At 49.9% G+C, this 61,883-nt stretch overlaps 2 protein-coding genes across 8 annotated transcripts; one reads left to right on the plus strand and one right to left on the minus strand.

Moving 5' to 3' along the window:
• The first annotated feature begins 246 nt into the window (after window positions 1-246).
• Tcof1 (treacle ribosome biogenesis factor 1) lies at window positions 247-31,024 on the plus strand. 6 transcript variants are annotated; one of them, XM_041641379.1, is made up of 26 exons: window positions 247-417; window positions 2,818-2,873; window positions 4,998-5,140; window positions 8,256-8,329; window positions 8,956-9,130; window positions 9,644-9,717; window positions 12,017-12,184; window positions 13,971-14,183; window positions 14,291-14,515; window positions 14,612-14,809; window positions 14,928-15,089; window positions 15,249-15,401; window positions 15,495-15,668; window positions 17,511-17,642; window positions 17,785-17,979; window positions 18,095-18,301; window positions 19,276-19,401; window positions 23,306-23,492; window positions 24,353-24,474; window positions 25,411-25,630; window positions 26,015-26,097; window positions 26,748-26,928; window positions 28,474-28,986; window positions 29,963-30,054; window positions 30,304-30,349; window positions 30,556-31,024. In XM_041641379.1, the coding sequence occupies exons 1-25, from the start codon at window positions 310-312 to the stop codon at window positions 30,328-30,330; spliced, it is 4,008 nt and encodes a 1,335-aa protein (XP_041497313.1). In that variant the 5' UTR covers window positions 247-309; the 3' UTR covers window positions 30,331-30,349; window positions 30,556-31,024. The 6 variants fall into 6 exon arrangements, with proteins under 6 accessions (XP_041497313.1, XP_041497316.1, XP_041497315.1 ...); XM_041641382.1 differs by having other exon boundaries at window positions 19,294-19,401; XM_041641381.1 differs by having other exon boundaries at window positions 15,249-15,395.
• Window positions 31,025-32,094: 1,070 nt separating this feature from the next.
• Window positions 32,095-42,368, minus strand: Cd74 (CD74 molecule). Of its 2 annotated transcripts, XM_041641428.1 has the most exons (9): window positions 42,222-42,368; window positions 36,750-36,919; window positions 36,528-36,607; window positions 35,575-35,637; window positions 34,719-34,811; window positions 34,369-34,456; window positions 33,234-33,431; window positions 32,794-32,856; window positions 32,095-32,601 (listed from the first exon to the last, which is right to left on the minus strand). In XM_041641428.1, exons 1-9 carry the CDS (start codon window positions 42,296-42,298, stop codon window positions 32,594-32,596), a joined length of 840 nt encoding a protein of 279 aa, XP_041497362.1. In that variant the 5' UTR covers window positions 42,299-42,368; the 3' UTR covers window positions 32,095-32,593. The 2 variants fall into 2 exon arrangements, with proteins under 2 accessions (XP_041497362.1, XP_041497363.1); XM_041641429.1 differs by lacking the exon at window positions 33,234-33,431.
• Window positions 42,369-61,883: the final 19,515 nt, after the last annotated feature.

The raw sequence follows: 61,883 nt of genomic DNA on the forward strand, positions 1-61,883 counted from the left end.
GTCGCAGGTAACAAAAGAAGGAGTAAACCAGACTCAAGATGAAGGAGACCTGTTTATCATGGCCGTCCTGAGGGCAGGATCAGATCAGGCCACGCCTTCGAGCCAATGGCAGAGCTGATTTGCTTTCGTGGCTCCGCCCTCTAGAACGGGAATGGCCCACTCCAGCTGCATGACTACACTTCCCAGCGCGCCTCCCGGCTGGGTGACGCAAAAACCGGAAGTGAGGAACATGAGGTCTTAGGGCGCGAGGGAAGAGGCTGGCGGGGGGTGAGGGGGCGTGCACGTGAATAGGCTGGCCGGATCTCTGGCATGGCCGAGGCCAGGAAGCGGCGGGAGCTGCTTCCCCTCATCTACAATCATCTGCTGCAGGCTGGTTACGTCCGCGCGGCGCGGGAAGTGAAGGAGCAGAGCGGCCAGGTAAGCGTCGGAGGACCGAGTGCAAGACCTAGAGAACTGTAGCCCGCGCCCCTCCCTGGAGGCTCGGCCAGCGCGGGTCTGAAATGGGGGCCAGGGGTACAGGAGGAGCTTTAAGCTCTGCCTTACCCCCCTGCGATTTCCAGCCTCTTCCCGGGGCTCAGTTTTCTCATCGGTGCAGTGGGCGGGCCGGAACCTCTGATCCGAGTCTTGCAGCTTTGTAATTCCCGCCCTGGTTCCTGGTAGCCGCAAGTTTGTTTCCCTAGTCTCAGGCCACGTGGCTCTATGCCGTTCTCCAAGGGCACCCAACTAGCAGCTGGTCTCGGGGTGGATTGTCACCACTCTTGTTGGGAACACCGAGAGGAAGGCCCCCTTAGTTGACGATCTGGATTCTGCATGTCGATTCTGCCCCTTGTCGATTATGACAAGACTCGAACTCGTGGTGCGGTGCAGTGATTACGAAGTTCTTAAACTTGGCAACTTTTAATTTGGCTCTGAGGTGCAGATAATGAGATGGGTAACGCCAGTCTCAGGCCCCTCTGCCTATTTCACAGCCTAATAGTGGACACAAAAGAATACAGTAACATTGTCTTAAGCTGTAGAATGGGAGATTTGAGATCCTAAAACATCTGGCATCTCAAATCTCCGGAATCTGGGTGAGGACTACCCAGGACTGCTTCCCTGAGGATGTAGTAGTTGGTTTGAGAGCTCCAGGGAGTTGGATAGTTAGAGGTGCTGATGTCTGGAGGTTGGAGTGGAACATCTGAGTGTTATAGCCTTGCTGTGTTTAAAGTTTGAAATACACAACTGTGGAGTCTCCCAGAAAGATGGAGGCAAAGTAGACAGGCTGGAATGATCCATGGCTAATCTTCCAGAAGAACAGTAGTGAGATGGATATTGACCGAGTTAGTCAATACCACTTTGGCTACAGTGAAAATTTAAGGGCCACTGGGTGTGGTGGTGCATGCCTTTAATCTCAGCACTAGAGGCAGAGGCAAGTGGATCTGTTGTGAGTTCAAGGCTAGCCTGGTCTGCCTAGTGAGTTCAAGGCCAACCAAGGGCTACAATGTTAGACCCTGCCTCAGAAACAACTCAAAACTGAAGGTTGTTGGGCCCTAAGATGTTATCTGTGGCTTTCCTAACCTCCCCGTACCTCGGTTCCCTTCCCATCTGTACTCCCACCATATAACTTAATAGGTGGGGGGAGCGGGACATAGTTCCCATCCTCGTGGTTTGTGGGCTAGCCTGCCTAGATTGTGGCAGGTGCTGGCCACAGTGAGGCGAGCAAGGGGGATATGGAATGTCAGACTCCAGTTACAACTAAGGTGGTCAGAGAAGTCTTATGGAGAAGATGACCTTGAAGTAGAGTCTAGAAGGAAATGAAAAGTTGAGCTGTGTGGTTGACAAGAGAGAGAACGTTTTAGTAACAAGAATGGCAAAGCCCTGTTAGGAACTGGTGGCCCGACTTACTTTATTATGATACTTTATGTGACTGGGGTGGGGCAGAATGAAGCTGGCTGACTAGATGGTCCCCTTCAGACTGACAACAGCCCTTTCCATCGTACATTGACTAAGCTGCGGAGAAGGATCTTGGAGTTAGCAAGGATGAGTTCAGCCAGTGAGTAGGAGCTCTTCCTGAACCTGGGCCAATCTGTTTGATGCTGGCTTGTTTTTTTCCCCCTGCGTGTGGCTCTTTTAACTCCCATTGGAGCACTTTGGCTGTCCGGTCTTGATGTTCACACAGTGTGTTTTCTGCCTGGGCCTGGTAATTGTTTTCCTCTGTTTTAACTAAGGCCTTTGCATCCACCAGACGGTGCACACCTTTAATCTCAGGAGGCAGAGGCAGGCAGATCTCTGTAAATTCAAGACCAGCGTAGTCTATAGAGCGAGTTCCAGGACAGCCAGGGCAGTTACACAGAGAAAACATGTCTTAAAAAAAAGAAAAAGAAAAATGGCCCTTGCACTTTTTGGGCTCAGTGTCTTTCCAGACATCTAGTAGGCTCCAGTATGTCCCCTGGACGCCTTCAGGATTTGGGCTATCTTGTGTTTGGGGGAGACTGACTAGCCAGGCCTTTGAAAACCATCTAAGAGGTTAGTAAGGAAAGCTCTGCCATATGGTTTCCATCCCTGGCTGTGCTAGGGCTATTGGGTCATGCTGGCTTGAACTGTTCCCGTGCCCACCTCTCAAAGGTACCTCTTACCATTGTATTATATTGAAAGGTTTGTAACTGGAACTGGTTGTCCTTCTTGACTTTGCAAGGTTTAGGATGGTGCTGGTAATGCCAAGTGGATACCCAAGAGCAAACAGAGCATATTCTGAAACATCTGTTGCAGGCCCAGGAAGGAGACATTCCTATTGGGCTGGGTACTTACTGCAACTCTCTACTTATTATTTCTCTACAGAAGAGTTTCCTGACTCAGCCCGTCACCCTTCTGGACATCTATACACACTGGCAGCAGTAAGTCTGATAGAATGGAAGGGATGGAACAGGGTTACCCGAACCAATCATCTTTGCCACCAGCAAATATTCTAACGTGGCCTAAGATATGGCCTGATAGCCCACTGTGTGGACATACTTGTCACTTTCAGAAGGCAGGTTACATGTCTGGGTATTTCTCTGTGTGTAGCTTATCACAGGGGGAAACAATCAGCTGGAGCTCACCTTTCTTTTTCTTTTCTCCTTTTCTTTCTTTTTTTTTTTCATTGTTTTGTTTTGTTTTTGAGACAGTAGCTCACTCTGTAGACCAGGCTGACCTCCAGTTCTAGGACTAAAGGAACGTCCCATCACACTCAATGAAAGCTGAATCTCTTAAAAATAAAAGTTCATGGTGGCACACACCTTTAATCTCAGCACTTGGGAGGCAGAGGCAAGAGGATCTCTGGGTTCAAGGCCAGCCTGGTCTACAGACCCTTCACAAAAAAGAATTAATACAGCTGGTTTCTTTCTTTGTTTTGTTTTATTTTTGTTTGTTTGTTGTTTTGGCTTTTAGGGTTTTGTTTGTTTGTTTGTTTTTTGTCACAGGGCTTCTCTGTAACCCTGACTGTCCTGAAATTCGATCTGTAGACCAGGCTGGCCTCCAGCTCAGAGATCCACCTGCCTCTGCCTCCCGAGGGCTGGGATTAAAGGCCTGGGCCACCGCCCCCTGGCTGGTTTCTTTCTTCTCACTCATACTGTGATCAAGGAGGCAGGTGGGCACAGGTCAAAGGTGGCACTCGTGTTAATAAGGGCGGGTGAAGGCAGGAGCCTGGCACTGGACACGAGCACTTTTCCAAGCTACTGAAAGGTGAGGTTGGTAGTGACTGTTCCGTTATGAAACTCAGAAGGTAGGGGATACCAGGCCCTGGGGGAGAGCTAAGGTCACCCTCCCCTCCATGCTTAATACTCCTCTGCTGCTTGGTGAAGGCGGGGCATGCGCCCTTGCCCTCTCTGTCTTGCCCAGGTGTGTGGGTGTTGCTTACTTTACTTCCTTCCCCAGCAAACTATGTCTGAGCTGTGCCACACTCTTATTTCCTGCCTCTGGCTCCCGCTGTGGGTGAGGGGTACAGAGTGGACCAGAGAGCTCACCCACCAAGCCAGCCTTGACCAGTGGTTAGGCTATAAAATCAGGCCTAGAAATTAGCTCAAATGAATGGCCTTGAGCAACTTTGGGACCTCCTAGAATATCTTCATCTGTGAAGTGAACGTTACTATCTCATCGCATTGTGAAGCTCCAACGTAGTGGTCTGTTAGTTAATAAAATCCTGAAACTGGCCAATAAAAACCCTGCCCTAGTATTCTTCTCAGATACTATTCTTGATACAGCGGGAAAAACAACCAAGAAGAAGAAGCTCTATCCTTGTGAAACTCGAATTCTGTTGGAAGGAGAAGGGTGAAACAAACTGATACATGTAACAAAAGCAGCTTCCTGAGGAGTGTCCTTCCTAGGAAGAAGGGACCTTGGCAGCATATCTCAAACTGACAGAGCAGCATCAAACCCAGCTGGGAAGAAAAGGGGTTAGACAGTGGCTTCCTGCAGGTGGGAGAGTGAGGTCAAAATGGGGGATTAAGCTGCCTCAGTAAAGATTTACATCTTACATACACACTCCCCACCTCACCCCACTTCCTCCTTGCCCCAGGCCAGTTCCATCATGAATCCTTTCTCCGGGTATATGTCAGGCACTGGGGGACTATAGTGAGTTGCTGTCCTTCCCTCTGGGACCTGTTTGTGCAGTGTAGGGGACTCATCCAGAAAGCAGTTGGCAGAATGCTGAGAAGGAAATGAAACTGAATGGCAGGGCAGAGTACTGTGAGGGAGGGGTGTCAGCAAAGATGCTTTACACCAAACTCAAGTTCAGGAAGGGGAGAACAAGAACCCCTGTACAAGAGGAGGTCACAGTTCTAGGGTGAAGAGAACCTGGATGGTTCTGTCCAGTGCCCCACGGACACTACGAATGGCTGTGGATGCAGAGCACAGATAAGTCCACACTGTGTTGGGGTCACTATTTAAACTCTCCTGTGTGCACATGTCCTGTGAAGGCTGAGAAGATGAGCAGTCTGACCTCCCAGAGCTCATGGATATGTCCCGTCTCCCATGTCCTGCAGGACCTCAGAGCTTGGCCAGAAGCAGAAGGCAAAGGACGATGCTGCGCTGCAAGCCAAGAAGTCCCGGGTGTCAGACCCCATTAGCAGCTCGGAGAGCTCGGAGGAGGAAGGAGTGGAGGCAGAAACTGAAACTGCCAATGCCAGTAAGAACTCCCCTTGCCGGGTGGTGTGTGGAGTTGGGGCCCGCGCCAGGGACAGCTGTGGGATGTCAGTCTGCTCCACAGCAGTCTCCCCTTCTGAATCATCCTTTAGCGTAAGCCAGAAGAGGTGGGGCTTTTCAGAGGGAGGTTAGGAAGTACCAGAGAGCCCTTCCTGTGTAGCAGACATTGTGACCCCAATCTCTAAGGGTTTAAGGAGAATCGTAAGATCCCAGAAGGCTGGGTGTGGTGGTACACACATTTATCTCCAGCACAGAGGTAAATGAATCTCTGTGGCCTGGTCTACATAGTAAATTCCAATCTAATAAGAACTATGACCTTGTCTCAAAAAAAAAAAAAAATTGAGGGCCCACACAGCTGTTCAGGTCACTCACCAAGGGCTGTTTTCGATGCTACTGCTAAAGACAGGAAGGAGACCACATTTGTGCAAGTGTTGGGACCACTTCAGAAGGTGTTGGTGGTCCCACTTGTGAGTGGCCTTGGGGCTGCTTCAAGAGTTGTTGGTTGTTTTAGTTACTGTTGCTGTGAAGAGACACCATGAGCAAGGCAGTTTATATAAAAGGAAGCATTTCATTAGGGGACTTTTGCTTACAATTTCAGAGGGTTAGTCCATGATCATCGTGGTGGCAAGTACATCCTGCTATGTAGGCAGCTGGCAGAGAGCCAGAGACGGGTTGGTGTGGGGCTTTTGAAACCTTGCCCACACGACACACCTCCAATACAGCCATACCTCCTTATCTTTGCCAAACAATCCACCAGTGGGGAACCAAACATTCAGTTATGTTTCCATTCAGACCTCACTGGTCTTCCCCATTTGGCAGTATGTGATTGATAGGCCCCATAGCAGAGTGGCCCATGTGACAGGCCCCATAGCAGAGTGGCCCTAATGCAGTCTTCTCTCCTGGCGGCAGCTATTGCTGTGTCTCCATGTCTCGAAGGCATCGTATTGCTTACATAGAAGACAGTTTCTTGATTTTTATGTAGGTTTTCTGATTATAAAAGAAATACAGGGTTCATTATAGAACATTTGAAAATTTGCTTCAAGAGAAGGCAGGGGAGAAATCGCCCACATTCTTACCACCTACTATTCTTGCAGTCTTGTCTTTTGTTTATTTTTCCTGTGTATACTGTGCCAGATGTTTGAGAGGATGTTGAATATATATTTTATATCTTAATCTTAAATTATAAATACAAAGCAGGTCCAATTTGTATATAAAAAGCATACAGAAGAAAAACACGGGAATTCCTGTTCTCCTCCCCATCACGTCCTACCCATGTCTCTTGATGGGCAGGCAGCCTGTAAGCTTCTTCCAGTCAGACTTGTGGACAGACCTACATGCTGCTTCAAATGTTTGTACTGACAAGGTATTTGATAGTAGTCAACTTTTAAAAATATCTTTTATTTATTTGACAATTTCATAAATGTGTTGGGGGAGGCTACTTGTTAGTTCCCTGCTGCTCAGCCCCAAAATAATCCCACAAAACTATAGTATTTAAATCACTGCTTGGTCCATTAGCTCTAGCTTCTTATTGGCTAACTCTTACATCTTAATTTAACCCATTTCTCTTAATCTATGTATTGCCACGTGGCTGTGGTTTACCAGCTAAAGTTCCAGTGTCTGTCTCTGGCGGAGCTTCATAGCTTCTCTGATTCTGCCTTCTTCCTCCCAGCATTCAGTTTAGTTTTTCCCCACCTACCTCTATTCCCTGTGCAGCCCTGGTGTGTTCTCCCACCTTAATATCCCCTTTTCACGTTTGTTTTTTGTTGTAATCAATCCACTGAGTCCAATTAGTACTGCCTGCTAGAATGCTGACCAGTTTCGTGTAGTTCGTATGGCTACGGTGAGTTCATGAGAATGACCTTGTCATGTTCTTAAGACAGCATTTCACCAGCTCTTGCATTCTTTCTACCTGCTCTTCTGTAATGTTCCCTGAGCCTCATTGGCTTGATTTGTGTCCCATTTAGGATGGAGGGCTCAGTGGGTACTTTCTCGACCACGACAAGTTATGGGTCTCTGCATTGCTACCCGCTGCAGAGTGATGAATACGTACACACACAGGAGCAATTTGACATCAACAGTAGTAGGTCCTGTCCCATGTGTGCCACCCCCACCCCCACGCTACAATCTCTTGAGCCAGTAATCAATTTTTAGAACTCTTAATTTTAAGCCAGATCTGGTGGCACATGGCTGTAATGCTAGTACTCAGAAAGCTGAGGCAGGATGTTCCTCAGTTTGAGGTCAGTCCGGACTACATAGCAAGACCTTGTCTCAAGAACTAAGCAAAAATAACCTAAACAAAAACCCAAAATGTAAAAAGTCAATTACAAGTCCATCACCAGAGTCCTCTTTGAAGTATTTGTGGGTAGCATGACAGGATGTCAAGCATTTTCTTCAAAATAACGTGTGATGTGAAGGGGAGAATGAGGCAGTATGATTGGCCACGAGTTGATGTGAAGTTACAGTTAACGCGGGAGCTAGGTGTTTTCCGTGTACCTCTTCTGTGCTGCTGGGTTTTTGAAAACTTAGCACAAGTGCAGAAAGGGAGCATTGAAGTCCCAGGAAAGAATTCAGTCCTGCTGTTTGTTTCAACAGTTGTCCGTTTAATGATAACTTCCCCTGAATACCAAGATCTACAGTTATCATTTCCTAAAACAATCCATAATAGTCTGAATCTCAACCTCTCCAACAAGGCCCAGCACCATTTCCACCAAGAAACCACTTGACTTCCACATAGCTTTCTCTGTCACCTGAGGCCGGCTCCTGATCACCATCCCGCCTGCTGGTAACTGTCAGTACTGAGGGTTCGCGCCCTACACAAAGAGCACTGGCCAGAGTTGGACATGTTTTGTGGTAATAGGTGGTAGGAATGTAAGCCTGTCCTTTCACTCTGGGGGCCTCCGAGTCCCTCGGGGATGCAGACATGGTCAGCAAACTGATGCGACACAAAGCTCTTCCCCGAGGCCCTGGGCTAGCTAGCCTCAGATCCTCACGCTAGCGCCAAGCGGCCAGTACCAGTAGGACTGTGAGACCAGGTGAACTCTGACCGCCATTCTCAGATGAGAGGAGCCTGCCTTCCGCACGGTGTTTATATCTTCCAGCCCCAAGACCGACATCTGTCAATTCTTCAGCCACAGCTGCAGAGTTAGCATCAAGCATGAAGGAAAAGGCCCAGGTGAGTATTTCCGAGTTACTTATTACCGTGGGAGTTATAGCCAGTGAACGTAGTCTCCTGTGTTGGAATACGGTTGTAAGGCTCCGTCTGTGTCTTCATCTACCTGGGCCTATGGTGCTTTTCTGTGAAATAGAAATGGCACTCATTACCTCAAGCTCCACGGCACATGGGTAGTTCCCTTCCTCTCCCCCACACTCACCTGCTCACTAAGTACCCCTGTGTTTATGCACTCTGCAGAGTCTCTGAATCAGAAAGTACTTAGAAAATGTCATTTGTCGGTAATCTGTAAACCCCACCGCAGACTCATAAATGGTTGTGTCACCCAAACCAGAACATAGCAGTAATATCTAAAAGTAACGATGAAATAATGCTACCACAATGAACTATTGCTTAATGCAGAGCAGGAGCCACTGTGACCCAGGAACGGCAATGCACTCAGTGCCTGAGAAACGTGTCTTCGTCCTCTGTAAAGATGAGGTGACATGCCAGTTAGCCATTACAGGCCAGAGATGACTGCCCTGAGGCTAGGGAAGGAGGGAGGAAGTGGCCGTGTTGGGATCTCAGTTGGGGGGCTCTTGTTTCTTTCCCGTCCTCTGATAACAGAGTTTATCTCTTGAACTCTGTAGGCAAAGACCAAGATGGTGAACTCCGTGCTGCACCCCGCATCAGGAAAGGCAGTGGTCCACCTGCTCTCTGGGAAGTTACCCAAGAAGTCAGCAGAGCCCTCGGTAAACACTGTCTTGGCCTCGGAAACCGAGGAGGAGGGCAGCGTCAAAGCCCACGGAGCCACTACCAAGCCTGGTGAGAGGCCTCAGAGCCGGAGACAGGGAGGCAGGCCTAAGCACTGCCAAGCTATTTGAGACATGCTGAAGACAGATTTGTCTCTGACAGTCAGGGTCCTACACAGACAGCCATTTCCCCCTTCCCTGACCTCCTGGATCAGCTGTCCAGACAAGACTTGGGCTTTTCAGAGGGCAGCATTTCCTGGCTTCTCTCTATGGGACCACTGTGTCCCCTTGGACAGTTCATTTCTTTGGCAGAATAGACACCCAGTCTGTCCCCCATGTGTGATGGCAAAGAGTGACTTGCTTAATCTTCAGATGCTGTGAGCCTTACCAAGGCCTCAGAGATACACAGAAATGGGTAGCGAGGGTACCCACCCCAGTTGGGGGGCTTTGGTTCAGGGCAGACACCTAATCCTGTACAGGTTTGAGAAGGAGTTCTCGGCACCTCGATTTGACTAGCAACTGGCATGGGGGCTCTGGGAAGGGAGGTGATGTGGAAAGGTACTCAGACCCTTGTGTCTACCCTCAGGGATGTTGTCAGCCAGCCAAGTCAGCAGCTCCAGTGAAGACACCTCCAGCTCCAGTGATGAGACAGATGTAGAGGTAACTGCCACCCTCCCAGAAGCCTTGCTAGTGTTTGGATCCTCAGCAGCTGGAAAGGTGATGGCCAAGGCTTGGTAGCTGTGGAATGAAGAGCACAGTGCTGCTCAGGACGTGCAGAACATCGGGGTCCAGCGTTAGGAGGGGGAGACACCTTCCTGGGTGGGAGAGGAAGACACAGGAGCAGAGACCCTGAGTAGGAGTATAACTGTGGTGTGGTCAGTGGTGAGTGCTTAATGGCAAATGTAGGTACTGGACTAGGATTGGACAGGACCCTTGGTCTGCAGCCTTGTCTCTGAATTTTGAGCACTTAATACCAGACCTTGAGAATACAAAGTGAGCCAGGTAGGCAGAGCTCCTTGCTTCATGGGGACCATTGAATATTTAACTGCAGCAGGGAAGGAAAACCTGGTGAGCAGAGCCCACTAGAGGGCTGTGATAATAGTAACACGGTGCCAATGGCAGGAACCAAGGTGTTCCATTTAGAAGTTTGGTTAGCGGGTACGGCCAAGCCACAGCTCAACAAAGCCATAAGCTTATGTAAAACATGAGGGTGTTTTATTTATTTCAGTTGTTGGATCCTGGGCATGAACTTTGTAAACTACAGTGTTGTCACCTAATGTCAAAAGGTTGGACATTTGAGAGGGAGTCCCAGCAGGAGCCAGGTGCCTAGGGTGCCGCCCCACCAACCCTGTCTAGCCAGGACGTGACCACAGGCTGCCCTTACCTTCTCCCTTGCTGTTGGACCCCGAGTATAATAATATATAAGGACACCTGGATCCCTTCACTCCGTGCCTTGCTCCTGGACATCTGCCACCTAAATATAGTGCATTGGTGGGCCAGAAGAAGCCACCGTGGAGCTCTGGCGGCAGTGAGGTGTTTAGGAAGAACCTGGTACTGAAGGGTCGTGTTGGGCATGAGATGCAGAAGTAGAGCAGAGGCTGACTGACCTACCAGCTACTTTAGTTGTGTCGGGATTTTGGAACACTAAGGAATTTTCAGGAAGACGCTCGGGCCAGTGCAGATACCGGGCACCTCTCCCTGGATAGCTACCGCAGGCAAATGCTTTTTAGTTTTTAGTTCAGGATGGGCCTTTTTGTGTGTCAGTGGATAGATAGGCATGGTGGCTGAGTTCTGCCCCAAAGGTAGCTAAGGGCCTTTGTGCTGCCCTTGAACATCTGTGCCTTTTGGGGAAAAGGGTCTAAGATTCTGCCTGCCTTTGGGTGAGCATGTGTGTTTTGCAAGAGGCTTGTATTGATTACTTTTCTTTTGCTGAGAATGGTCCCATAGGCTCATCCATTTGAATGCTTGATCACCAGGGAGTGGAACTGTTGGAAAGGATTATAAGGATTAGGTGTGCCCTTGTTGGAGGAATTGTGTCACTGCTAAGAGTGGGCTTTGAGATTTCAGAAATTTCAGAAATCCATGCCGGACCCCATTTCTCTACCTGTGGATCAGGATGTAGCTCTGAACTACTCCAGTATCATGCCTGCCTGCGTGCCTCCATGCTCCCTGCCTTGATGATAAGGGACTAAACCTCCTTGTCTTAGGGTTTCTATTGCTGTGAAGAGACATCATGACCACAGCAACTCTTATAAAAGAAAACATTTAACTGGGGTGGCTTACAGCTTCAGAGGGTTGGTTTATAATCATCATGGTGCGACATGGTGGTGTGCAGGCAGATGTGGTGCTAGAGAAGTTGAGTGTCCACATCTTGACTTGCAGGCAACAGGAAGTGGTCTGAGACATTGGGTGTGGCTTGAGCATATATGGCACCTCAAAGCCTGCCACCAGAGTGACCCACCCCACTTCTTCCAACAAAGCCACACCTCTTAATAGTGCCACTCCCTATGAATTTATGGGGACCAATTACACCCAAACTACCACACTCTGAAACTGTAAGTAAGCTCCTAATTAAATGCTTTCTCTTACAAGTGGTACCTTGGTCGTGCTGTCTTTACAGCAATAGAACACTGACTGAGACACCAAGGCAAGTTTTTAAGAGTCTAATTGGACTTAAAGTTTCGTAAGGCTAGAGTCCATGAAGGTGAAGCAAAGGCATATGGCAGCAGGCACTGGTGGCTCACAAGCAGGAGGGAGAGAGAACACTGGGAACAGCTGAGTCTTCAGAAACCTAAACCTACCTCGACCCTTCTCAAACAGCTCTACCTTGTGGGAACCAAGTGTTCAAACGCGAGCCTAAGGGTGCCTTTCTCATTCACATTGCCTGATGAGCTTGACACCCCTTTGACAATAAAGGGGAAATGGTTCTTCATTTGCTGTTTCTGTTTCCTGCTTCTAGGTGAAGCCTTCGGTAAAACCAGCCCAGACCAAAGCTTCCTCAGCCCCTGCCAAGGAGTCTCCAGCAAAAACGGCCCCAGGCCCTACCAAGTTAGGGAGTGTGACATCTGAGAGCAGTGAGGAGGACTCTGAGAGTGGGGACGAGCCCCCTGCTGGGATTCCCAGCCAGGTTAGCCCACTGCCTGGGGCTCTGGATGCTGTCTGTGTAAGAGGACCCATTCTAGAGTTCATGGTGAGGGAGAAGAAGGGGCAAAGTGAAAAACGACGACATCTGGCCAGGGGGCTTTAGTACTTGGAAATGGCCCTCTGGACCCACACTGTCCCAGAATGGCAGGCAGGTTCCTGGGGGGGGGGGGGGGGGCGTTCCTACACCTGCTCTGGTGATTGCATGTTTTTGCCTTGGTTTCCATATTGAGTATACTACTGTCCTCAACATAGGTGGCCATGCTAGGAAGAGACCTGCAGTTTCTTCATCTTGAGTCTCCCCTTGTAGTCCAGCCCAGCCTCTCACTCGTGTTAGCCTCCCAAATTCTGGGGTTACAGGCATGTACTATCATACTGTCTTCAGTTACTTTTCCATTGCTGTGAAGAGACACCATCACCACGGCAACTTATAAAGGAAAATTTAATTGGGTGCTTACAGTTCCAGGTGTTTAGAGTCCATGACCATCAAGGGAGAGAGCATTGTGGCAGGCAGGCATGGGGCTGGAGTAGCGACTGAGAACTTTTATATGATCCAGAGAAAGCTAACTGGGAATGGCATGGCTTTTGAAACCTCAGAGCTGGTGGTACACCTCACACAAGGCCTTCTAATCCTTCTAAACAGTTCCATCAGTAGGGGGTCCAGGTATTCAGACTTAAGAGTCTGGGGGCTCATTGAAACCGCCACACGGGTCCTGGTGAGTCCTGAGAAGTTTTAAGTTCTTGTTCTCACCTTAGCTTTTCCAGCCGTACCAGACCCTGAGCAATCAAACGCTATAGAGAACATTCTGTTCCTCTTTGGGGGCCTTTCCCTTGGAGTGTAGTTCAGCTAGCAATATCATAGCCCTGAGCACAGTCTGGGACATGCAGAAGGAGCTAGGGAGCTCTTAAGAGTTAGAGCGAGGAGGAACAGTCCATATCCAGGGCTCGTAGTGGGGTGAAGTGTGCGTGGCCATTATTAAGATGTTAAAGAAGAGGTGGTTAACAACCTGAAGTGGCCAGGGAAGGACCCCAAAGGAGATATGACCAAAGACCTGAAGTTGAAGGGGGCAGGGAGCAGAGTTGGGTGTTGAGGCTCTGAGGTAAATTACAGTGTACAGACCCTGCCTTCTCAGGGCTGCGTCGTCAGCATTGGTTCTGTGGAGATGTGCTGCATGCAGCTCATGGGCAGTCACTGCCCCTCACAGAAGGTCTTGGAAGGTCTATGGCCCCCCTGCCAAACCTGAGAGGCAATGGTGAGCCTTTGAGAGCAGTAGGGAGAATGGACAAAGGAAGCTAGTGTGGGAACTGGATCTAGGAGATAGAGGAGAGGCTCTCTGGGCTCCTGTTGCTGTCTACACTAGGAAGCCTAGGGAAGCTTTACTTCTTTCCTGTGTTCAGACTGTGCCTTAACAACTACCTTTGCATATCCCTTTACTGCCCTGAGCCCTGCCAGACAAAGGCCGGTGCCTGTACCCATAGAGCGGACTTTTCCAGCTAAGGACTTGACCTCTTACACACTGAGACTGTCCATGGCCAGAATGAAAGCCACATACTGGTATCACTGGGGTGGGGGTGTGTGGTGAGGTGAAATGGGAAGGTCTCTGTGCTAAGAGGATATGGAGCTGGTCATTGCTAAGGAACCAGGGGGCTGGGACAGCTAGGGCACCACTGAAGGGGAGACAGGAAACTGGTTTCTCAGGAGCCTCTGGGCTTTCTCCTAGTGTCACCACCAGAGGAACTAGAAGAATGAATTTTTCTTTCTCTTTCACCAGGTAAAGACCTCTGGAAAAGTTCTTCATGCCGGAGCTGCCTCAGTCGCTGCCAAGGGGATCCCTGGGAAAGGGCCCATCTCAGCAGAGAAAGAGAAGCTTGGGCGCATAGCCACCCAAGCCAAGGCAGGAAGGCCAGAGAAAGATATAGAGAGCAGCAGTGAGGACGATTCTGACAGTGAGGATGAGGAGCCAGTTGCTGTGACCACTCCTCAGGTGAAGCCTAGACATAGACCTGCCGGGCCTGTCTGCTCCATCAGAGCTTTGCACTCATCCGGCCCCCATCCTTTCTTCCTTCTGATTCACTCCTCACTGTCTCACAGCAGGCGAGGCCTTCCGGGAAGAACCTTCAGGTCAGGGGTACCTCAGTTCCTGCCAAGGGGTCCTCCCAGAAAGGGGCTCCTCCAGTCACCCCGGGGAAGGCAGGGCCTGCAGCAGCCCAGGCCCGGGCAGCAAAGCCTGAGGATTCGGACAGCAGCAGCGAGGAGTCGGAGAGCGACAGTGTAAAGACACCATTGGCTGTGGCCCCAAGCACAAGTCCTGCCCAGGTGAGGCCAGGAGCTTATGCTCTGCCTAGACAGGGTTGTGATCCTCTGTTCAAAACCAGTGTGTCTTCCCCTGATCTTGCCCTTTGTCACTCACAGATGAAACCTTTGGGGAAAAGCCCCCAGGTCAGACCTGCTTCCGCTGTCAGCCTGGGGTCCTCAGGAAAAGGCGCCCATCCACCCTGCCCTGGGAAGGCAGGCTCGGCAGCAGTCAGGGTCCAGGTGGGAAAGGCCGAAGAGGACTCAGACAGCAGCAGTGAGGAGGAGTCTGACGATGGGGCTGTGGCCGCAGCAAAGGTAAGACCTTGCACGGCCTCGGCACGGGGGTCTCCAGGCCCTGCCAGCCCCAGCCCCTTCACTCTAGGTTCTGCTGTCTCCCTGAGGCTCCCCACTGATCTCACGTGTCTCGTTCCAGGCAAAGGCTTTGGGGACAAGGGCCACTCCTGCACTCCCTCAGAAGGTGGGGTCTGTGACCACCCAGGTCAAGACTGAAAGGCGCACAGAAGACTCGGAGAGCAGCGAGGATTCGAGTGACAGTGAGGAGGAAACAGCACCAGCGGCTCCAACCCCGGCTCAGGTGGGGACCAGAGAGGGGAAGCAACCTCGCTGCCGATCCCGCCCTCATCGACACCCTCCTTTCTGTTGGTAGGGAGGCCAGGATGAGCTGCATCTCACAACACATGTGGCCTGTGAATCAAGGGGTCTCCTCCAGCCTCCGTCTGCACTTTCTCCACAGGCCAAACCAGCTCTGGAAAAACAGACAAAGGCTTCTCCTAGGAAGGGCACCCCCGCCACCCCTGCATCTACCATGATTGCCCCTGTGCAAGTGAGCACCTCATCCTCTAGTGAGGAAGAGTCAGGAGCTGCTCCTGGTACCATGAAGGTACAGGTGAAGCCTGCGTTTGCCCAGGTGGCTCCCTGCTGTCCCTCACGGGGGCAGTTCAGGCCCCTGTGAAACCCTTTTATCCCCTTGTCGTTCTAGGGGAAGTCTGTCGCAAAGGACCTCCAGGGGAAAGCTGCCTTGGGACAGGGGGTGGCCCCAGTGCACCCTGGGAGGACAGGGTCTGCAGTTGCCCAGGTCAGGGCTACAACTCAGGAAGACTCAGAGGACAGCGAGGAAGAATCCAGCAGTGAAGAAGATGAGACCCCAGCACAGGTGAGGTAGTGAGGAGCCAGCCTGGACTGAGACTGAGGATAGCTCAGCTGATAGTTCTGGGGCTCAGACTCGACTGGGCCTCAAGTTCCCCTGCGCTCTGTTTCCTGAGCCCCCGTCTCTAGGTTCTCACAGATCTGGATGTGTCCTGTGCACTCTGCCCACTGCTGTTTTGGGCAGGAGTTTTGTGGTAGCGTGCACACTGTCCCAGGAGGGTACGGTGGGGCTGTTCTGGGGTGTTTAGCAGTAGGGCTGGCCAGGCATGGCGCCTCAGATGTTTAAGAGGAATGCCGGATCAGTGAGGAACTGAAAGTCACCTGGTGAGGTAGAAGATAGGCTTCAGACAGAGAGGCAGTGGCACAAAACAGCAAAGCAAGCTGGCTTTTGTAGCACCACAAGCAGGGTAAGTGGCAGTGGCCAGAGGCAGGTCCATCCTCATGGATGGTGGTGCTATTCCTGGGGCCTTGGCTACCCTCCTGTCAGAAATCCACCCTTGTGGTGGGTGTGGGTAGGACCTCACCTGCCCACCTACTGCCCGGGAACCTGTCTTACTGGTGGGCTGGGCTGCTGGTGGCAGAATTGAGAGCCGTACCCCCTGGTCCAGGAAGACAGGAAATGAAGATGGCCTTGTCACAGTCTGCACTGTGGGGACCTTCCTTAAGTCATGACCAGATGACCTCTGGATAAGTCAGGGCCTGAAGTGCTGCTGCATGCCTTACTGTTGCGCAGTGAAGGGGTTGCTCTGAAAGTCTTTGTCAGTTGTCTCACGCCTGCTGGGGCCTTCCATAGCTTATTGGTAGAGTGCTTAGCTGCTGTCCACAGAGCCCGGGGTTCCATTCCCAGCACAGCACGTGCTCTAGAATGATTTCTCATTTTTTCTCTGGCCCCTGTGAATTTGTACAAGCTAGATGCCCTAACAAACATTTTAGGACTTCTCTAGATAGTAGTTAGATGAGGTTAATTAGCATCTGAAGAGATGGCTTTTGCAGAAGACCTGGGTTTGGTTCCCACATGGTGGTTACAACAGTCCGAAACTCCTATTCCAGGGAATCTGACTCCTGACCTGCACAGGCACCAGGCGTGAGGTGACATGTAGATATGCACAGGCAAACTTTCATCCACATTAAAAAAAAAAAAAAAATCTTTGAAAGGAAAAAGGATGAAGTTAAACAGAAAACAAAACAAAAAACCGAAATGAAATTTCTGTCTTGTTCTGTTACCTCCTACTCAGTTCTACTGCACTCAAGGTGGCTTGAGCTCCACCTCCCTCGGCATTCCAGGGAGCAGAGTTTATATGGTGCTCAGCTTCTGTTCTGCTAAGTAGAGTTTAATGACATGGCACATTAGCTGAAAGGGAGCCTAAAAACAGTTTTGTCTAGGTAGGATGATACCTACTGGTTTTACAGTATAGAATTTGAGTATTTGTTAGTAACAGGCGCTGTATTAAACATTCAATCTCCTATTTGATTTTTGCAAAAATTTCATAGATGCATTTTATTATACTCCTTTTGTACAGGGGAAGTGAGACCTACTAAACTTAAGTGGCTTCAGTGGTTTGTAGTTTTGTTTTGTTTTTGTAGACACGTCTTACTATGTAGCCCTGGCTGTCCTAGAACTTGCTCTGTAGACCAGGCTGGCCTTAGACTCACAGAGATCTGCTGCCTCTGCCTCCTAAGTGTTGGGGTTAAAGGTGTATGCCGCCACCGCCTGGCTCAAGTGACTTCTTAAGTTCACATTGCTGATAGTTGGGAAGAGTATCAGTGCAGTGTCTGCAGTGCCAGAGTTCATGGATTATTGCTGTTTCAGGTCACCTTCCACCTTACTAATTCCCCTACTTCCTTCCAGGCCAAGCCCTTGGAGAAATCTCCTCAGGCCAAAGCCAACCCACCTAAGACATCTCTAGCCAAAGGACCAGTGTCTGCCTCTGGGAAAGTGAGCACTGCAGGTGCTGCAGCAAAGCAGGAGGTCCCTTCCAAGGCAAGTGCGACCACAAACCACAAAACAAGATGGGATAAGTCTAACAGGGGTCCAGCAGTGATCCAACATTGATGACACTCTGCAGAAGCAGGGTATCCTTTATTATAGCCTCTTCTAATGCCATTGCCGCCTCTCAATCCAGGGGAAACCACCTGCTAGTACTGTTCAGAACAGTGCTGTCTCTGCAAAGGGCCAGCGATCGGCTCCAGCTGCAGGAAAAGCCAGGGCTCCAGCAACCCAAGCACAGAAAGGGCCAGTGGCTGGAGCAGGAGTGGGGAAGAGCTCAGAGAGCAGCAGTGAAGAGGAGTCAGACAGTGAGGAAGAGGCGCCGACCCAGGTAAGACGGAGCTGGAGTTATGGCGGTGTGTTTTGGCCCAGGCCCCTCAGCACAGCTCGGTGTGCCTCAGAATCTACCTGGGTCCTCGAGCTCTCTCCCCTTGCTGTTTCTTCAGATAAAACCTGTGGGGAAGACCTCTCAGGTCAGAGCTGCCTCAGCCCCTGCCAAGGAGTCTCCTAGAAAAGGGGGCCAACTAGGAACTGCCAAGAAGACAGGACCTACAGCTACCCAGGCCCAGAAGAAGAAGATGGAGGACTCGGAGAGCAGTAGTGAGGAATCCGACAGTGACGGGCAGATGCCATCAGCTATCACCCCAGCTAAGGTGAGTGGCCTGAGAGCCGCTGTCACCAACTCCTTGGTCATAAACTGATCTTGGTCTGGTGAAAAGGAAGAGCAGATAGAAGTTCTAACTCCAGGATCCCTTTTCCCCGGGCCGCCATGTCCCCTGGTGAAATGTGCTGTAAGTCTCTAACCAAGACCATCCTAGATTCTCCTGTAGCTCACAGGGCCTCCACAGCACTCCTGTGCAAACCGAGACAGGTTCTCCCAAGGTGTATGAATCCAGCCTACAAAGATACCCCTATCAGAGAGCCACAGGGAGCTTGGGCTATGTTGCCAGTCTTGTCTAAGGAGGGCCTGTCTAGTTCAGTGAAGCGTGGGCCCAGGAAATGGGAAAGAGTTCTTGGACAGCCAGGGCTACACAGAGAGACCTGGTGACAGGTCTGGTTTGAGCTCAGACATTGTTGATGCAACCTGGTAGAATTGATAGGTGATGGCATCTGAGGTGGCACCTTAGGAAGATGGCAGCTGAGATCATCAGAAAAAATGGTCCCTGTCAGTTTTGGCCAGTCATGACTTTATAGAAAGTAGGAAGTGTCACATATAAGTTGAGATATTCTAGCTTCTCTTGAGAAACTGGCAACCTAGGTCCTACTTGCTGAGTGAGGACAGTCCCACCCATGCTGAGAGGCACAGAGCCCTCCCTGGGCCCCTCTGAGTTGGCGTCACCACCAGCTCTTCCTCATTGATTGACAAGTTCTATGGTTTTTGACCACATGGTCCATGAAGCCTCCTAAAAGGCTCATGCAGACATGTCACACTGCCACCAAAGACAGAGGCCAGCAGATCTCTGTGGGTTCAAGGCCAGCCTGGTGTACAGAGCTAGTTCTTGGGCAGCCTGAGCTACACAGAGAAACCTGTCTCAAAAAAAAAAAGATAGGCCACACTGTCCTCAGCACAAGAGGTACCATGTTTCCTCCTCCACTGGGCTCCCTTCCCTGTCACATGTTCATTCAGGTCCTGTCCCCTCCAAAGGATGGTACCTCCCAACCTGCCCGGAGCAGGACCCCAGCACCAGCACCCCCAGAGAAGAGCACAGAAGAGTCCTCAGAGAGCAGTGATGAGGAGCTGCCGTCCGCCCAGGTAGGTCGTGTCTTTTCTAACGCCTCCACTGGCTGAGCCAGGGTGTCACTCTTCGGAAAGAGTGTAGGGGATATCTCACCACATAGAGACAGCATTTCACAGCCTCTGAGCTCTTGTCTGTCTTCTGATACACTCTTCTGACATGGACAGTCCACAGAACATGGTAGGGTGCAGGCTTCACACCCCCAGCCCTCCCATGCTGGCCCGGGTCCTCTTATGATTCAGGTATTCCGTGTAAAATGGAGTTGGTAATGGTGACTATGTAACGATACAAGTGGCCCAGGTCCTTGGCTGAGTCCCCTTCCTGAGTAGGAATGCCTGATCACTGTTGGGAGGGCAGGTTGTCCCGGCTCCCTGTTTGCCAGGCCAGGGATTAAGACCCCCTTCCTTACCTTCTCATAAAGGGGCTTGAACGCTGCACTGCTCCATAGCCCCTTTGGTCCATGTACTGTTGGAAATCTAGAGCCTCCCCTGCAAGCCTAGCTGGAATCTATGGGCCTCACCCCAGATCAAGCCTGGGCAACGTATTGCACCTCATTTTCTGCTGTTCCCTGCTTCTACCTGGCCTTGTCCCCGAGCATGAGGCCCAGGGCACCTTCTCTGGCTTCAGAGGCCCACTCTATCCAGCAAGATGGTACATGTTCCCACGAAGCCAGGCTTTTTAGAGACAGCACTGCCCTCTTGTTGAGGAGGGGGGACTGTGGCTCAAAAAGAGCTCTGGGAATGGTGTTTAAATCCTGGTGGTCTGCACGGTCTCCTGCTCAGCTGCCCTACACTCCACTTTCACACCCCCACCTCAGTGGTCCCGATTCTGAGCAGGTTGGCTCAGTCCTAACGCCTGCTGCTGGTCTCGGGCCCATCGTCTCATCCGTCAGGATGTCGGTGTGCTACGCAGCCTTTCTGGGTCAGCTCCCTCCTAGTGGGCTCACAGCTCGGAGGGAAGGCTGCCTTGATTGTCTGTGTGAGTGGAGTGGACTCACACTCACAGTTAAAGCAAGTGCCGCTGGAACTACTGTTAAATTGGTACATTACGCTTAAAGATCTGGAGTCTCTATTTGGAAAAAGCAGAGCCTGTAGTGTCTAGATTCTCAGAAGGGTTCAGGGGAGTGGGCACAGCAGTTACAGATAGTTGTGAACCACTGTTTGAAGATGAGGAATCAAACCCAAGTCCTCTAACCTGAGTCATCTCCCCAGCCCTCTTAATTATTTTTAAGGCTACTTCCTCTGTCTTCTTGCCAAAACAAAGGCATGGGCCCTGTCCTGAGTCAGAGAACAAGGAACTTGTAAAAATCTAAATTGTGGTATTAGGGCTTGCATGATTATGTCTAGAGGGAACTCCTGCCTGGTCCCTGGAGAGTTGTCTTCCAATCCTACATCTGAAAACAGTTTTCTGGTCTTCCTGAGTGAGATGCTTGCTTTTTCTGAGCATCAGCCTCAGCTCTTGGGGTAGGGTGTGGGGGAGAATAAACCTCGAATCTCCTAGCTATACCCCCAAAAGTATTATTTCCAAGTCCTTGGGTAGGATTGGCCCCGAGGGTCTGTTAGCTGTCCCCCAGGTGATGACGATAATCCTCCTCTTTTTTTCCCTCTATTTTTGGTGGTTCTGGGGTGGAACCCAGGACCTCATGAGTGCTGAGGACATACCCTGCTGCTGAACTGTTCCTCTAGCCCCACAAAGCAGCTTTGAGAAAAGCTCCTAGTGCTGTCCCTTCAGCCAGCCCCACCTCCCCACTTTGCCGGAGATTTACAGAATAAGGGCACAGTAGGTATGAGCCTAGCTGAGACAACAGGCCATAGGCACTGCCCAAAGCACCCCAAGTTTGCTTATGTAAGCATCATTCCTGCAAAGGGGAAGGGCATCCCCATACCTACTCTGCTCTCAGTACCCACAGGGTGAGGGGCTTTGGTGAAGGTGTTGTCCTCTTGCGCTGTTCTGCCTCTGTCGACTTCTTTGATCAAAGCGCATTCCACATGTGCTGGGCTTTGTGCATTCCTCAAGGTGGGCACACCTTTCAGCAGATGGGCAGCTGGGCTTGACCACACAGGGCATGATAACAGGGTGGGAAACAAATGCTTCAGGCCTAAGTACTGCTCCCTGTACTTAGCCTGCCCTCAGCAACCAGGCCACTACCACCTCCCTCTCCTGCCCTCCCTGCACTGGGTTGGGGTGGTGTGGGCAGGTGGAACTGGAGGAGGCTGTGCTGCGGAGCTGCTTTTAACATCCCAAGACGCTATTGTTTGCCTCAGTGGGTTTGCTGCCTCTCTTGGTCCCCAACAATCTGTTCTTCTGTCTTCTCACATATATATAGATCCCCCTCCCTCCACCACAAGCCTTCTCCCACTTTCCATCCCTCTCCTTTTCATCACGTGGGAAGGAAGGCTCTGGAAGTGGCAGATCAGAGCGGCCGCGGGGGAGGCTGTTTGGCAGGGTAGGAAGGGCCTGAGTGCAACAGTGCTGCCACACTCGTGGGTACCATAGTGCTGAGCTTGTTGCTCTCCTTCTGTCCCACAGCCCCTGGGGTGGTGGGAGCCTGATGAAGCGCAGCAGGTGGGCAGGGTGTTGCAGTGGACCTGACTATCTGTCCCTCTGTGGGCCTCATGCAGCCCTCTGCTGGCCAGAGCACGCGAGCAGCCTTCCAATCCCCTGTCTCCTGACTCTGTGCCTTCGTCAGCTGGGGCTTTGGAAGGAAATAGACCTAGAGTCCCTTGATGCAGTGACACATTTGGGAACCTGTGGTTCACTGCTCAGCTAGCCTTCCCTGTCTTGAGTCTGACGCTGCTTTACCATCTCAGTGACCTGCAAAACAGACCCAAAGGTAAAATGATGAGTCAGGACATGCATGCAAGAACATGTCTGTAATCTCGGCATTTAGGAGACAAAGCAGGAGGGTCAAGAGTCGGAGGCCAGCCTGGTGGGCTACACAGTAGGACCCTGTCTCAGGATTTTAAAATATGTAAAGTAAAATGATGCACCCTACACATGGTCCCAACCCTCACTAGTTCGGTCCTGAGCAGATTGGCTTTGTGCACACTCTGCTTGCTTTCCAACACCTGCTGGCCTCAAGCATGTCATCTCATCCGCCAGGATTTCAGTATGCAGCTCAAAATGATAGGGCTTTTCCTTTTCCTCTTAAGCATAACCACAAAACAGTGTGACAGCTAGCAAGCTGACCCGCAGTCAGTGTGCTTGTTTTCCGAAGTATCTGATGAGTAACATTTTTTATGCTTGTCCTCCTGTTTTAGAGTCCAGATAAGGTTAGTGAGTGGTGGTGCAGAGGCAGGTAGAGCTCTTCATTCAAGGCCAGACTGTATCACACACACACACACACACACACACATTAAAGTCTTGAACCCTTTCTTAATCTGTTGGTTTTTCTGGTGGTTTTACCCTGGGCAGTTTAGGTACTAAGGAAACTGGATTGGTATCACTGGGAGCTGCATGCTGGGCCACACCTCAGGGAGTCTGTATCAGGGTCTCTGGGGGAGGGGACAATGGGACTCCAGGAAAATCATATCTTATAGCCAGACTGCTTTAGGAAGTGCTTTTTAGAACTCCCCACTTAGCAGGTGGCCATCTGATGTCATCAGAAGAAAGAGGCTAAATTAGACATTCCAACTCTTGCCTTGCTGCCTGTGTGTCTTCCTCTGTGGACTTAAGATTTTCTCATTTGTCCAGTGGTGTGGGTACTGCTTACACTCTGGGGGTCACTGTGAAGGTCGGCTGGGCCCCTATGAATTGCTGTGCTGGGTGTTAGCTGGTATAGGTGGGAGTGGGCTACAAGTGCCCAAGCGCCTTGAACTTCTTGCCTTATTATAAAACCCTCCCTCACCTATTTCCCTTTCCCTCCCCCTGGCCAAGCCTTTAATCACTGAGTGTGTATGTGTTTTGTTTTTGTTTTTCAAGGCAATTAAATCCCCTCTGATTTCTGTCAACCCCAATCGTAGTCCAGCTGGTCCAACTGCTACCCCCACACAAATCCAGGCTGTGAACACCTCGAGGAAAGCCCAGGCCTCAGGCTCCACAGCCCAGAGCTCCTCCTCTGAAAGTGAGGATGAGGACATGATTCCTGCCACACAACCCTCCATTCCTGGTGAGTTCTGCTTGAGCTGCTCGGCTAGGAGGGCTGCTGCCATGCGTGCTCTTCCCCATTGAGACCAGAAGGGACCAGACGCTAGCCAAGTGGCTTAGCAGAGTCGTTGGCCAGGAAGACTAGGAGCTCAGCCTTGGACCCTGCGTTACTACCTTGTTTTGAAGGAATTACATTCAAAGCTTCTGTATGTCGTCTCCAAGCCTGAGAGCCCAAGGTTTCGGGGACCGGGCTAGTCTTAAGACAGCTCTGCTGTAAACAGCTGGCTGTGCAGTAGGCTATCAGGCCGGCAATGAGCTTCCATCCCTTGTAGCATAGAAAAAGAAGATATACTTGGTCTCATCCCCAAACCTAAGGTAGATTAGTGTATTTGTATGTGGCTTGCCCTCTGGAAGCTCAGACATCTGCAGTTGTGTATCAGGACACGGTGACATTTCTCTCATTAAGTAGAGACAGCAAGATTCCTACTGGCAGCAAAACAGTATTGTGATTTGACTAGTACATGATGGGGACATGTGACCTTGTTGGGCATATCTTCCTTAGCATCCAGTGGCTGTCCCACTGATTCCTGACTGAGGAGTCTTTGGCACCATGGTCTAGCTTGTTGCTTAGGAGTAGCAGCCTGCTCAAGAAGACAAGGCTCGGAGTCACTGCCACAGGAGCCATTTGAAGGCCCTGAGCCTTGTCAAATGACATGAGAGCTGCTGCCTGGCAGGCTTGGCAGAAAGCAAGCCAGCATCTGCTTGATGATCTCTAAGCCGAGCACCAGGTCCATGGGAAGAACTGGTAATTGGGTAATACCTTGCTGGGGAGTTACAGGGCTTCTGTACCCTGATGTGCCTGTCCTCTCTTCTCCATTTCAGCCATTAGAGCCAATGTGGTGACTGTGCCCACGTCCCTCCCACGGACAGCCCCCCAGCCCAACAAAAGTGAGCAGTCTAGTCGGGCGCCAAAAGGCAAGAAACCAAAGGCAGCGTCCACTCAGGTACTGTCGGGTAAGAGAGGGCTGTGGTAGGGTCACTCTGCTACCTTGGTGTTGCTTGGCAGTCCGTGGCTTGCTCCCAGCACCCTAGTACTGTCATTTGGTCCTGGAGCCTAGCTCCCAAATCCCCACGGCATTGTCAGGAAGAGCAGGTTGAGATCCAAAGGCAAGTGGAATCCCTTCTCTTCCCAGCTTGATGGACTCTGAATTCGTTTTCTAGCTCTGGTTTTAAATGCTGTGAATACGAGTTGCTTGCCTTCCTTAGCATTTTCTCCTAGCCATCGCCCATTTCAGTGTATTGCTAATTAGTAGGGCAAGGTTAGTGGACCCTGTTTAAATAAAACTGAGGGTGCATCCCACCAGGGTCAGTCCAGTACAAGAAAGAGCCAGGCATGGTGGCAGGGGTTTGTAATCCCAATACTGAGTGACTAAAATGTGTCAGTCCCTAGGGGCACACTAGCCAGGCAGCCTAGTGTTAATTGGTGAGCCCAGGTCACATGGTGAATAGCTTCCTGAGAACAACTCCTGAATTTTAGTTACAGCTTCAACATGAGCGTGTGTGCACTTAAAGCATGTGTGTGTATGTGTGTACACGCTCTATGCACACACAGCCAGTGAGACACAACCAGTACCTAGCCTTCAAGTGCTTTGTGTTTGGGGAACTGTGTGGACCATTTTGACCCTGCTCTCCTTCCACCCATAACTGGGTTCTCTCTGCTGTATGTCAGTGAGAGCCCAGCATGACTGTGTGTCCTACCACCAGCCCTTACTCTATGTCTCCAGGCCTTAATGTCCTGGCACATGCTAAGAAACTACAGTGCCCACCAGAGAGCTGTGGGGAAAGTCATGGGAGCCACGTGTGGTGCTTCCCACATAGGGCCTGGCCGTGGTGTGTCCCTCTTGCTGTGACTTCCATTGTGCTCTTTCTGTACCGAACAGATCAGCAGTGCCTTGGAAACACTCCCTGTGACTCCCCAGAGCAAACCTGTCCAGTCCAAAGCAGCCAATAAGCTCAGAAAATCCAAACTTCCTGAGAAGCAGCAGCCTCCCTCGGGCTATCCCAGACCCTCCACAAGTTCAAGTGACAGCAGTGACATCTCTTCAGGGAGCGAGGAGGATGCCAAGAGACCCCAGATGGCCAAGTCAGCCCCCAGACTGGGTGAGGATTCTAGAAGAGAGGGCAGGGGATGAGACATAGCCCAGCCTGGGCCTGTTTGTCCACAACTAAAGACCTCACTGCTGTTTGACCTTCGGCATCTTCTTGGTATCAGACTCCCTTTATTGAAAGCCTCGGGACTCTGCTTTCCTTAACAGTGGAAAGCAGAGAAATGGGAGCCTCAGGAACCAGAAAGGAAGACCGTGGCATTCAGATGCGTCAGACAGAGCGCTTTGGATAGCATCAATGGGTGGGAAATGGGAGGCTGTGCGGGAGGGTGAAGAACATAGGAAGACCCAGGCTTTGCAGCCTTCCTGAGGAGCTCTGCCTAACCTGATGAACAGGGCCACTAGGGACCCACACCAACAGACCTTTGCTCTGCGCTAGATCCGGGCCTTTCCCAGAAGGAGACTGTGGTGGAAGAGACCCCAGCTGAATCCAGTGAAGATGAGTTGGTGGCCCCCTCACAGGTAACTGCCAGGGTAGAGCTAGAACTTGTAGCTGCAGCTTTAGACTTCAGCTACTCCTTGGGTCGAGTGTCTAAAATCCTATTCTCAGGGCCCTGGGCAAGATCCTGCCTCCGGGATGCCCTTAGCAGAATGGAGCCTCAGCTCCTGCCCTGGGGTCTAGGGAAGAGATGCAGATGAAGTCTAAGACACGCCCAGATAAAACTACCCCTTAGATCTGTCTTAAGGCTCATCTGTGTAAGGACAGACAGTGATGATTTTCTCCTTTGTGGGGGTCAGAACAACTTTGTGGAGTCCATTGTTGTCTTCTTCCACTTTTATGTGGGCTACTGGGTGGAACCCAGGCTGTTGGGCTCACGGCAAGCGCCTTTACCCTCGGAGCCATCTTCCCGGTCCAAAATGCTAATGCTTTTCCATTACGGTAATGGTCCATTGGCAATAAAATATTCCCCTTTTGAATATGATTCCACTTTGATTCCAACTACATGGATTTAGAAGGTATGCCCCAAGGGTCTTTGGGCTCTGTGGCTCGGTGCCACAGAGATGCCTGACTGTCTTGGCCTGATCTTGGGTCACTGAACTGATTTCCTCAGAGCAGGCCTTGCCTCTGGGGATAAGGGGCTCACTGCGTCTTTCACACTGGGCTTCGTCAGTCTCTCCTCTCAGGTTATGTGACTCCTGGGGTGACTGTGGCCGATTCCCAGACTTCAAAAGCCACTCTTAGGTCAGACTCCAACCCCTTGGTTTCCTCTGCTCCCGTCACCAAAGATAATCCAGATGGCAAGCAGAAAGCAAAATCCCAGAATGCAGCAGACTCCACGTTCCCCAAAACCGGTGAGTCGGGGGACAGCAGGACGTGGAGGGGCAAGGCTGCTGGTCCCTGCTTGCCATCAGCAGCAACAGTTTCGCCAGTGTTTGCCTATGTCTCTCAAATGCAAGGCTACCTCTGTGGGGACTGGAGTACCCCAAAACACAGCTGGAGGCCAGGCCTAGGTTTCGGGCTCTCGTCACCCTGGGAGAGGGTATATCCACCCCTTTGGAGCTAGTGAAGCTTCTTTGGCTTGTGGAGGAGGCCTCGGCCCCCTAGCTGTCCCTACTGACTTTTCTTAGTTAGTGGGCCAGGGTATTGGGTATAGGGACTCAGAATGACTCGGACTTGGCCAGCAGTCCTGTTTGGAGGATTCAGTATATAGAGGACACCCTAGGTGATGGATTGGTCTCTGGGGCTGCTCTGACTTACTCTGTAGCAAAAGCTCCTGGGAGCCTATGTCTTAACCATGCAAGGCAAGAGTAATGCCACTGTGTACTGGCAAAAGTATATCATATAGAAAATTGTCACCAGGGGGTGGTGGCACATGGATTAAAGAATCCCAACTCTCAGGAGGCCGAGGCAGGCATATCTCTGTGAGTTTGAGGCCAGCCTGGTCTACAGAGCGAGTTCCTTGAGGCAAACATTACTAGGGTCCAGCCCCTAAACCCACAGTGTCAGAATTCTGTACTCAGAATGTACACAGAATGGTGGAGACCTGCCCAAGTGACCTGGGAGGCTAGAAGTGGTGATGGGACTGAGAACTCTGGGCTGTGACTTGAGCTTTCCTGCGCTGGGTCAGAGGCGGAGTTGTTGCTCACTTTCTTCCCCAGTGTTCTTGTCTATGTGAGAGGCGGGTGCGACAGGGAGACATTTTCGAGGGGGCTGTGGAAGGTTTTTTTTACACATGTAGTCAGCACACAATTATCAAAGGCAAGCAGAGGCGTGGAAAATTCTAAACAAAGGCTGCACCAGAAGTCACTCTGGCAGGCAGTAAACCTGCTTAGTCAGCCACCACATGCATACACAGCATACCCAAAGTTCCCCGATCTGCCTCTTGCCCCAGCCTTGATGGGCCAGGGACCCATTGTATGTCCACAGACAGGGGCTGAACAGCAGCCCGTAGGACCTTCTCCCGTGTTATAAATCCACAGGTCATGGCAGAAGATACCATTGCTTTTCTAGCTTGTTCCACAGTGGGACACAGGCCTTGCAGGACTGTGACCTGGCCAAAGCCTTACAGTAAACTGGTAAAGGCAGACCTAGAACCTGAGTGACTCACTTCCACCTGTTGTCACCTCCATCTCACTAATATTCTGGGGACACTGCCCGTCCCCAACTATAACTGAGTGGAGTTTTTGGTGTGAAGACATAGAGCAGGGCTGGAAGTTAGAGGTGAGATCCCTGTTTAAAGCGTAAGCATTGGAGGTAGATGGGGCAGTATGACCCCTGGGCCTCAGTTTCCCATCTTTCTAGTTGTAAGGAGGTGCACCCCCTCAGTTCTCATATATTGTATAAGATCTGTCCCTCAGCTTTCCAGACCTGTGACCTCCGAGACCTGTGATCCACAGGTAGGAAAGAGCCCTCCTCAGGCTCCACACCTCAGAAGTCCAAAAAGGCCAAGAAAAGCTCCTGGACCCCAGCAACACCCACACAGGCTCTACAGGACAGCATCACCCAGCGCCTCCGGGAGCAGCCCTGGCCCCTGAGCGAGGCGCAGGTGCAGGCCTCTGTGGTGAAGGTCCTGACAGAACTGCTGGAGCAGGAAAGGCAGAAGGCCACAGAGATCGTCAAGGAGAATAAGAAGAAGGACCGGAAGCGGAAGCTTTCGGAGGACCAGTTAGCAGCTGGGGCCCCAAAGAGCAAGAAGAAGCATCTGGAGGATGGAGCCGGTGCCATCACCTCAGAAAAGACTTCCAAGGCAAAATCCAAGCTAGACAAAGTGAATGCTGATGGCAAGGGGAAGGGGTCACCTGGCTCCCGAGGGGCTAAGGAGAAGCCCAAAAGTGAGCTGGGGTTAAAGGTTGAGAGCCGAGAGCAGAGTGACTCAAAGAGCAAGAAGGACAAGAAGAAATCCAGTAAGAGTAAGTGACTGCCTTCCTGGGCATACACTGCGGGAGCAGGGCGGGGTAGCAGGCCTCTCTATCTCACTCTCCACAAAGAGTAAGAACCTGGGAAGTGGATTTTCCAGAGCGACAGGCGTCTGGTTGCAGAGCCAAAAGTAGTTTGCAGAGCACTTGGGCCGGTGCTACAGCCCTCCCCACTCAGGAGGCCCCTTATAGGGCCCGGCATTTACACCCACGTTTGCCTCAGGCTTTTAGAAAGCACAGGCTCAACTGCACTTCGCAAGGATGGAGAACAGGGAGCACTCCTCTCCAACCTAAGTTACACAAGACATCCACTGCCAGTTCCCGAGGTACGGAACGTGTCTCTGTCCTCATCTGGAGCTGTCTTCCCACTAGAATGCAGTTCCTCAGGGAAGACTGCCATTATTGCCCTCCATGCTGGAGCCTGCACCCAGTGGGCCTTTCCAGTCGTCTTGCCAACCCTGGGCAGTGAGAGTATTTTGTTTTCATTTTCTAAGTGGAAAACAGGCCCTGAGAAGGAAAGGCCACTTTTGCAGGCTGACCTCAAACTCACAGAGATCCACCTGCCTCTGCCTCCTGGGTACCACCACACCCAGCATGGAAATCCTCCTGAGCACTGCCTGCCCATCCATGACAGGAGGGGGAGAAGAGATACCCAGCCCTGTGTGAGGGTCTGCTACCCCTTGATGTCCAGAACCTATAGGGCTCCTGTCTTTTTATTTTAAAATAAATGAGCAGGGAGGGGCTCTTAAAGTGAATTAATTCAAGACTGGCTCTATAACTCAGTGATAAAGAACTTGCATAACTAGTATTGAGGCCCTAGATTATGTGGTCACAGGCAGGAAGAATGGAGCCCTGGCCCCACCAGGGCCTGTTTCCCCATGGTGTAAGAGCTGGGAGTTGTCTGGCCTCCTGACATCAACCCATTCGGTGTCAATATCTATTGCTCAGGAAGTTGTCTTTCTTCCCTCAGAAAAAAAAGACAAGGAAAAAAAGGAAAAGAAGAAAGGCAAAAAGACCTCAGCCAAAGACCCTGAGTCAATACAGAAGAAAAAGAAAAAAAAGGTGAGAGTGAGTTCCTGGGAGCTCCTGGGCCAGAAATTCCAATGTTTCCCATTCCAACACCCAACACCTGGCCAGGAGGGGTGCTCACTGAAGAAACAGCCATCCGCTTCATGAGGCAAAGGCTGTTTGGCCCAGGGCTGGTAGCACAGGACAGCCTAGCAGTGGGAGCTCCAGGAGTGTGGCTCTTAAGACAGTCCATGAGGTGAGGACCCACAGCACTGAGACCTTCTTGTCCTTCTTTCCTCACAGAAGAAGACAGCTGAGCCTGCCGTGTGAGGGCCAGCACATAGAACAGGTACCTGACTCTTTCTTGCCTTTCTGGATAGCTGGGTGGGCCCAAATGGAGGGAGCTAGAGAGACAGCAACTCCGTTCCCCGGGGTCAGTGGGACTGAGGGACACTGGTAGCGGGTACAGCAGCAGCATGCAAAGAACGCCCTGAGCAAAGCTGCTGCCTCTCCCTTGACTTTTTCCTCCTGGCCTGGCTTGTTTTCTTCTCCTAGAGTTTTGTCAGTGTGACTGTTCCCTGACCTCTGAGCTCTGGCCAGTGTAATCTGGGACTGGACTTGTTAATTTGCCTCCCTCAACAGAAGATGATGGCCAGCTCCAGCATGTACTGCCGGCCAAGCCGGTGGACCTGCAAGGGAGAACTTAGAAGGCGGAACCTGCAAGGGGGCGGCAGTCCCAGGAGGAAGTGGGATGAAACACGCCCACCCCCTCCGAGTGCTGCATAAGATGTGTACAGTATATATATTTTTTTAAGTGACTGCCTCCCTCCCTTCAAATCCAACATGCCCGAAGGCCTCAGGACCTCCATCTCTGCACTGCAGACCCACACGGTCCTGCTTGTAGTTCATCCTGTTCCCTGGATTCCAGACCTATCCCAAGGACTTGTCCTATCAATTTTCCAGCTGTTTGGGGTTTGTTTGGTTTTTTTTTTTTTTTTAAGAACTCAAAATAAAAGATTTTAAATGTAAAGATTTGAGTTTCCCCGTGCGTTTGTCCCCGAACTGTTACTGACTAGGAAAGACTGGTGACCCTGGAGGAGCACAGGTCACTCAGAGCTCCTTCCTGCCTGTGTGCCAAGGCCTATGTTACTGTGAGTCTGACAGTTTGCTTGGTGAAGCTCCCCAGGTGCTGATGTAGGGAGAGCTCCCTGGAGGAGATGGCCACTGAGCCTGGGGAGAGCTGAAGGTGGGTCAGATGCCAGAGTTGATGGCTCAGGGGCCTTTGGAAGTTTGGGGGTTAGGATGGTGTGGAAGGAAGGGAAACGTTGGTGGCTGGCATGGGAAGGGTAGAAGAACCAGTAAGCCAGGCCGTGAGTTGTCCTCTGTCCAGGGAACAGTTCCGTGCTGGTGAAGGCAAGAAGGGAACAAAGCTGACGGCGACATGTTGGGACAGTAACTGGGGTAGACTGAGGGAGGAGAGTGGCAATCAGTCTGGCTGCCTCTGCATAATCAGAGTCTGTGGAGCGCCAGAAGTCGGAGCATTCACCTCAAAGGCCGGAGGCCCTTGGCACCCTGTGTGCAGAGCCTTGGGACGCACCACCCGACATGGACAGCTGTTCCCTTCGTTCCCACTGTTGGCCCAGATCAGACTGCAGAGAAGGCTCTCAACGGCTGTGCTGAGCGCTCACAGAAGTATTTAAACTTAAAAAACGGAACGCTGTCACTACTGTTCATGCTGGACTCCTGGGTGGTAAGGGGTCTGCTCCCTTTTCCGGTGACAGTGGACTGGAGCTGAATAGCCATGGGTCCTGCGCAGACACCCAGGCCCCTGTGTCCATCTGTCATCACACTTACGCTGTTCTTAGTACAGAAATGGAATTGGGGACATGAGGAATGGAAGCTGGGACACGATGAGCTGTGCTTTTTAAACTGGGCAAGAATCTGTTCTGAATGTTAAACAGGTACTGAGTGTCTGTGGCCCATCACCCTGGACTCCTCAGGCCCTGGGGACCTAGGTGATTAGGGTTAAGGTTGTCATTGACTTTCTTAGGGTAAACTAATTGGATCCCAACAGAAGAACCAGGAGCAAGAATGTTCTACTTACTACCTTTTATTGTCACATGAGCCATGATCCTACAGGCTGCTGATAAGCTTGGCTGAGCAAGGGACCCGGGGGGGTTGGCAGGAAGTGAGGAAGGGTTGCTGGGAGGAGGGCCTAGGTTCTTCCTTGAGAAGACAGCAGAGGTGTTCAGTGTGGGTTAAGGGTTGAGTACCCCTTATCCCTGTCTGTGGGCCTACATCTCAAAGCCCCACACCGGAGACTGCTAATGGGTCAGAAATGGGGTCCACCTAGCATTGCCCACTCTGAGCTTTGTGTCCCTTTAGATAGGGCTGGGCAGCAGGGCCCTCCCTCCAGCATCCTCATTCTGTTCTGATTTTATTTATCGTGTCCAGGGATGATGACGCAGAACCAGCCTTAAGCCCCAAGGTGCAGGGAGACAAGAAGTGGAATGTGACCGTCAGGGAACGCAGGAAGGCTGGGGCACCACAGGAGAGCAGGAAAGCTGTCGCTGTGCAGAGCCAGCCTCTGTCTTCACATGGCTGGGAAGGGAAGCAGATGTTAATATGGTTGGCTCTCCTGCTGGACCTGCCTCTTCCCAGCATCTTGGAACTGCAGAGCAGTCAAGGGACCCCATTCCCATTCCCCCCTTGCTGGTCTGATACTCTGTTTCCAACCACCAGCCCATTCTGTAAAAGCCGGCCCAGTATTATACCCTCCACAGGCCCCCTTACCTAGGCCCATATCCTGCTTGGTCACACCCAGGCCAGAAGATGGGTCTTCCAGGTCCAGTGGCTCTGCAAAAGAATCATCATGCTATCCTTAGCCCACCACACACTTGGTTGCCATTGTGCCCAAAGGCATATTTCCCAATCAGGTATGGCCCTGAGCCCAGGAAAGGAGGCACCACAGTATGTAGTGTGGTTAGGGGGTACGGAGAGATGGGGGGGGGGGGGCTGTAGGACAGCGTGTGTGTGGAGAACGTGAGAGGAGAGCAAGGGACACACAGGAGTGCCCAGGTGGATGAAGGGCCAGATGCATGATTAACAGTGGCTGTCCTTGGCACAGCCAACCCATGTCCTGACCCCATGTTTACTAAGAGGGACCTCGGGACCCTCAGCCTTCCTAATGCTTCCTAGTGCTTTAGATTACTGACATAGCGGCCCCTGCTTACCACTGCAGTTATGGCGCCCGCGGCTCTTGGTGTGAGGGACCTCAGTGCCGTTGGGGAACACACACCAGCAGTAGCCAGTGCTCCCGTAGCACTGGAGCGGCATATAGTTGCCGTTCTCATCGCACTTGGGACGGAACGCACCCGGATGGACATCAGGGATGTGGCTGACCTCTTCCTGGCACTTGGTCAGCCCTGAAGCTACAGGCATGATGAAGACAGTGAGTGAGTGGGCTCTGGGCCAGGATCTCAGCAGAGCAGAGGCCCACACACCATTAGGCCATGGGCCTAATGCCTGTCCAAGTTGCTTTCTCATTCCTCCCATGGCACAGATGGGGAAACTGAGGCTGGAGGCTGAAACCAGGAAGGTTTCCAAAAAGGAAAAGCATGGCTGGATCATTTGCCTCAAAATGATTACTTCCAGCACTCAGACTGTATTACAGTTGGTGATTATTCCTGCGATTCTGGTTTCTGCAGATGGGCACCTTTGGGAACCTGACCTTCCTGTTACCTGGATGACCCAAGTAGAAATGGAGGTTGTCATTTGTTGGGGATGCTGGAGAGGTGATTTAAAAAATTAGCTAGAAGTTGGTTGAGATCACAGGCGAGCTCTCTTCTGTATCAGAGAAGCAGGTCTAGAGAAGAATGGGCCATTGGCCTTCCATCTGTGGGACAGAGAAGCCCAGCAGGACAGACTTGTCTGGCTCTCCGGCTCTGCACAGCAAGTTAAGAGACAGCGCCAGGGTAAAAAAATCATTCCCCATGTTTTAGGTCTCCAGCCTCCTGTGTGCCGGCATGGCTGGTGAGGTGAGCTGTGCCTAGGGTCCTGGGCATTCGCTGACTCTATGACCCTCTGCTCCTCAAGTGCTGAGGTGTGCTGCTGGGGAGGTGTCCTTCCGAGGACCCATGCCTGGTATGTTTCGAGTTGGTTTTGCTCCAAGACAAGAGGAGAGACAAGAGGCCTCTATACTCGGCATGTGTGTGTGATAGAACAGGCCAACGGACATGTCAGGAACGAACAAGAAGACACAGTGAGCTGAGAGGATGGGATGCTGCAGCAGTTTCCTTTAAGAGTGCTGGAGACCCTAACTTCAGCAGCTCCAGGGGGCCCTGGCACCCTGAGGCTCCCATCTGGTACCTTTAGGCGGAGCCTCGGTGGGCTTCTCCTCCAGGGAGTTCTTGCTCATTTCAAACAAGAGCCACTGTTTCATCCAGCTCTCAAAGACCTAATGGGAACAGAGGCAGGCCATCAGGGTCAGGAGTCAACACTGCCCCCTACCGGACTTTACCCTGATGACAAACTTGGAGGATCAGACAGGCCCAACATCTGGAGTCCAGCTGCAGCCTGGGTGCCTCTTGAAGACCCACAGGGGTTTTGTGGATTTCGAAGGCCCCCTGTAGCCCAGAGAACAGCTCCCCTAGCCTGCCCACCCCTTGCCACTCTAGTCCTGAGGCTGCCGTAGAAAGAGGTGGACAGAAGCTGCTCACCTTCCAGTCCAGACCATCCATGGAGTTCTTAAGATGCTTCAGGTTTTCCGGAAAGGTCCCCTTCAGCTGTGGGTACAGCAGGGGTCCAGACCTCTGCAGATTGGCAGAGCAAGAGGAACGTTACAAAGAACTCCATGATCGGCAAGGGGAAATGGGCACACTGTGCTGAGGAAGGATGTTCGCCACAGCAAGCCTGGACCTTGGCTTTGGTGACGGAGAGCAGGGGTATGGGCCACCCAGCTGTGTAGCTCCTGTCAGGGTCCAGGCCAACCTTACCAGCACCACTGATTTTCTCCCTGCTGATGCCTGCCTGTTTTGCAGGTCTCATCTCCGGAAGACCTGACCACCCCTAGCTAGACTGGGTCCTCTGACTGTCCTCATAGCCAGCGCTTGTCCCTCATCACCTGATCACTGGTCTGTTAAAGTTGCTCCCCTGCTGCAGACCGAGAACTGTGTAGTACCCAGACCAGAGCAGGCGTGTGAGATATTAATTTCGGAAGGAGAACGGAATATCATGACAAGTCACATGCAAGATTTGGGCCTTAATTTTTCCACCCCAAAAGTGACAAAGCTAGAGCCTGGTGTAATGACACACGCCTTTAAACCCAAAACTCAGTGGGCAGAAGCAGGCGTGTCTCTTCGAGTGCAAGGCCAACGTGGTCTACGTAGCACAGCCAGTCCCAGGGCTACACAGACACTTATCTGAAGATGGGAATGGGGTTGGACTGGATGAAGTATTTAATGACCACCTTCTATTCCTTGGGGTGAGCAGTGCTGAGTTTGTAGTGAGCCTAGCATGTGAGCGGGGGTCGGGGTCCCACGTGGAACGGGACCGTCCACCGGCTCTGACACTCACCAGGAGCAGGTGCATCACATGGTCCTGGGTCATGTTGCCGTACTTAGTAACATTCTGCACAGGCTGTAGGAAGAGGAACAGGGTTAGCAGCACTGTTAGCTGAGAAGTGGGAAGGGCAGCGAGGGGAGAACACAAGAGCTGGAGTCTAGAAAGAATCAAGTCCATGGGCTCACCAGCTCAGCTCTGTCACCTCCTAACATGGGAGCTCCAGCTATTCACCCCCTTTCTGCCTCCATGTCCCCACTGGTCAGGCTGGCATAAACTTTAAGATTATAATTTATTTATTTATTTATTTTTAAATATTTATTTTATTTATTATGTATACAATATTCTGTCTGTGTGTATGCCTGCAGGCCAGAAGAGGGCACCAGACCTCTTTACAGATGGTTGTGAGCCACCATGTGGTTGCTGGGAATTGAACTCAGGACCTTTGGAAGAGCAGGCAATGCTCTTAACCACTGAGCCATCTCTCCAGCCCAAGATTATAATTTAATTACCATGTTTCTCCCTTTCCTTTTCTCCCTCCAATCTCTCCATATGCCCCTCCCTGCTCTCCTTCAAATTCATGGCCTCTTTTTTATTTACTGTTATTGCTTGAGTATATGTTTATGTATATACTATATTTCCTAATTTTATAGTCTAGTTCATATAATGCTACCAATTGGCATGCTCTTCCCTGGGGAAGGTACCAATAGTTTCATGAGCAACACTGCTGTCAGAGGCTTGGAGGAGGCGAGGGACTGTACGATGCTGTGGCCGGTAAGAGTTGTGGGCCTGTCCTCTCCCCATCAGGGTAACCTCCATCTCCCTGGCAAGCCCCTCTGAGGTGGCCCCTGCTCCTTTCCAGCAGTTAGGACCTTGCTTCCTGGCCAGCCGTTACTCTTTGCCCCTCCACTTTGGCACCTGCTCTCTGCCTAGACCAGCTACCATTTCCTTCCTGCCACCTTCCTTACCCCGTGGAGCATGTTTTCCATGGGCAGTGGCCGCATCAGCAAGGGGGTAGCCATCCGCATCTGGCTGACAGGTTTGGCAGCTGTGAGGAGGCAGGGAGGACAGACAGCATGAGACCAGGTCCAAGGGAGTAGGGGGCCAGGGGTTGAGATCTGGAACCCGGGAATGGCGGGGGAGGGGCTAGATGGAGAAATGGTGGGGCTTGTGAGGCGAGGGACACGCACATTTAGGAAGCTTCATGCGAAGGCTCTCCAGTTGCAAGTTCTGGGAGGTGACGGTCAGCTTGTCTAGACGGCCCTGCTGCTGGTACAGGAAGTAAGCCGTGGTGGCCTGCCCAGCCAAGAGCAGAGCCACCAGGACAGAAAAGCCGGTGTACAGGGCCCCGCGGCTGCACCTGTTGTGAAGAGGGAGTAAAGGTAGGAGCCAGAGTTGGAGGCTGACTGGGAGTGGGGACGTATGGCCTCACCCATGCCCTTTCGGACTTCTGTCAAGCCTTCCCCACTCCCCTGGCCAGAGAGGTGTGTGTGAGGACATCCCCTGCCCCCCGCCCCAGCTGACCACCAATGTGCTTCCTGGGAAGAAATTAGATCCACCTGGGGCCCAACTTCTATGGGGAAAAAAATGAGCCAAGTTCCTTGCCTACTCTGGGTTTTGTGTCCCCTTTGTACAGTGACGGGGTAAAATGGCCTATCCTCTCTCTTTTACCCAGGTTCCCTCTGCCCAGGATATCCGAGGATCAGAGCTACCCTCAGGGGAAAACAATTTGGTTTTGTTTGTTTGTTTGTTTATGTATTTTAGTTAGCAGAAAAAGATAGGTGCTTTTACTGTGCAAGAGGAAGAAGAGTTTCCTTTTCCCCCCCTCGTGTTATCCCCAGTCCCTGCAGTGACGTCAGACTTAAAGAGAAAGGGGAAGGCAATGTGGCGTGGACCGCAAAGAGAAGTAGAACCTAGACTACAAGGGAGGAGGAGATTATCCGGCTGGAACAGGGCCAGGTGCCACTGCTCCAGAGACACAGCCTATGTGCCAGTCTCCAGGAATCTCTGGACAAATCTCCATCAGTCTCTTAGCTTTTGTCAAGTGTCACACGAGTTGGTCTCACCCCAGCAATTCTAAAATGTGGTTCTTCCCCAACCCGTGGGTGTGGGTGTGGTATGTGTAGTATGTGTGTGTGGTGTTTGTGGTGAGGGGTATGTGTGTGTGGTGGGTGTATGTGGCGTGTATGTATCGTGTGTGGAGTGTGTGTGTGTGTTATATATTGTGGAGGGTATGTGTGTGTGTGGTGTGTGTGATGTGTGTTTGTTTTTTTTTGTTTGTTTGTTTGTTTGTTTTTTTTGTCTTTTCGAGACAGGGTTTCTCTGTGGCTTTGAAGCCTGTCCTGGAACTAGCTCTGAGAGATCCGCCTGCCTCTGCCTCCCGAGTGCTGGGATTAAAGGCGTGCGCCACCACCGCCCGGCTTGTGATGTGTGTTTGTATTGTGTGTGTATAGTGTACAGGGTGTGTGTGTGTTATATGTGGTGGGGGTATGTGTGTTGTGGTGTGTGTGGGATGTGTGTAGTGTGTGTGTGGTGTGTGTATATAGTATATGGGGTGTGTGTATGTTATATGTGGGAGAAGTATGTGGGGGAGGATGTGTGTGTCAGTGTGGTGGGGGGTATGTGTTGCATATCCGTATTCATATGGGTGCTCATGTGTACATATATGTGGAGATCAGAAGTTCACTTCAGATGTTTTCCTCAATTGCGCTCCACCTTATGTTTTGAGGCAGGGTCTCTCACTGAACCTGGAGCACAAAGATTCCACTAGACTGCCTCATCAACAAACCCAGGGACCCTCTTGTCTCTGCCTCCCCAACACTAGGACTAGCGCTTGTTCTTCAAACGAGTGTTCGAGATTCAAACTCAGGTCTTGTGCCTGTGTTGCAAGAACTTTCTCAGCTGAGCTGTCTCCCCAGCACAGTTCTCTTTGAGACAGATCTTCCTATGGCCATAGAAGCACCTTGAAGTGATACCCAATTGGGGGGAATTCAACAGCAACATAGATGGCTAGGCCTGGATGAATGTGTCACGCTCTTGGGTGGCCAGACCCTCAGACCTCAGTGATTGCTTACAGTTTGATGCTTTGACTACTGTCTGGGGAGGGGGTGGAGAGGGTGCATGCCCATATTACAGTATGGAACATAAGGATCATAACTCCAGACCTGGAAAGTTCCCATCCATTCTTCCTCCACTTAGCCCTTAGATGGAAAGAACTATCAGTATTCTGCTGATGTTTGAACTTGTCCCCTTTAAAATGACAGGGTTTTGCCAGGCAGTAGTGGCACATGCCTTTAATTGCAGCACTTGGGAGGCAGAGGCAGGTGGATGTCTCTGAGTTTGAGGCCAACCTGGTCTACAGAGTGAGTTCCAGATCAGGCTCCAAAACTACAGAGAAACCCTGCCTAAAAAAAAAAAAAAAAAAAAAAAAAAAAAAAAAAAAAAAAAAGGCTTAACAAAAGAAGTTGGGCTCCAACATTTACAACACAGCAAGAAAGTCATCATCAGGTGTCAGCACCTTGATCTTGGACTTCCCAACCTCCTAACCTGTGGGAAATAAATTTCTGGACACATATCTCCCAATCTGTATATAGTATTTATAGTAATATATATATATATATCTTATATATTAAACATGTATTATAATATAGTAACTCAGACTAAGACAGACTCCATTTGAAATTGTCATAATCAGTCTTAGTCTTGCCTACTCCAGCAACCAGGAAGGGAGATTTAGGAAACACCAGAAGACCTGTCTGCCTAGTAACTTATGATGTCACAGACACAGCTAATTCTCATTAGCTCTCTGCTTGGCTGACTCTGTGTTTTCTAAGCCAACAGCTGAGCCAAGGAAGAGTTGTTTTGGAAGGAGAAGGCAAAACCTCTTTGTTGGGGAAGGGAGGTCAGACTAGGAAGGGGAGTACGTTCTCCTTCCTGGCCTTCTGAAGGAAGATGTAGCCTGGGCTCAAGGTCCTCTGCTTTATTATCAACTTGGGTGACTCGCGGAACCCCTGGGCCGCTCTTCAGCCCTGTACTCTGATCTAGTAGACAAGAGTAGGTAGCCGTAATTGGCATCCCAGCTCTTCCACTGGCCTAGCTCTGGGGGGTGTGAGTGAGCAAGCTGACCCTTCTATATGTGAAATGGGTAAAAGCTTGGGATGAGAGGTTGTTAATTAACACAGAGATGGAGGGGGCAGTAGTGATGCACGCCTTTATTCCTAGCACTTGGGAAGCAGAGGAAGTAGGATCCCAGAGTTCCAGGCCAGCTTGGTCTACAGACTGACTTCCAGGGCAGTCAGGGCTACAAAGAGAAACCCTGTCTCAAAAAACAAAACAAAACAAAACCTAAATAAATAAAAATAATGTAGAGATGAAACACTTGGCTCCAACACCCAACACATTTACTCTATCAATAATACTTCAAATCTAGCATCTGCCCTCCTTCCTCTTTTATTAAATTTACTGTTATTTTGTTTTTATGAGATGGACTCATGTAGATGAGGCTGGCCTTATACTCCTGATCCTCCTGCCTCCACTTCTCAAATGCTGAGATTATAGGCTTGCACAATCACACCCAGCCTCTTTGTCTCTAGATTGTCTGGCCCTTGGTTTTGATTGAGTGCCAACTCTGTCACCTTCTGGTTTTACTTCCTCCTTTGTACTTCCTTCTTATGTAATTAAGAAAAAAAAAAAGTAACTGACTAAAGTCAAAAGCCAATCAGAATTATCAGGAATCATGACACAGATGTTGCCAGGCAGAAGTGTTCACGGAAAATGCCCCAAGTCAAACCCTGCCTGGAATGGCCTGAGAGCTTAAGCCACCATCTCTGAACACAGCCCTCCCTGAGTGGCCTGAGGTCAGGGGGCTCCCACCTCCCCTCTCCACAAATGATGCCTCTAAAGGACCCACATAGGAGAACAAGCTCAGATGAGTCATGGTTCAAATGCTCTATCCAACACTCACTAGCTGAGACAACCTGTAAATTTAGTTACCAGGATGGATTCAGATTCCTTTTGTGTAAAAATGGGGGAAATGCTGGCCATGGTGGCACACATCTTTAATCCTAACACTTGGGAGGTAAGCAAATATCTATTAGTTTAAGGCCAGCCTGGGCTATACTGTGAGTTCCAGCCAAAGCGACATAAGAAAAAGAAAAGAAAAAAGAGCAGGGTGGTGGTAGCACACACCATTAATCCCAGCACTCAGGAGGCAGAGGCAGGTGGATCGTTATGAATTCAAAGGCTAGCCTGGTCTACAGAGTGAGTTTCAGGACAGGCTTCAAAGCTACAGAGAAACCCTGTCTCAAAGAAAAAAGAAAAAGACAAGGGCAGGGGGAAATAATAGAAAAGGCCAACTCCTAGCTACAGCATCTGTAAGAATGAAGATAGTGTCTGTAGCTTGGTTATGATTCTGATGGCAGTCAACGGCACCCAAGATTGCTGAAGAGCGTACAGTAGGTGGACTGTACCTGTTACCTTTAAGCTGAGACCCAGAAAGAGGCTGTGACCTTTCTGTGGTCATCGACGACAGCAGTGAAAGTTGCCTTGGAAGTCCCCACTGCTCTCCTGCTCTATATCTGGTTACCTTCTTTCCAGAACGCAATTCCCCTACAGTCTCTCAGAGGCTCTCTCAAATCCCCTTCTGCCCTGGAAACAGCTGACGTCACTTCTGCTTTTGATTCCCCCATAGACAGCAAGCAAATCAGGTTTGAGAGCTTGGGGTGGGGGAAGGAGCACAAGAGGGCAGGTGAATTCTAATCCTGTTTGGGTTTTTGGAGGGTGGAGGGCACAAGGCTGAGGTCATCTGGGGTCTGGGAGAGGAACCCTGGGCTACGTGGATGCCTGGGGCAGCCTCTTGATGCAGAGCCAGGAAGAGATTCGCAGATGGGTCTAACCCCGCTACAGCGCTGAGTCCCTGCCACTCATGTAACAAGTGTTCCTTCTCTTCGGCAGCCGCTGAGATGGCAGCCAGCGTCCACACACGAAGAAAGGCTAATCCTGTTTCAGGTATGGATGCGGATATAGCCAGACTGATTATCTAGGCTCCTACAAGCCTTCTGGCCATTAAGGAAAGACTAAGTTGCTTCTGTTACCCTCAGAAATGGTATCTCCACTGGCATCGGAACTTTTCCAAAATCTGAGGCTACAGATCTGAGCAGACAGATCTATTGAGGAAAAGTGAGAACTCATCCGAGGGAGGAACACTATGGTCTTACGTCTCAGCTTAGAGTCATGGCCCAGCTGCAGAGGGTCTGTGGAACTCTGAGGCGTGAACCCAGGGCTCTCTTAACACTTAACACATCCTCAAGGAACCCCTCGGTTTACAGATATGGGAAGTCAATACTCTTAGCAGGTGGGAGCTGGGGGGAGGGGGTCGAGAATACTCAGAGCCAGGTGTGAAGGTGCACTCCTTTAATCCCAGAACTTGGGAGGCAGAGGCAAGTGGATCTGTGTGAGTTTGAGGCCAGCCTGGTCTAGAGTGAGTTTCATTATGTAGAAAGGCAGGGCTATAGAGAGAGAGACCCTGCCTTACATATATGTTTATATGTCAAAAAGTCAGTGCTTAAAAGGCAGCCTTCCTGCAATTCAATGCCATGTCCCTTCCCAGACCCACACTCTGTGCCCTCCAGAACTGAGGGCTCCCTGCTGGTACTCACACATACCTTTCTGGGGCTCTAGGGCGCTGGCCCAGCATGGGCAGCTGCTCATGGTTGGAGATGAGATCGCGCTGGTCATCCATGGCTCTGGCTTCTAGTCTTCTCGACAGGCGCTGCTGCTGCTGCTGCTGCTGCTGCTGTTGCCACCGCCGCTCCTCCTCTTCGTCTGGGACCCTTGAGCCCCAGGATCACCTCTTGAAGCTGGTGCTGGGAGGAACCTGATTCGTCCACAGCAGGTCACTCCGCCCACGTGGTAGATGTGGAAGTGAAAGCCACAAATCTGGAAATACCCCACTCACTCAAAGCTGCCCTCCCTGGGCAGGATGAGGGGGAGTTCCCTAACCAGGTAGAAGTCCGGCACGATCTTATTGGCTGGCCAGGGCTCTTGTCACTTGTTTCTAGGCAGACCTCTGGATTCATTAGGCTCCTTGGATGCTTCTAGAAACAGGCAGACTCCCTAGACAAGAAATCGTTTTGAAGCAGAAAGTGCCTTTGTTTACCCACCGTATCCATGATAAGTGAGGGAAGAAAGGGGCTCAGGCAAGTCCCCTTCTCTCTGATGTGCATGTCCTCTCCAAAGTGGAGATGAAGGTTGAACTGGTGTCCCCTCTGCTTCTATCTACCCCATGCCATGGTGTGAAGGCTCTCAGCTGACACTTGCCATCACAACCATCTTTGTGAGGTACCGTGATCGAATCACAGCTGGCCATAGGATCTTTGCAGTGCCTTAGACGAGTGTTCTGTCCCCTATGTTTTGGGTGGAGACCACGAGGCAGAGAGGCTGTGTGTGCCTAGCCTCATACATGCAGGCAGGGATAGATGGAGCCCAGATTCTGTCCCACTCTCTTCTGCCTCCCAGGGCTCAGATTATGTGTGCCAGTGTGACAAGGAGCAGGGAAAGGGAGGCTCAAAGGGGGTGCCATGGAGACTTAGCTGTACAGGCAAGTGTTTAGCAACCACATCTGTGCCTATACTGTAAGTACATAGGAAGCAAGATCTTTAGCCCTTTTCTTGGTCTCTGTCAAAAGAACCACTAAGGCCTTGGGGTCAAGAGTGCTAAGGGCTTTTTGTTGTTTTAGAGAGGGTCTTGTGTAGCCCAGGCTGGCATAAAACCCACTGTGTAGCTAACGATGAACTTGGGATCCTCCTGCCTCCACCTCCTGACTGCTGGGGTTACATACGTGCACCGCCACACCACATTGGCGCGGAGCAGAGTGGGGTAGAAAAGGCCAGTTATTATCATCACATGCGAGTTTATCGGTTTATCAGTGATTTAGGTAAAGCACTCACTGCTTGCTCTGCCTGTTGCCAAAAGTGACTTCCCTTGCTACCCGAAACAGAAAGACTTAGAGAAATAGCTGGAACCGTGGGTCTTTGCCCCTAACCTGCTGACTGTCACGTACGGTTCTGTAAAGTCTTATTTGCTTGCTTGCCCAACCCACCTTGTGGTTCTAGAGTATAAAACGAGAATACAAACAGGACCCGGTATCAAAGGCTTTTGGGAGCTGTCCCTTCTGGCTTTGGTCCACTGCATTGTCCCCTCTCTTCTACTCTAGTTGGTGTTCAGTGCTTATGCTGGAAAGATTCCCGCAACAATTAAATCCAGGGCTTCTTGCACGATAGATAAACGCTCTGACCTACATCCCCAGCGCAATTTCGTTCTTTCAAGACAGGGTATATTTTATATGTTAATTAGGATGAGGGCTTTGCTGCCGGAGGAAGCAAACGTTTGATGAGAGGACGAGAGCTTGAAATCTGTTCAGAGGGGAGAAGGATAAAGATTGAGCACAATCACATTGACAAATAACTCAATCATATCTTCAGAAGCAGAACTTCCATAAAAATCTAGTGGACAGGGTCTGAATAGCTTCCATACTTCAAGAGAGTGGCACATTCAACACTACAACAGACAATGCTGTGCCAGGGACCCACCTCACATACCACATACCTCACGCCATGTCTCTCTCTCTCTCCCTCTCTCTCTCTCTCTCTCTCTTTAGGTTTTTCAAGACAGTGTTTCTCTGTAACTTTGGAGCCTGTCCTAAAACTAGCTCTTGTAGACCAGTCTGGCCTTGAAACTCACAGAGATCCTCCTGCCTCTGCCTCCCAAGTGCTGAGATTAAAGGCGTGCGCCACCACCGCCTGACGCCACGTATCTTTTACCTCTTCATATGGCTCTCCTAGAATAAACTGGAAAATAGAGTGTTTCCCTGGGTGCCCCCCCCTTTTTTGTTCTGTGATAGCTTGAATGAGTGATGGGGGAGAAAGGCCCCCATAGGCTCATAGATTTGAATGCTTAGTCACCAGAGAGTGGAACTCTTTGAGAAGGATTAGAAGGTGTGACCTTGTTGAAGTAGGTGTTCACTCAGGGTGAGCTTCGAGGTCTCAAAAGCCCACAGCAGGTCCAGTCTCTCTCTGTCTGCTGTCTTCAGATGAGGATACAAAGCCCTCAGCTACTGCTCCAGCACCGTGCCTGTTTGCTTTCCGCCATGATGTTTGCAGACTAACCCTCTGAAACTGTAACCTAGCCTCCAATTAAATGCTTTCTTTTTTAAGAGTCGCCTCTTTTGAGGTGTTTTTCACAGCAATGAAACAGTAATTAAGACACAGTTTGAATCTAAATTGTTCCCCATGGGCTCTTGTTTGAGGGCTTAGTCCCTGGCTTGTGACTCTATTCTGAAGGCTGTGGAACTTTTAGAAATTGGGACCTAGCTGTTAGAAATAGAACACTACAGGGTGGCTTTTGAAGGTTCTACATGCTCCTAATTGGGCCTTCTCTCTCTGCTTCCTAATCTAATGTGAATAGCCACTGTCCCCCACCCCAACTGTCATGCCTGAGCCACTGGGTTCGATCTTCCCTGTTATGATGAACTACAACTTTTCCACCATCGACCAAAATGAATCTTTCCTCCCACAGATAGTTTCTGGGTCACAGTGACCCAAAAGAGACTAATTCATTCCTCCCATAAAGCAGACTGAAAGTCTCCTCCCCTGACACAGCAAGGCACATGCACACTCTGATGCCAAGAATCTGTCTTCTCCTGTGGAGAGAATACCGGGATTTAGGCTTTCTTCCTCCAGGTCATAGACTGAAGGAAGCTTCTTTGGGGGCCACGACCATCACAGGGGAGAACATTTGAAGAGTCTGGAAATGGTCCAATGCAGGCCATTCTCTGAATAAGCCAAGCCCCACTCGTGGGCCACAGCCTCCGCTTCAGAAAACCGAGGGTCATGAGAAACGCATCAGCGTAGAAGAAGCAAGCATAACAGTCACAGGTGGGGAAAACACAAGGAAGAAAGAAACTCGTCAGCCTTCCAATGTGGTGAAGGATGGAGCTGCATCTAGAATCAAAAAGAGACTCCTAAGAAGTGTGAGTGCTCCTGGAGAGATTAAAAAGAACTCTAAAAAATTAAAAATAGAAGCTTGGCAGTGGTGGCACACACTTTAATCCCAGCACTTGGGAGGCAGAGGCAGGTGGATCTCTGTGAGTTTGAGACCAGCCTGGTCTACAGAGTGAGTTCCACAACAGCCAGGGACAGGAACACACAGAGAAACCCTGCCTTGAAAAATAAAATTAATGACTAATCTAGGAAGGCAAATAACCAAATGCCAGAGTTCTAGAAACAGAGAACAGAAAAAAAAAATAGAGGGGGAATAAATTACCAGTGAAGTAATTTACTACAATTCCCAGAAGTCAAGGACATGAATTTCCAAACTGAAAGGACCCAGTAGGTACCAAGGACAAGATAAAAAGTAATTTTATGATGGGCAGTGGTGATGCATGCCTTTAATCCCAGCACTCTAAAAAGGACTCTAGCCGGGCGGTGGTGGCGCACGCCTTTAATCCCAGCACTCGGGAGGCAGAGGCAGGCGGATCTCTGTGAGTTCGAGGCCAGCCTGGTCTACAAGAGCTAGTTCCAGGACAGGAACCAAAAGCTACGGAGAAACCCTGTCTCGAAAAATAAAAAAATAAATAAATAAATAAATAAAAATAAAAAAAAATAAAAAGAACTCTAAAAAATTAAAAATAGAAGCTTGGCAGTGGTGGCACAGACTTTAATCCCAGCATTTGTGAGGCAGAGGCAGGCGAATCTCTGTGAGTTCGAGGCCAGCCTGGTCTAAAAGAGCTAGTTCCAGGACAGGAACCAAAAGCTACGGAGAAACCCTGTCTCGAAAAATCAAAAAAAAAAATTGAAAATAGAAGCTTGGCAGTGGTGGCACAGACTTTAATCCCAGCACTTGGGAGGCAGAGGCAGGCAGATCTCTGTGAGTTCAAGGCCAGCCTGGTCTGCAAAAGCTAATTCCAGGACAGGCTCCAAAGCTACAGAAAAACCCTGTCTCAAAAAACAAACAAACAAAAAAGTAATTTCACATCAAGGCATATCACCATGAAGCTTCAGAAAAGTAAACACTGAGGATATTTTGCAAATTTTCAGAAAGAGAAGATAAGACATACTCAAAGATTCTGATATCAAAATCCCCCCCCCCCCTTATTTTTCTGAGACAGGTTTCTCTGTAATAGCTCTGACTGTCCTGGAACTAGCTCTGTAGACCAGATTGACCTTGAACTCAGAGATCCTCCTGCTTCTGCCTCCCAAGAGCTGGGATTAAAGGTGTGAGACACCACTGCCCGGCCTCAAAACACTTTTATGCTTCTTAATTATGCCTCTGGAAACCACGCTGATGGAGTAATGCCTTCAACATCCTATAGGAAAACTCATTTCCATCCTAAAGTCTTCACTGAGGCAAATCATCACAGAGACGATATTAGTTTCTCATTATAGTCATGAAAATACCTGATAAAAGTAACTGAAGAAAATGTTAATAGGGGCCGGGAGAGGGCTAGAGGTTAAGAGCACTGGCAGGTGGATCTCTGTGAGTTTGATGCCAGCCTGATCTACAGATTGAGTTCTAGGACAGCCAGGGTTACACAGAGAAACCCTGTCTCTAAAAACAAAACAAACAAACAAAAAGGCTATCCAGAAAATGCCTAAAGTGAAAAATTCAGGATGAAACAGTACCAAAAAGTTTTCAGAGCCACGCGATAAATAACCAAAGGGAGATGCTGAGCGCGTGAAGGCTGTGTGGAAAGTCAGCAAGGGCCCGCTGTCTTCACAGGAAACTTTAGGCTTATGGAAGTGCCTGTTCTTTTGCTTTGTTTTGTTTTTGTTCTTGTTTGTTTGTCTTTCAAGACAGGGTTTCTCTGTGTAACAACCCTGACCGTCTTGGAACTCACTCTGGAGACCAGGCTGGCCTCGAACCCACTGAGATCCACCTGCCTCTGCCTCCTGAGTTCTGGGATTAAAGGCGTGCACCACCCGCCCAGCTGAAATGTTTGATTCTTTAAACAAGCTGAATTGGTAACTGTGATACAAAGTAAAACTAAATTTTAGAATAAAGAAAAAATATTTCAGCCAGGCTGTGGTGGCGCACACCTTTAATCCCAGCACTTGGGAGGCAGAGGCAGGTGGATCTCTGTGAGTTAGAGACCAGCCTGGTCTACAAGAGCTAGTTCCAGGACAGGCTCCAAAGCACAGAGAAACCCTGTCTCGAAAAAAAAAAATATTTCAAAGTCCATAGATGCTGAGCTGATTGTGATGAAATGAAACCCAGACTCTTCTCCTTGAGTCCAGTCCCAACACCCAGGGTGGCCTGGACAACAGTCTCCTGTAAGACACCTAGAAGAACCAGAGGTCACAGCTCCACCAGGTGTCCTGCAGACCCACTGCCCAGTGAGAGTCCCCTGCTTCAAGGGCTCCTGCCTACCTGGGAGGGAAGCAGTTCCCAGAAGCAGGAAGACTTGGATGTTGTGCCCTCATGGGGGTGGGGTGGGGAGGGTAGAATCCAGTTCTCCAGTGTTGTAGGGAAGAGTCTGACTCAAAAAAGGAAGGGGAACTGAGTCCTTCCACACAGCAAGACCCATAGAGCAGGAACTGGTCCCCACAGTGTGTTGGTGGGAAGAACACAGGGGTTCCGGCAGATTGCCTGAGTCAGTAAGAATTGGCTGGAAAAGAGAAAACGTGGGTGACTGTAGCATCTATTTTCCTCACAAACCCCCAAATACTTAGCTCCTGGGACTTATCAAAAGGACCCGGGACCAGCCTGAAGGGACATCTTCCAGACACGTTCAGAACAAAGACATACTGCAGCAGAATAATTTGCCTGCCTCCATAGACAGTTATGACTCCATTTCAGTTGTCCAGGGAAAGCTCTTTCTGAAGACAAGGAAGCAGAGGGAAAGGTAGAATGTGAGGGCCCAGGGGTGGAGCTCAGCTAGCAAAGCCCTTGTCCAGCATACATGAAGCTCTGAAATATTTGACCCCAGCACCCCATAAAACCAACATGCTGGCACATGCCTGGAATCCCAGCATTCAGCGGGGAGAGGCAAGAGGATCAGAAGTTCAAAACCATCCTCAGCTAAATAGCAATTATTTGATTTGATTTGATTAGCAAGGTCTTCCTACATAGCCCTGGCTGGCCTGGAGCTCTCTGTTGACCAGATTGACCTTAGACTCGTGGAAATCTGCAGGCCTCTCTCCCCTCAGTGCTGAAATTTAAGGTGTGTTACCACACCCACATCCTTGTTATGTTGATGTGAGATGAGGACTCTTCCGCAGCATGACATGTGTGTTTTAATTCCTCTAGAAATTCCCAGTGACTGTCAGTTTTTCTTTTGGCGAAACAGCCTCAGTCCCACCACTTATAGATGTGGGATCTGGAACAGATGAGCCAATCCTTCCATGCCTTGGTTTCCCCACCTATAAGATGGGCATGGTAAGGCCTATCTCAGTGAGTTGCTGCACAGGTTAAATGCACACATGCCCTAAGTCATAGTCTGCTCAGTGAGTGATACAGTTTTTTTTTTCCCAGCAAATGTATTCAGTCTGACTGTGGGACCTGCCGTAATATTTGACACTGTTCAACAGAGAAAGGGAGGACCGCCCTCTTCTTCTCTGGACCTTCCTGGTGTCTGTCTGGTCCTGTGCTGTCTGTCACCCATGAGATAGTTTGAGTGACTTACTAAGATGCCTGCTTTTCCCTAGTCTTGGCACTTAGAATCCCCAAAGTGTGACTTCTTCCAGTTTACCTTGGCTAGGGTAAGCAGGTGGAGAGTCCCAGGGCCTCGCCTCCTTGCCCTCAGTCTCTGATGATGCACCCCATCCCCTATCCCCAGATCTTATGCACCACCTCCCAAGCTGGTGATTGTATATAGACCCCAGCAAAGCCCAGTACATGTCTGGCCCTGATAAGGGATCTGAAAAGGTGAAATTTAAAAGAAAAAGATCTGCTTTTATTTTTGTTTGTGTGTACCACATGTATGTAGGCCAAGGAGGCCAGAAGACAGTGTCGATCCCTGAAGCTGGAGTGACAGGTGCCTGTGAGCCCTTCATGTGTGCTGACACCAAACCCAGATCCTCTGAAGGAGCAGCACATTCTCTTAATGAAGCAACATCTCCAGCCCTGGAAAGGTGATTTTTTTTGCTTTTTGTTTTTTTCTTTTTTGGTTTCTCAAGACAGGGTTTCTCTGTGTAACAGCCCTAACTGTCTGGAACTAACTCTGTAGACCAGGCTGGCCTCGAACTTATAGAAATCTGCCTACCTCTCACCTGCTAGGATTAAAGGCGTGCGCCACCACTGCCCAGCTGGAAAGGTGGTCTTTTGCGGGAGGGAACAGGCCTGGGCTCTAGCCTGTATCTGATATGTCGGTCCTAGGCAATGGAACTTCTCTTCCTTTGCTCACCTACCAATGTGTCTACTTTGGGCCTGGCACTGATCCAGGTGCTTGGGATGCATAGGGACATAATGTCCCCATCCATGCAGAAGTATATTTTAGAGGCAGGAAAACAAGCAAATTATATTAGGTGCTACAGAAAGGTACATGCCAAAGCAAAAAGGAAGGATGCTGGAGAAGCAGGATTGGGCCAGGTTGCTGTGTTCACGGGAAGTGAATGGGCCTGGTTGACAAGGTCAGACTCAAGGTCAGGACTGAAGAAGGTAAGGCAGCTAACTTACTTGTCTGCAGAAAGCAAGCTCTAGGTAGATGCTGCAGTCAGAACAAAGGCTACATGGTGATACAGGGTCTGATGCGACTGGAGGAGAGCCTTGTGGCCAGCATGGCTACCCAGGCACCCACATGTCTTTTGTTTTCCTCTACAGGTAGCAGGGGAGGTCTTGAGCAGAGGAGGACCTTCATCAAACTTGTACTGTAGGAGGCTGCCCCATTGAGAGTCTGAGATAGCCGCAGGGGCTCATGGGCCAGTTATGGTCAAAGGGGAGACTGACTAGGGAGGCCCTGTAGTAAAAGGTCTCTCGGTAGCCACACTGTTTCTGGGAGAGAGAAGCTGGTCATTCCCTCGCAGCTGAATGGGTTCCTGAGTCCAGACCCCAGTCAGGATTCTCCCAGAGCTACATACTCCACAGGCAGTTTACAACCTGGGGCTCCCCACTTTTCTCAGCGGGAGGTATCATCTGGCAGGTAGGAAGAAGGCATGACTCTCTGGACAATTCCTGAATCTCTCCTTTGGTATCCATATCCATTCATCCAACAATCCTAGTGAAGCAGCAATTCTATTCCAGCACGGAAAGGGACCAGGAGGGCCCCCGAGGCCCTTGGAGTCACAGGAGTCCTTGGGGGCTAACAGTTGAGTCTGTGCAAGAATCGGGTACTGATTGTGGCCCAGGTTCCAGGGGCTGGAAGTGGAGATCAGAAGTCTGTGGCTCATCGAAGCTAGGAAGCTACTGGGAGGGCCTTGGTGGTGAGAGGCTCAGACGGAATAAGGAAGGGAGGGAGAGTACCAGGTCAAGTGGGTGCCATTATTTGTACCTGGTCACAGGCAGAAAGTGGGATCTACACTCTACTGAGTTTTCTCGCTTGAGTGATGGAGAAGGGTGATGTTGTTTATAAAAGCAGAATGTCCTTGCCACATTTGAGGAACAGAAAGAAGTGCCGTGTGTCTGAGGGCAGCGAGCCCCCCCCCCCGGGGTGGGGGGAGTAGAGGGAGGTTTTGGACTTTACAGATCCGAATCCTGAGCCTTGAGTCCCGGCCAGATGATTTCCAAAACAATACTAGCTAGAGGAGGTACTGGGCAGGGAAGCTGGATCTTCTTCATGTTGGGAGTAGATGTATTGGGACCTATAGGTCCCAGGAGGGCTAGAGAGGGAGTCAGGGATTGGAGACAGTGCTGGCTACAAGTGGAGAAGGAGAGATCTGCGGGAGGGGTGTCATGGAAGAGAGGAAGGGTGAGGGAGGCAAGGATGGAGGTCCACAGTGATGGCATTTCCTGAGGTGGGGAGGACTGGCGCAATGGGAATAGGTGGGACCCAGAGTTTTCTTCCAGCTAGGTTCCGCTGTGACAGCACTGCACACGCTTGGCACATGGAGTAGACAACGTAGGAAAGTTACCACCGTGAAACTTGAAAAGAGCGAGCTGGTCATCTGGGAGCTGTCACCGGGCAGATAGCCTTTGAAACCATGAGAAAGGAGCCCCTGTTTTGAGTCTGGATGGAAGAGTAACCCTGAGCAGCGGGAGGAGGGATGGGACAGGGCACACTCAGGAATCCTCATAGAGGCCCAAAGAGAGAATGAATGGTCACCCATGTCAAACAACCCAGAGAACAAGCCAGCAAGCACAGAGAATGGGTGACATCGACAGGGGTGAGGGATGAGAGGAGCGGGCGGCATAATAAGGAACTCAGATGTGTTACATGCTTGAAATGGGGGCTGAAAGGGGGTCTCACAGATGAAGCACAGACCCAGCTGGGAGGACACAGGAACAGCTCTAGTTGGGCCCCAGAGTGACTTTCCCAGCAGCCAATCAAGACGTCTGCCGCCCGCCTCCTCACTCCGGCTCCAGGAGTCAGAACATCTCCGTGCCTCATTCCACACGCTGCCCAGGGAGTTGGAGGGACAAGCTGACTGGGGATTCATACAGGCCAGCTGTAGCTGTCATTCCCTCCTGGGGAGCTCATGCCACCTCTTTGGTGGGGTGTGAATTACTCCCGGTTTCCTGTCAACACAGCCCTGTGGCTCTCAGCGGTACTAAGCACAAGAAGCAGCACTGGAATCCAGGTCTCTCTGTAGAGCTCACTGTGCCACCAACCACGCACACTGCCTTGCGTAGGCCCCTTATTCTCCTGTGCAGTCTTTCTTAGACACTTTTTGATCAGTTGATTTGTTGTGTGTGTTTGGATGCTTTGCTTGCATTTATGCCTGTGCGCCTAGCTTCCAGGGAGGACAGCAGAGGGCTTCGGATTCCCTGGGATTGGAGTCACAGATGGTTGTGATCCGCCGTGTGGTTTCTGGGAACTGATCCTGGGTCCTCTGGGAGATCAGTCAGCAACTAGCCACTGAGCCATCTCTCCAGCCAGCCCTCTCTGAGGCCCATTTAGGGTCGGGGAGAGACTTGGGGAAGAGAATGAAGTAAGTAGTTCCAGGCGTCCTTGAAACGACTCTCATCAGCAGGTCATCTTCCCTTCTCAGTCTCTATGTTCCCAGCTCCTGTACCACTGCCCCCTCCACGGAGACAGACTCCCCACAGCAGAGGACACCCAGCTTCTGAGGAACACAGTAAAGACAGAGGCTGCCCAGGTGAAAGGCATAGCTTATCTCCTCTGTTCTGATGAAAATCGGCTTCAGGCTTGCAAGGCAAACACTTTACACACCGAGAGCTCTTCTCCCTCCCCTCCAACCCTCAAGCTGTTATTGCCCAAACATGATTTCCCTAAAATCATGATTTCTTCCTTACTGAGTCTCTGGTTCTCTGCCAGGCAAGCTTTGTCAGATATGTGAGGAGGAGAAGGGCAGCATCAAGGCCTTCTTCCTGCCCCCACAAGCCTGCCTGTCCCCAGCTCCTGCAGTCCCTGCTTCGAATCCCTGCCAGCAGGGCCCCCCCTGACTGCATATCTTGAGCACTTACTGTCAGGGCTAGAATGACAATAAAGAAGATGAAGAAAAAAATCCAAAACTCAGCCTCACATGGTAGCACACGCACTGAATCCCAGCACTTGGAAGACGGAGCCAGGAAGATAGCTATGAGTTTGAGGCCAGCCAGTTCTACATAGAGAATTCCAGGACAGCAAGGACTTAATGGAGAGCCTGCATCTCAAAAACACACAATTTAAATTCACAATAATAAATTATAAGCCGGGCGGTGGTGGCACATGCCTTTAATCCCAGCACTTGGGAGGCAGAGGCAGGTGGATCTCTGTGAGTTTGAGACCAGCCTGGTCTACAAGAGCTAGTTCCAGGACAGGCTCCAAAACCACAGAGAAACCCTGTCTCGAAAAAAAAATAAAAAAATAAATAAAATAAATTATATTGATTATATAGTGACAATATATCTTTAAAATTAATGGCACTTTTGTACTTTGTTTAGGATTTAAAATTATTTCATGACATTTGTTTATTTATTTATTGTGTGTGTGTGTGTATGTGTGGATGCTACGGTGCACTTATGGAAGTCAGAGGACAGCTTGCGGGAATTGTTTGTTTCTTTCCAGCATGTGCTTCCCTGGGATTGAACTCAGGCTGTGGGTTGTGAACATCATGGGACATACCCTCGCCCACTAAGCTGTCCCTGAAGCCCTTACTTAGGCCTTTGTAAGACAGAGACTATCCTTGGGTATTCTGTGTAGCTGGGATTAGCCTCGACTTCTGTCCTCCTGCCTCTGCTTACTGAACTGGGATTGCAGGCACATGCTTTTTTGCTTTTGCATTTGCAGTTTTGAGTGTTTTTTTTTAAATTTTATTTTATTACATGTGTACGAGTGCAAGGTACATATGTACTGTGTGCATGTGTAGAAAGGGGTGCACATGTACTGTGTGCATGTGTAGAAAGGGGTACACATTGCTGTGTGCATGTGTAGAAAGGGGTGCACATGTACTGTGTGCTTGTGTAGAAAGGGGTACACATTGCTGTGCGCATGTGTAGAAAGGGGTACACATGTGCTGTGTGCATGTGTAGAAAGGGGTACACATTGCTGTATGCATTATAGAAAGGGGTGCACATGTGCTGTGTGCTTGTGTAGAAAGGGGTACACATTGCTGTATGCATTGTAGAAAGGGGTACACATGTGCTGTGTGCATTGTAGAAAGGGGTACACATGTGCTGTGTGCATGTGTAGAAAGGGGTACACATTGCTGTATGCATTGTAGAAAGGGGTACACATGTGCTGTGTGCATTGTAGAAAGGGGTACACATGTGCTGTGTGCATTGTAGAAAGGGGTACACATGTGCTGTGTGCATGTGTAGAAAGGGGTACACATTGCTGTGTGCATGTGTAGAAAGGGGTACACATGTGTTGTGTGCTTGTGTAGAAAGGGGTACACATGTGCTGTGTGCTTGTGTAGAAAGGGGTACACATTGCTGTGTGCATGTGTAGAAAGGGGTACACATTGCTGTGTGCATGTGTAGAAAGGGGTACACATTGCTGTGTGTATTGTAGAAAGGGGTACACATTGCTTGTGCATTGTAGAAAGGGGTACACATTGCTGTGTGCATTGTAGAAAGGGGTACACATGTGCTGTGTGTATTGTAGAAAGGGGTACACATTGCTGTGTGCATTGTAGAAAGGGGTCAGACGGTAAGTGCTGGGGAGTCAGTTTTTTCCTGTGAATTCTGTAAAGCAAACCCAGGTTGTCAGGTGTGACACGAGAGTTTTTATCCACAAAGCCATCTTATTACCCCTGTACTATGTTTCTTTTGGTGCTAATTCTACTGGAGTTTGCTGTTTTTCAGCCCAAGAGAAGTAAGATTTGAATTCCACTGGCTTCATCTGTTCCTTGCAGCTTTCTCTTAATTTTTTTAAGACTTATTTATTTTATTTTATGTGTATAAATGTCTTGTCTGCGTGTATGTCTGTACACACCTGTGCATGGTGCCCCCAGAGGTCAGGAGATGGGATTGGATCCCAAATGACTGTGAGACACCATGTGGGTGCTGGGAGCCAAACTAAGCACTGCAAGAACAAGTGCTCTTGATCACTGCGTCATCTCTCCAGCACCTCCTTAAAATAAATAAAAGATGTATTGCATCTAAATATTATTTTTTGTTTTTCTTTTTTCCTTCTCTTTTTTTGTTTTTGTTTTGTTTTGTTTTTCGAGACAGAGTTTCTCTGTAGCTTTGGAGCCAGCCCTCAGAACTCCCTCTGTAGACCAGGCTGGCCTCAAATTCACAGAGATCTGCTTGCATCTGCTTCCCGAGTGCTGGCATTAAAGACATGTGCCAGGCAATATTTTATTTTTATATTATGTGTATGAGTGTTTTGCCTGCTTGTCTGTAGCTGCGCCACATGCTCCCTGGTGACTGTGGAAGTCAGAAGAGGACGTTGGATTCCCTGAAACTAGAGTGTGGACAGCTGTGAATTGCCACGTGGGTGTTGGGAGAGGAACTGCGGTCCTGTGTAAGAGCAGCAAGTGCGTCAAACCACGGAAGCATCTCTCTCCAAACCTTTCTTACTGCTTTTAGAGCTGAACTGAAGCTCTTTGGATATTACACAGCTCCAACCTCCTCTCTGAAAAGAGGAAAAATTCCTGTCCAGAGAAAAGGCCATGAGCCACAGAATCAACTCCGGAGCCGGCACGGCAGGTTGCTTCCTGTCATGACAATGCTGCCACCTGGTGGTCGTGCATAGAAGACGGCTACACGCTCATAGAAACTGAGGTGCCTTCAAACCGGTACATTACCATCGACCTGCAGATGCCGGGTCACCCAAAGTCTTCCTCTCCCATGAATTCCATGGCAGGTTGCCTTCACTGAACTCCAGCCTGCTAGAGATGATGTGGTGTGATGTAATGAAGGGTGTATGTCTATGGACATAGAGGTTTGAGCTCTGGTTCTGCCCCTTCTTCCTTCCTTCCTTTTTTCCCTCCCTCCCTCCCTCCCTTCCTTCCTTCCTTCCTTCCTTTTTAAATATTTGTTAATTTGGGTTTTTTTTTTCAAGAAAAGGTTTCTCTGTAGCTTTGGTGCCTGTCCTGGAACTTGCTCTTGTAGACCAGGCTGGCCTCAAACTCACAGAGATCCCCCTGCCTTTGCCTCCCGAGTGCTGGGATTAAAGGCATGCACCACCACTGCCCGGCAATATTTGTTAATTTATTTGTTTGTTTGTTGTTATGTATGAGTTTCTGTCTGCATACATACCTGCATTACAGAAGAGGGCATCAGACCCCTTTACAGATGGTTATGAGCACCAGGTGGTTGCTGGGAATTGAACTCATGACCTCTGAAAAGAGCAGCCAATACTCTTAACCGCTGAGCCATCTCTCTAGCCCCGGTTCAGCCCATATTTATTGATCATATTACTTTCAATAGCTGTGTACACGGAGTAGGTGCTTAATCTCTCTGAAACCATTTACCTTCATGTAACACATGGGGAGTAACACTACTTTTCCCAAGGTGTTTGAGACACTGAGCAGATGATCATTTATAGCATACCAGGTATTTGATAGTCTGCATGCTAGGATATAGCAGTGACCTAAACACAGGAGTCCCAGGATCACCACGGCCAGTGGATCTCAAAGTGAGGTCTCTGGATCATCAACCCAGAGAAATCTCAGTGCTCCTCTCTCTGCCCAGCCCATGCTAGGATCACAGGTGTTCATTGCCATGCCCAGCTTTTTACATGGGTTCTGGGGATTGGACTTCAGTCTCCAAACTTGTGCACTAAGCATATTTTCCATCTCCGTAGTCCAACAATGGCTTAAATCATACGAGCTATACCTAGCTGCTTGGAGAGATTGAGAACTGTGGTTTTTAGACTCTGGCTTTCGGAGGAGGGAAGCTGGGGATCAAACCCAGTGTCATTGTCACTGAGGTCCACCCCAACCTGCAGTCTCTTTGGATTAGTCATAGATTGGTTTAAAATCGAGATTTCTGTCAGGCATTGATGTGGGATTCCCCTCTGTATGCTGTGAATATCATTGGTTAATAAAGAAACTGTTTTGGGCCTATAGCAAAGCTATAGGGGAACAGAGCTAGGTGGGAACTAAACTGAATGCTGGGAGAAAGGAAGACAGAGTCAGAGAGAAGCCATGTAGCCCTGCTGGAGCCAGACGGAACTGTAGCTGGTAAGCCACAGCTACTTGGCGATACGCAGATTACTAGAAATGGATTAAATTAAGATGTAAGAGTTATCAAATAAGAAGCTAGAGCTAACGGGCCAAGCTCTGTTTTAAATAACATAGTTTCTGTGTGACTATTTTGGGTCTAAGCTGCCAAGCAGCTGGGAAACGTAAACAAGGGGCCTCATTACAACAAGGCATGGTGCTTGTTCCCTTAGTGCAAGAGACAGAGACAGAGGTAGATGGATCTCTCTGAGTTGAAGCCAGTCTGGTCTACATAGTGAGTTCCAGGCCAGATAGGACTAAATAATGAGACCCTGTCTCAAAAAATTAAAGGGGAAAAGAAGGAAGGGAGAAGTGGAGAGAGGGAGGGAAGAAGGGAGGGAGGGAGGAGGAAAGGAAAAAGAAAGAGATAGTCCTATTTACAATAGAAGATTAAAGAGATTGTCTCTGCCACACCACTTCGGATGTCATTAGCCTTTGGTGGCCTGGTCTTTTCTTGTATCACTCCAATGATGGAAACACCACTATCTCCTGAAGAGATCTGATTCCAAGAGCATTTGGTGTTCAAGTCTGTTTTTCTATAAGCTCCTATCTACTGGCAGACTGCTACCACTTTAGGGACACATCCTGCAAGGCTGCCACCTCCTTCTTCAAGGCATTACTTACTTAAGTCCCACATGCATTCTCAAGTAGGAAGACAGGCAGCTCTGATGGTACTTTCTGGATTACAGGGAGCCTCCACGTCGGGCACCTTGGGAAGGAAGGCTGCCTGGAAGCCAGACGCAGCCAGCAAGCCACGAAGAAAGGCAGCCTATTCTAATTCTGCTGCAAACTTCTGCGTTAAGCCATTCCTCTTTCAGCCAGCTCTAATCTACCATTCAACCCATCCACTGAGTATTTAATTTCAATCGTATATTTTTCTGAGAATTTCCTTTGGTGTTTTTCAAATATACCCCGATGTTATTCATGCCTTTTGCCTGTCCCTTTTATTATTATTATTATTCCATTATGGATTTTTTTCTTTTCTTCTTTCTTTCCTTTTATTTTTCTTTGAGACAGGGTCTCACTGTGTAGCTCTGGCTGTCCTGGGACTCCCAGAGACCCACATGCCTCTGCCTCACAAGTATTAGGTTTAAAGGCATGCACCGCCATGCTCCGCTTCATGGTGTATTTCCTTAAGCACTTTGTGTATAGTCGTTTCCTATTCTAGTATATATGAAGTCTTTAGGGGTATCTACATCTGTTTCCTCTTTGTGCTAGCTCTTCTGGTGACTTACTTCCAGGTACACTGATTTTTGTAGAAACCTATATTTGGTTTTATGTTGTCTGTGGCAAACTGAGGGCCCCAGTTGCGGAAAGCCTTCAGCGGTGAAAGTTCGCTTTTTCTTCTGCTGGGAACTGGGCCACATTAGCTAAGAAATCTATTTCTGACTTGATGTAAATGTCAGGTTTACCTCCCTCACCTTGGAGTTGGGGAAAGACATGAAGACATGGCCTGCCTTACTCCCCTGACCATTAGCTCCACAATTTGCTGTCAGACAGTTACTGACTGGCACTTTCTCTTCCTTAATCCATTTGGTCTGGGTCTCTCTCTCTCTCTCTCTCTCTCTCTCTCTCTCTCTCTCTCTGGGTCTCTCCCTCTCCCTGGTTTTTTAAGACAGGGTCTTACTGTGTAGCCCTAGCTGTTCAGGAACTCACTCCGTAGACCAGACTGGCCTCAAACTTAGTGATTCACCTGCCTCTACCTCCTGAGTGCTGGAATTAAAAGTGTGGACCACTAAGACCTACTTATTTGGATACTGTTTTTCTTAGATTTCTTCAAAGGGCTTGAAGACTTCCTTTACTTCTCTGGAGCTGTGGGATGCCTGTTTTTCGTTTGGTTGTTGTTTTGGTTTGTTTTTTACTTTCCTCGGGATCTTGGATGAGCACAGGAGTCCCTTCATCTTTTCTTTCCCTGGTTATCAATCTCTGTTGAGCCCCTGCTTTTGCAGACTGGGCCGGAAGCAGTGGTGGCTGCGCCGGAAGCATGAGTGGTAGTGGTGCAGCAGGGTCTATTTCCTGTCAGAGACAACACAGTGGCGGAGAAGTGGGCTATTGCAATAAATAGGTGGCCAGCGGTACCACTCAGGAACAAAAGGGTGGCAATGGGAACTCGGGGGAGAAATACCATGGGGAGCCCCTAGAACAATGGTTCTCAGCCTTCCTAACACTACAGCCCTTTAATACAGTTCCTCATGTTGTGCTGACCCCAATCATAAAATTATTTTTGTTGCTACCTTCCTGTTATTTTGCTACTGTTATGGATCATCATGCAAACATCTGATATGCAGGATATCTGATCTGAGACCACAGTGAAAGGGTCATTTGAACCTCCTTAAGGGGCTGTGACCCACAGATTGAGAACCAACTCTCTAGAAGCTAGCTTTGTGAGGAAAATCACACTCTAACAGACGGTAGTTGGGGCCCAGAGGGGAATAGTAGGGAGCATGGGTGAAAGGCTGGCGTGGAAAATTAGAAACTAAAGGTGTTAGGCTTGGCTTGGGCAGAATGAGAGGGCACAGGGTATGGCCATGCTAGCCCAAAGGCTGAGGAAATTCCCTGAGGAGACTAGATTCTGCCCTGGAGAAAAGGAGAAAGGGTGTAACTAAATGGGGCAAAACAGTTTATTGTGAAGAGCTGGGCCTATGATAGCAAAACTTCTTCTGAGCATCCCGGTCCCTCAATTTCGTTTCCACAGGCTATAGGGAGAATGCGTCTACTAATGAGGAGGAAAATCATCCTATGAAGTCCAGTGAGCAGGTAGCCACCATGCTGGGTGGCGGCCATCGCCGGAGGGATGATAGGGCTGTCAGCTTCAGGCTCTGTCACCTGCTGAGGCTGGGTTCCCAAGCTCTGGAGGGGTCAGGTAGGTAACAGCTTATAGCTCTGCCTCAGAGACCCATAGACTGCTGGAGTCCAAGCTGACCACAACTTAGCTGTCAAAAAAACAAACAAACAAACAAACAAAAAAACCCCAACAACAGCAGCAACAAAAACCACCAATACTAATCCAAAACCAATCAACCCTGAAAGGACACTGAGTGACCCTGCTGACTGCATCCCCGGTTACCAGGGAACAGGACAAGTTGCAATGTTCCATCACAGGAAACGAGGAAAATGCTCCAGCAACAGCCAGCATGTTTCCACCAGGACTCCAGCCAGCTGTCTTTTATATGCTTGGCACAAGAACTGAACGGGCTTAAGAATAGCAGCAGCTTGCCTGGCTAAACACTTCATCCTGCGATCCCCTCTGAAGCACAGCACCGCAGCGGTTTTCATGAAAAGGCTGAGCCGAAGTACTTAGTCCCAACACTGCAGACGGAAGCTGTGGAACGGCCACCTCTTGACTGTGTGCCACATACACCTAGAAACCAGCCCCCCGGGACGAACTTGCATCCCTTCAGTAATTTCGTTTGGGAGTAAGTTAAGGATAACGTACGTGTTCTCATACTACATCGCCAGCATCCCTTGCCATCTGCCTCTGCTGCGATATATTTGTCAGAAGGAATGGCACTGGTGCATATCCTCAGTCTCCTCCGGTCTGTCTTTGACGTGTATGAATATGACAGTGTAAGGAGTATTTGTAGATCTAATTCAGCTACAGGTTTCTCTTGTCTAGGTTGAGGCTATGAGTCTTCTGGAGGAATTCTGTGGTGAGGGGCCCATGTATGACATGAATTTCACACGTACTATCGGCTTTCTTGGCTACTTTTTTTTTCTTTTTGATTTTTTTTGAGACAGGCTTCTTCTGTGTAACAGCCCTAGCTGTCCTGGAACTAGTTCTTGTAGACCATGCTGGCCTCGAACTCACAGAGATCTGCCTGCCTCTGCCTCCCAAATGCTGGGATTAAAGGCGTGTGCCACCATCACCCAGCTCTTTCTTGGTTACTTTTATTTTCCCTCTGCCATATTCTATTCACTGGGAAATGAGTCACCCAGCACAACCTACTATTAGGTGGAGGGAGGGCGACCCAATAAGCTGATCTTAAATGACTTATAATTCTTTAATTAAGGAAGATTTGTGGCCACCCATCCCACTTTTGAAAACTAAGTTCAGCATGGATTTATGACCTGGGTTTAGCCACACATTAGTTATTTTTAACTGTGCTATTTCATTATTTATGTATTGTAGGAGTGTATGTGTAACACAGTACTTTTCTGGTGGTCGGAGGATAACCCTTTCCACCTTGTGAGTCCCAGGGACTGAATTCAAGTCCTCGGGCTTGGAGGCAAGTGCCTTTACTTGCTGAGACATCTTGCCAACACACACTTAACGTTTTTAAGCTTTTAATTCACTTATTTTTATTTCCATGTATGCGCTGCTTATCTAGGTATGTGTGCCACATGAGTACACCGTCAATGGAGACCAGAAGATGGTGTCAAGAGTCCCCGGGCCGGGCAATGGTGGCGCACGCCTTTAATCCCAGCACTCAGGAGGCAGAGGTAGGCGGATCTCTGTGAGTTCGAGACCAGCCTGGTCTACAGAGCTAGTTCCAGGACAGGCTCCAATGCCACAGAAAAACCCTGTCTCGAAAAAAAAAAAAAAAAGAGTCCCCGGAACTGGAA

Source organism: Microtus oregoni, unplaced genomic scaffold, assembly GCF_018167655.1.
Source record: "Microtus oregoni isolate MIOR12 unplaced genomic scaffold, Mior012 000069F_ref0000032, whole genome shotgun sequence".
NCBI classification, from domain to species: domain Eukaryota; kingdom Metazoa; phylum Chordata; class Mammalia; order Rodentia; family Cricetidae; genus Microtus; species Microtus oregoni.

What these genes read in the sequence shown, in the direction of transcription:
- Tcof1 (XM_041641379.1), top strand. Translation starts at nt 310, where the DNA reads ATGGCCGAGGCCAGGAAGCGGCGGGAGCTGCTTCCCCTCATCTACAAT. An exon ending in AGGAAGAGGCGCCGACCCAG is followed by an intron (nt 17,980 to 18,094) that starts GTAAGACGGAGC and finishes CTGTTTCTTCAG; the next exon opens with ATAAAACCTGTGGGGAAGAC. An exon ending in CAAGTCAGCCCCCAGACTGG is followed by an intron (nt 25,631 to 26,014) that starts GTGAGGATTCTA and finishes GCTCTGCGCTAG; the next exon opens with ATCCGGGCCTTTCCCAGAAG.
- Cd74 (XM_041641428.1), bottom strand. Translation starts at nt 42,298, where the DNA reads ATGGATGACCAGCGCGATCTCATCTCCAACCATGAGCAGCTGCCCATG. An exon ending in TGGATGGTCTGGACTGGAAG is followed by an intron (nt 34,457 to 34,718) that starts GTGAGCAGCTTC and finishes TGTTCCCATTAG; the next exon opens with GTCTTTGAGAGCTGGATGAA. An exon ending in CACCGAGGCTCCGCCTAAAG is followed by an intron (nt 33,432 to 34,368) that starts GTACCAGATGGG and finishes TCATGCCTGTAG; the next exon opens with CTTCAGGGCTGACCAAGTGC.